General features: G+C 37.1%; 2 long non-coding RNA genes across 3 annotated transcripts; one reads left to right on the forward strand and one right to left on the reverse strand.

Annotated features, from left to right (window-relative positions):
- Positions 1 to 12,392: 12,392 nt before the first annotated feature.
- On the reverse strand, positions 12,393 to 30,628 carry LOC143665354 (uncharacterized). Of its 2 annotated transcripts, none has more exons than XR_013166901.1 (3): positions 30,331 to 30,628; positions 13,370 to 13,505; positions 12,393 to 12,490 (listed from the first exon to the last, which is right to left on the reverse strand). It is a non-coding gene; the product is annotated as an uncharacterized LOC143665354 (long non-coding RNA). The 2 variants fall into 2 exon arrangements; XR_013166902.1 differs by having other exon boundaries at positions 30,311 to 30,628.
- Positions 30,326 to 52,386, forward strand: LOC143665355 (uncharacterized). Its single transcript, XR_013166904.1, has 3 exons — positions 30,326 to 30,762; positions 50,722 to 50,824; positions 52,214 to 52,386. It is a non-coding gene; the product is annotated as an uncharacterized LOC143665355 (long non-coding RNA).
- Positions 52,387 to 72,089: the final 19,703 nt, after the last annotated feature.

Raw genomic sequence — 72,089 nt, forward strand, 5'->3', positions numbered from 1 at the left:
GCAAATTTCAAGGCACAGAACCACAATTAGTTGTAGAACATATTTCAGAGTTTGAAATGGGTCACAATTTCAATTTTAGATTTTCACTTTTAGCTGCTCTAAAATACTGGAGACTAAAAGAGATATCAATTTAATGATTCAGCATTCATATTCATTTGTTAAATCCTATCTTCTCTGTATAACCCCACCAAGATGGTGCTTTTTTTTAATGCCCAAATTATTATAGTTTGAGTCTCTACCAGTCTAATTACTGAAAATTTATTCTTTTTTTAACCTTTGAGTGAACCACTTGAGTGGTTTAACCGCCCGGAACCACTTCGTGCTCGGGAGCAGGTGGCCTCCTCACTGCACTGCTGCCCTGCCCTGGGCCCCTCTCCTGAGACCACTGAATACATCTACACAGCTCTCCTCTCCTCCAAGAATGGCTACCGCTGCCAGTGCCTGTCTGATGTTAAGCAAATGCGACACTTGCCCTTCTTCACCTGAAAAACGAAAGAGACCCCTTGGGAATTCCCCATGGCACAACTGAGACCAGGCTACAAACGGGAACTCGGGAACTCGACTTTACTAAAGGTTCAGCAAGTACAACTAAGGGAGCAATTTGCATTCGTTACAGCAATGGCTACTTTTAAAGTCCACAGGACATGGGGTCTCTGACACTTCCTCCCCAGGAATGCCACAGCCTTGACTCAGAGCCCTAGACCCAAGGTGAAGATTCGTTTCACACCCACCTAAGCCCTGAGCCCCCATTTCCTGCCTCATAGTGGAGCTTATCCAAGACTATGGACAATGAGAACGTACTCTCTTCAGAAAAAAGTGTGAAGTGAAGACAGGATAGAACCTGTAAGATCTTCTTATCACCCTCTTTATCCATGCTTTACATCTCAAGTACTCGTAGAACAAGACAGACAACTCTGCAAATACGTAGTAATTGATACTCACTCTGTCAGTCAAATCCAGTTTGAAGAAAGAAATATTCTTTTAAAAACATAGGCATCTCTCTTTTTTTTTATTATGATGATATATAGCAAATATAGAAAAAAGCAATAAATTTCAAAGTACATTTTAACAAGTAGTCATAGAACAAATTTTAAAGTTTGGTATGGGTTATGGTCCCACAATTTCAGGTTTTTCCTTCTAGCTATTCCAAGACACTGGAGACTAAAAAGAAATATCAATATAATGATTCAGCAATCATACTCATTTGTTAAATCCTATCTTTTCTGTTAGAACTCCTCCTTCTCCTTTGCTCTTTCTCTCAATCTTTACGGGTATTTGGGCTATGCCCTTTCTAACTTTTTCATGTTGGAAAGGGCTATTGATAATATGGGATAGGGATGGAACTGGTTGATGTTCTTGGAGAGGCTGGCACTGCTGGGTTGCAGGACTTATCTGGCCTAGGAACCATTCGAAGGTTTTAGGTTTCAGGTTTCTGAAAAGTAAACTTACTGCATACAACTTTTGCAGGATCTCAGAAGGAGCCCTGGGTGTTCTTTAGGGTTAACAGGAATGATGTTGGTTGGGATTTGGTAAACTGTGGCAATCAGCAATATCTAGCTGAAGCTTGCATAAGAGTAGCCTCCAGAACAGCCTGATGACTCTATTTTAACTCTCAGTCACTGGTTCCTTATTTTGATATATTTATTTTCCCCCTGGAAGTACTGCAATTTTAAAAATATTCCCAATTTACATTATTAAACCTTAAATTTCCAACCTAAAATGGAAATTGGGTATTATGTCATCAAATTCAGGTTTTTCATCCAAACAATGGGTTGTACTATTTTAAAGTTTTCTCAGAACAAAGTAACAAGCTTTCTCAAAGACTCCACTCAAGAAGGTAGAACCTAGTCATAACTTTTAAATTAGCACTTGAGGGGTCCTGTGGGGATTGGCAGTGGCAGAGACAGCTGTGGAGAAGAGGAGGACACTAACTTCAAGAAAACTCAAATTTTGGGACCCAGGTTACCCTATAATTAATTACTCTAAGATTTGATGGATGCCATATAACAATTTTTATTCTCACTAGTCTTAGCTGGGTGATGCTGGACTCTAGAATCTGGGTTCTGGGATTAGACTGCATGTTAGGCTCACGCCTGCTGCATGTATCTCATTCTGGGATTGAGAGTAGGGACTTCTTAGGTGTGTTCTCATGACAGATCAGCAGAACTCAAAGGGTACCCAAGCTATGCAAGCACATTTCACGCTGCTGCTTGAGTCAGTCCCCTGACATCCCATTGGTCAAATGAAAACACGTGGCTGAGCCCAAAGTCACCGAGTAGGAAAGTTCACTTAGCCCTTCACCCCACAGGACTGTGATAAGGGTGTGGATGCAAGAGGAACACATAATTGTGTCCAATAATTCATTCTTCTGGTGACTTTGCCCAATTCTCTATCAGTCCCTTCTTGTGTCTAGCCTTACTCTGTATCCATATCACTTATGACTGATATTACTGGTCCCCTACTTAAATCATTGCTTCTAATACAGGAAAATTTTTTAGTAAGACCAATGAGCTCATCCTGGCGAGTTTCATAACATTATTTACTCCCATCATTTGCTTGCACTCTCTTTGTACACTCACCCTGTAATGCTATGCTTTCATCTACGTTTTATTTTTCTGAACATCTAAATTGTTTTTAAGGCTCATGGCTTTACACATTATTTCTTCCTATAGAATTTTATTTTATTTGTCCAAAAAAAAATGTGTTAACTGACTACAATGTGCCAGCTCTCAGCAAGATTAGAGCTACAATGGAGAATATGGTAGAATTTGTTCCTGTCCTCAGAGTATTCAGCTGAGTGGGGCATTGAACTTTCTTAGCTTTCTTTACCCAGTGAACGTGTAGCCATCTTTTTAGGCTCAAGTTAGATCACCTCTGCCTTTTCTGTTTTTTCTCCCCAGAGAATATTATTATTACTATTGTTTTACTTTTTAATGTCCTCATACCATTTTGCATCAGTGTGGCTACGTAAGATTTTGAGATAGTGATTAATATACATATTTTTTCTGTATTTCCCCCTTTTTCGTCCTCTCTATTGTTCTCAGGGCAGTTTTTAGAAATGAAGTTTCCTCCATAAAAACACACAGTTACTGGGGACATTATGGTAGGTTCCCCTACCAAGATCCAGTGGTGTGTAACTGGAGGTGGAGCATGCAGGAGAAAGCAGTGGGATGCACAGGACTTCCCTCCCCGATTAGAAAGATTTCTGTGTGCCAGGAAAGGAGGAGGAGAAAGAGATCTGTAGGTCCCAAGAGCAGAGAGGACCTAGTACTCTTCCTGGCAGTGTCCCGAGCATGATGGTGCTGACAATAACAACAACAACAGAACCAAAGCAACGGTGACAGTAGTGGCTAACTCTTACTGAATCCTATGTGCCAGTTATTGTCCCGTGCCCTTTGTGTTAAATTATCTCATTGCGTTCTCATAATAATTTTATAGGGGTAAGTATTGTACAAGTGTTCACTTTGCAGAGAAAAATCTGAAGCTTGGGAAAGCAGTTGCCTATGGTCACACAGGTAGGGTGTCCAGGACGTGGATCTAAGTGACACCAGAGTCAGCCCTCTTAAACTCTTCAAGAGCCGCCTCTGTACAGCCAGCCCGCAAAGAAGCTTGACCGCCCCGGGCTTTGTCAGAGAAAACCACTAGCAGCCTCATAAAAGCTTCCTGTTTCCATTGCCGGCCACGTTGGTGGTAGAAGCCCCTGAATTAGAGGGGCCCTGCAGACGTCCAGAGACAGATAAAACCAGAGAGAACCCCCCCACCCATATACATTTTCTTCCTCACTCCAGCAACCCAGGTGAAAGGATGATGGAGAAAGCTTTAAGAATTACCAAGATTAAATTTTCTACTGGCCTGAAAGGCAGGGGCAAGGAGTTTAAAAAAAAAAAAGAAGCAATCCATAATTACAGAAAATAAAATAAATTTTTATGCATGTGATTTGTGAGTGAGAGTCATACCCACTCCATAGATTATCTCTGTTCTGTCCCTTATCCTGTGCGCTGTGGAGTGGGGATTTTGAGCAACTAGAAATTAGCAGAGTACTAGGCATCTGCTGGTTGAATGAATTATTGAAATACTGTTAATAATATTTTTCTATTGCTGTATTCCCCCCCCAGTAAATTCTGTTAATTTGAAATATTGAAGCCTTGATTGTGAATATAAAGTCAATAAACAAATAAATGCTACTTCAAATGCCCTTGCTTTTAGAAGTATATTCCTTTTCATGTCATTCTTTAAGGTAATTTCTTGAGAATAAATCAGAGAACGTAATACAAAAACATTCTAGACAAAATGTTCATTAACCACCAAATGTAGTATCCAAGGGCAAAGGGTACTTGCACAATGTAATGACAATAGCTGCAGAATTTATCAAGAAAACAATGTTGATGAATAGGAAGAGGAAATACATTCTCAGTGGAGGAATGATGCCAGAGAGAACTGTAACAAATGACTCAGCAGGAGAACCTCTTCCCACTGTCAAGAGCCAGAGAGCCAAGCACTGTCACCTAAGAGGAAAATCAGCTCAGGAATCAAGACTTCTCCTTATGTAGATGCAACTTAATGCAAATCACAGTTATCATTGGCTTTTCTGTATGTGTGTGTGTGTGTGTGTGTGTGTGTGTGTGTGTGATGATGACAAGTTGGTTTGTGTGCTGCCTTTCTCAGTCACTTCCTTCCCACTCCTTCACCTCTCTTTTTTATGGTTCCTGAGTTTCTGGCCCGTGAGTTCACCCCATCTCCCATAGACCCTTTAACCCAAGTAGACTTTTTTTCTCCATTGGATAAAGAGCAATGGTTTTAGCTTTATTTGAATTCATGGAGAACAATTATGTGAACACCAAGGTACAAGGAGAAACTCACAAGTCTGACGGATCGCTAAGACTGTAAGACACTTCAGAAAAACAGGTTCTTGTGCTCCTTTCTTTCTTCGCTCACTGCCCTTTCTCCCTGGTGGGAGGTGCTGGTCCTCACAGAGTTATTGGAGAGACGGACAGGATGTGTTAGGTAACAGCAGCTTGACGCAAGTACCATGAGGGCAGGCAAGGGGGAAGGCAATAAATAGGAGGGCGGAGAGAAAACTTTTGAACTGAAGAAGAGGAGTTGCCGGGTGGAAAAGAGCAAAGAGAGGAAAAGACACCTAAGAAGGAAGAGTAGCAATTGCAAAACCCAGAACAGTGAAAGAAGGTGTATATTTAGGGATTGGAAAATAATTCCATGTGGGTAGAGTGTGAGAGGAAGAGTGGGAAATAGGGGAAAAAAGCAAGGCTGTTAGTGATTTTGTACTTCCTGCTCACCAAATGAGAGATGGATACAGATTTTACTGATAGGGTTCACTTTTGGTGGCAACGAATTATTCTATAGTCTGGTTGGGGACTGATGTGTATATGCTATTTCTCTCCACTGATGGCGAAATTATGCAAGTGCAAGGGTGGCAGTGGCTAATCCCAGCAGGGACCAAACCAAATGGGGGCAGAGCTGCCCATCGTTTCTACTACATAGATTGGCACATGATGGGAGTTTGGAGAGTGTGTGTGTACATGCATGTGATGCTATAATTGGTACAAAGAAGGGTGGGATGGGGAGAGAGTATAAATCTTGGAACTCAGATATCAGACATTCTTAATTATGCCTCTACTCACTAGTACATTGCCAGAGTTGCCCTCAGGTTTCCCAGAGATGTGACTAATAGCTTTAATATGTGAACGTTTCTTTGACCCATCCCTCCCTTAGTAAGTGAAAAAGGGAAGCATAAAGGAACTGATCTGATAGATAAAATCCTTGAGAAAAAGTTTTTGCTACTTTTTCTTGAAGGTTTAATCTTTTTCTCAAAATTAGTTAGCATGGCAGAGTGGTTAAGAGCAAGCTTTCTACTTAGACCATTCAGGCTTCTCTTCTGACTCTGTCATTCAAGAACTATGGGACTGGGCGGGCCATGGTGGCTCAGCAGGCAAGAATGCTCACCTGCTCCGCCAGAGGACCTGGGTTTGATTCCCGGTGCTGCCCATGTAAAAACAAAAACAAAAACTAAAACAAAAACAAACCCCCAAAATTGTGGGACCTGTGACACGTCGGGCAACCTCTCTTAACTTGACTTTTCATCTGTAAACTGGGCATACAAGTTGCATACGAGTTGTAAGAATTAGATGAGATAATGGATGGAAAGTACTTAGCACAATGCCTGTCATATAGTAATCATAAACTAAATTCATTTTTGTCAGAGATTTTCTATTCTCTTTGGAAGTGGACGCATTGTTGACAGCCTTTTCTTTGTTAAAACTTTTCATACCTTTTCTCTTTTTGCACACATCACCCAATACCTCTGACTTTTGTTCCCCAGAAATTCTATTTCCTTATTCTATAAGGAAACATCTGGCCCTATTTCTTTTTTTGTTGTAGACAGCTTTATGACTGTCTGTAGACAGCTTTGGTTCTTCAATAATCATATCTAAGCGGTATATTTGACCTGTGAAATAGCACATTAGCAATTAATATGACTGCATTTTTTGTTTGAGAACTTGCTCAGGAGCTAAGAAAACCTGAGATCTTCTCTCATTCTTTTTGAGGTTGACTCCTTAACCATGAAATAAAAAAAGTCACTAAATACAAAAGAGCAATCTGATTTAAATGGGCAATCTTGACACAGCCAAATATTAATTCTTATACTAGAAAACGTGACATTGGAAATCTTTGATTTGTTTTATCTCAACAAAAGATTATTGTGATAAATTACCTTTAGTTCTTTAGGCTCTTCTAAAGTCACCAACTGCCAGGGATAAATTTTGCATGAAAAGCTAAGCATACAGAGGATGGTATTTTGCATTAGTAACTCTAGCTTAAAGAAACATGTATGCTCTGGCAAAATTTTTCATTATCTATTAACTTACTGCCTCTCGATTTCTCTGCTTACAAAACAGAATCAACCAATCCTTACCTTTTTTTTTTTTTTATAACTAGAGAAGTAGTATGACTAAATCAACAGATATGTATGAAAACATTTTGTGCTCTTTGGAGGAAAGCTACTATTTAAATTCAAGCTATCATGATTGTATGTGATGAGCCTTCTGAAAAAGGAATACGCTGACTGCCTAGTTTTTATCCTGATCTTTTATGGGCTTTAGTAGGTGGTGTGGAGGATTTCAGTTCATTTCCTTGTCCCAGTCATGAAGCTGCCAGGAGGGCCCTTAGTGAGTTATATGGTGGAGGTGGAAAGGGTTAATTTGTTATTTGGAGCCAACATGGACAGTCTTCTGCCACACAGCAGGCTGCTCAGTCTCATTCGGATAAAGTTCTGAAAAAGTCAGCGTTATTCACGACAGGACTACCAAAGTGTAGAATCTGCGCTTATGTTCTACTTTGTTTGAAAATTGAAAGTTTAGTGTCAGATGAGCGTGTGGGCGGAATGAATAGTAAGTCCTGGCAGAGCCTGGCCCTCCCTTCCTTCCTTTGTAATCTGATCTATAGTATCTGTTCTATTGTTTTCTGGGGCTAATCTAAATTCTAGGTATCTTATCGTGTCTTAATATTCTGGGGGTTAGCTGCCTTTTCAGGGAGTCATTTAAGTTTTGATTTTCTCCTAACTCAGTTCAGTAAATACCCTAAATGGTGTGCATAGCCTTAGCTTTGTGTTGAAATCTTTGTTTTGTTCTGCAGGGCTGGTATTATCTTGTGGCAGGTGCAGACTGTGTGCTTTCTGAGTTCTCAACTAACATAAATCCCCAGAGGAGATATTTTTCATTCCCTGAATGCCATTGTCCTGATAATGATGCTTATAAAACATATTCTAGATTCCACTGCTAAGTATATATTTCAAAAAAGCTTAGTGTTCATCAGGAAATGTTGAAGTGTCTAAAGGTTTTTGCAGCTATGTATGTTTGTCTTTGAGTAAATTTGCTAAGGATTAAAGCAGCTTTATTTATTGCAACCCTCTGGCGTTAGCACAGTTCATAGAAAGTATGTCACACAGTGAAATTGTTGCATGCCTCTTTCGGGACTTCTGGAGTCATTTAGTTGTTATAACATAATTTAAAATTATAATTGCTGGAAATGGGTATGAACAGGGAAGTGTACCAGGGCAGTGTTGCAAATAAATACAGAACATTGATATGCACATTTTAAAAAACCTGTTTCCCAGATACCATTTAAGATATTGTATCCCTGGGGTGGGGGTGGGGGGGGGAGAATGGAACCAGTATTTTCTACCGTTCACCTAGATTAGCATTATAATTTTTCAGAAGCAAGCAACTGTTTGCAAATAACAATACGGTGCCCTGATGTCTTTTCTTTCTCTTTTTCTCTTTTTTCCTCTCCCTGTTGTTGCTGGACATTCTTGCCTGGGGGTGGAATCTCTGAGGTCAACAAATGCTTTGTAAGTTTACCTTGAGTACCTTTTGCAAATTGCTAGACACAGTGACAGATCCAGCCTTTACAATTCTGTCCTGAGGTTTAGAAAGTTGCATATCCACCCTAAAGTCAGCGTAAGCATGGTAAGCTCCTAGTAAGCATGTTAAGCTCCTACCGACTAAATTACTAGTGAGAAGCATGTTGTTAACGTCAGACTCAAAGTTGACCTCTTAAGGAGTAGGTAGATACTTCTGATCTCTGTCTCCATTCTAATCTCACTCTCTTGCTGGCCTCTCCCATTTCCAACTGCCTGTTAGACACTTCCTTGTGGATGCCCCTTTGCCCCCTAAAACTTTGCATGGCTAAAGCTAAACCCCAAAACTTGGCTCCCTTCCATATGACAATTCTCTTCATGTGTTTATTCTTTGCTTCCTTCACTCAGTCAGTTGCCAAAATCAGTGTTTTTTATTCTTCCTTCCTTCTTCCTTCCTTCCCTCCTTCCCTTTCTATGATCCATTTTTGCATTTATTCAACCACTACATCTTAAGTGCGTCCTCTATACTGAACTGTGGATATACAGACCTCAATAAGACCTCTGCATGGTGATCTGGTTGTAGGATTAAGAGTCTCCTCTCTGTATCTTTATTTTCAGTCCCCCTTATCTGTTTCCCTTCCTCTCCCTACCAACCTCCCATCATTCTACACGTTGTTACCAAATTAGTTGCTTGAAAAACTTTCCTTGGAATAAGTTACTCTTCAGTTTTTCAAAGTCTTCATTGGTTTTTATTTTTTCCCCCCAGGGAAATGGAGGTTGTGTGGGTGGGGAGAAGGACTCCTTTATCCGCGCCTTCAAGGCGCTCCTCAAGCCCAGCCCAGCCTGTCTTTTCAGGACTAAACTCTCCTAACCTCCTCATCCTCGTTAACTCCCTGGGGGAGTCTGTGTTGGCCCAAAGCTATGTTTGCTCATTCCTCCCCTTTCCCTTTCCCTCACCTTTCCACTTTCACCATTCTACCAGAACCATTTCTGACTATCCTTTACTCAGATCCAAATCCATGGAAGCAGGGTTTGCATCTCATATTTCTTCCAATTTTCAGGACCACTTGCCACAGTATCTCTTGTATAATCTGTGCTCGAGGCAAATATGATGATATGAGTGATGCCAGCAAGCTCTGCTACGAATCTTTCTACCTTTATGTTTAGATGAGAAAAGAAAATAAGAAATAACGGTTGCTATAGATAATTCACCATGGAATTATTGTTGCTTCCGTATGCCCATGTGTGAATTTAAATTACAGCTTATTATTTTACATTAGAAGAATAGAGTATGACATATCCTTAATTTTTTTTTATAACCAGTACAGCATAAAAACAGAAATAATTTCTTTCTGGGAAAATGAAATAAATCAGGAAAACAGGATGGAAAAATCAAAGTAGGGGAAATGGGTGTTTCTAAAGTGTGTCACCAAAACCAGGACAGTGGAGATGTCCTCCTTCTAAGACCCCACAGGCTTCCTAGAAATAACCTTACTGCACCCTCCTGTGGGTACCACAGCCACTGGTCTGTGATCCGACTGGGCTCACTGGGCAGTAACAGAGCTGAGATCCTGCATACGTCATGTCACGGCCTTCACAAAGAGTTTGCCTTTTATATTTAAATAAGTTGAATAAAAAGTTATACATTTGATTAACTAAAAAAGTAGGTATTTCCAGTTATGAAAACATGCCTTAAAGGAAGAAGACACAGGCTTTCCCCCACCTGTTTTTAAACCCCTTCACCCCTACCCAAAATAGTGTGGCAGCTACTCCTCCAAGTAGCTGAGAGGATAGGATGAGCTCTGCAGTGCTTTGGTTTTTATGTTTTTCACTAGTTTGTCAGGCCAGCTGGCTAAGCAGGGACTATTTCTAGCCTAAAGGAAGCTCTAAGGAAGACCTTGTGATTTAGTTGCTAAGTAAGTATTTCTGCAGATGCTGTTATCTTTAGGTAATGATGGCCTACTTTACAGATGAAACTATGCATTTATTTTGGAGTAATAGTTGGATTTCTGAAATGTCGGGCTTTCTAAACTGGGACTCTGCTATTAACTACTTGTATGTCTCAAGACACTGAATGTTGTCTGCAAAGTGAAGGGTTGGCCTGCATGGTTTACAGATGTCTCTCTTCCACTTGTATCCGAGTGCCCGCTAGGACCAGAAACTATCCTGGTTTCCCAGCCAGGAGAACTGATTTTCTGGCCTAGCATTTATGGGTAGAACTTCCAACACTCACGAGGGGCAGGTGCAGGATCCTGTTGGTACGTGTTATGGGTTGACTTGTATCCCCCCCAAAAGATATGCTGAAGTCCCAATCCCTACTACTTCAGATTGTGACCTTATTTGGGCTATAGGGTCACTGGAAATATAATTAGTGACATGAGTTCATCGGTTGGTGTCCTCGTAGGAAGGGGAGAAAAGACACAGACACACTGGAGAAGATCATGTGAAGACAGAAAAGATAGATACTGGAGTGACGCGTGTACAAGCTGGAGACCACTGAGGATTGATGCAAACACCAGAAGCCAGCGGAGGTAAGGAAGGATTTGCTCCTGCGAGCTTCAGAGGGAGCCGCCCCGGCATCGCCTTGATTTCAGACTTCTAGCCCCAGAACTGTGAGTCAATGTGTTTCTGCTATTTTAAGCCATCTAGTTTCCGGTAGTTTGCCATGGCAGCCCTAGCAAACTAAGAGGTGGTAGAAAGCTGCACATTCTCATATGAAGTCGTAGTTCCCTTTGCACACGTACATCCTGCTTCTAAGAAGCCCTTGCTTAGGAAAGGATATAATTACACACTCTCTGGTTTGTCACCAGTGGTTATAATACTTTAAATATCTCAGATTACTTTGGGTTAAGCAGGATTGGAAAATTATTTTTCTTGCCTATAGGAACACATCATAAGAGATTATTTTTTATTTCTTCACTTGCCCTCCTTGTCGAAACTCGGTTTCATGTCCTTGTTCATCTCTTTCCTCTTCTCATTTGAAATCCTGTTTTACAATTTATATTAAAGTTAAGTGGTTGGTAGATTGAGTTGTTTCATCCTAATGAATATCACTTCGTTGGCTCTCTTGATGGTGCTGACCTCATTTATAGGGAGCTGACCTCCCAGGCTCAGGAGGTGCCCATGGGGACATGATGTGGATTTGGGAGTTAGACTTGCTTTAAAATCTCACCTCTGTTGTTGGCTGGCTCTTATAAATGGGGAAAATCATTTAACCTCTAGGATCCTTAGCTTCCTCATCTGTTTTAAGAGCAAGTTAAATAGAGCATAGAAATAATCTCACACACTATTTGGTTTTGAGGAAGAATGCAATAACTACTACTTTCTGTCCCCACTTCCTCACCTAAGTCTTTTTCTTGTCACTGTTCTTTTAGCCTGGCAATGGGGTAACTGCTGATTTTCATGAATAAAATGATATTTTAGAGCAGGCCATGCTTCCAAGACTCTCAGACCTCTGAATGGATGCTACATTAATTCTGCTTTATACACACACATGCACACACACATCCAAATGTGAAACAGATAGCTATTCTTTTGCAATTTTCTTACAGAGGGAGAGTTAGAACTAGAAAGCAGTTGAATGTGATAGGGCAGAGAGGAAATGAAGGAAGTGGGAGTACTATCTGAAGTTCTTGCTTTCCATAGTGTTATGATAAGCATTATTAGATCATGTTCCCTGCCACAAATGTCTTATCATTTATTTCGTAATATTTCTTTTATTGAAAGCATCCAGAAAGATAGAGCTTCGTTAAGGAAAAATATGTCACAGAAAATTGTAGGCTGTTACAACTTTGTGCGTGTGTGCAGTGTGTGGTGTGCCAACGTAGAAACTAAAAGAGAAAAACAGTTAAACAGCCCCCAAATCTATTAAAACATTAAATCTGGCACTAGCTTTCCTCAATCTGAAATTCTAAAGAGAAATTTCATTTAATGTCAGTGAGTATCAGTTGCTTTTGCACAATACAAAACACATTCTCTTCCTGAGGATCAGTCTTTACAAAGCTTGATTTGACAGGACTTTCTCCAAAGTTCTAGAAGAAAACGTCTCCAAAGTTTTCATGTGATTGTCTAAACAACAACAAAACTTTCCCCTTTGGTTTCCCTTGCTGCATTTCTCTGAAAGGTAAATGTAAAGTATACAATGAACCAGTGTTTTGATAAAAGTTGCTGAAATATTTTCACAATTTCTTCCCTTTCAATTAATACAAAAGATTTCTTATAAATAAATAGGTTATTTTAGTCAGTGCTGATAAGAAAGCCTCTCAATCATTAATTGGAAATGATAAATTATACTTAGATGCTCTAATTTTAGCAAGTTGTTTTGCTAAACTTTTTTTTTAGCTTATTTACTACTCTTCATATGACCTTCATTCTTATTTTTTACTGTACTGTTATTGAAATGGAAATATCTTTTGACACCATTGGCCCAGTCCGTATCTTACATTTGGTAATGTTGTCTTGCAGAAAGATTTCCCACATGCAGCTTTCTTTCTCACAACTATCCCTTTAATTTTTTTAAATACTGCTAAGGTGTGACTGAAAAATTTTCCTGCATATATTATTAAAATTGCTTTTGATGACAAACATACTATACTTCAAACTTCAGACAAATTAAATCCATTTTTTCTCACAATTGTAAAGAACTTATGAAATTTTATGAAAATGACTGAGATAATTCTTACAAAATTGGTTCTAGGACAATGCCCTCCATATTCAATTGATTCCTAAGCCTTACTGCTTTCTCATAAAATCAGGTGTTTTGCTATTTTATTTTCCCTTCCAGCTTTTACTATCATCAAGCAGACACTACTTTTTCTTGTCCCCTCTAGACTCTCTCTACTCCCCAAACATCGATCCATAAATGCCAGAGATATAATCTGACATGAAAATATTATCATGGTAAAATTTCTTCAATACTTCCCCATTATCTACAGAATAAAAAATTGAACTCTTTTCACAATACAGTATTGGCTTTGTAACATGGCTCCTGTATACCTGTTCATGCTTGCCTGTTGAATGGACTCCACAAGTACTTACTAAGCGAATACAAGAATGAATGGGGTGGGCAATGGTGGCTCAGTGGCATAGATCTCACCTCCCATGCCAGAGACCTGGGCTCATTTCCCAGCACCTGCCCATGCAAAAAGAAAAAAAAAAATTACTAAGAATGAATGAAGTAGGGTTTGGCAAGATAAAATTACTCAAAAGTATACCAGAAGGCCTTACATTTTACCACAAAGTGCTTATAGAAATGACTATAGGGGAGGATCATGCCTATGGGGTCAGTGTCTCCCCAAGAATAATGTCATATTTGGGGGTTGCATTACAGAGAAGGACACAGTGCTAGATAAATCCTAGACCACATGAGAAAAGCAAAACTATGATAACTATAAACTGATATAATTAATAAATTACAACATTATGCTTTAAGTCAGTATACATGTTCTAGACATATTTTTCATTTGATGTACTAGAAAGCAAATAAAACTATGGAATAATAAATTTGACTGTAATGAATTTTACTGAACCTTCTAAAATGAATATAAGACTTTCTATAATAGAAAACACATAACAGCAGTATCATTAAAATTAAAATTCTGTAATTGTATATTTGAAGCGAACTTGAAAGCAAAATCAAGAATTAAAAAAAACATTCAACATTAAATATCGTTTTTGTTTTCCTACAATAATTTTGTTTGGAATCAGTGTGGAGTAAGACTAGACATCTTGAAAAGTGTCCAAATTTGCATATATACCTGTTGGGGGTGGATAATAGGAAACATATTTGAAAGCAATTTGGCAAAGTATTTTCAGATTTTCCAAATTGTTCATAGTGTTTGACCTTGTATTTATAATTCTGGGAACTGATCCTAAGAAAGAAATCAGGGATTTTTAAAAAAAACTTCATGAACATTCCTGTTTATCAAAGCATTCTTTAAAATTGGAAAATCAATAGAAGGTCAATCAAGAAAATAGGATACATATATTCAATGAAATATTTTACTGCCATTAAAAATAATATTCCTGAAGAATTTGCAAAAACATGGTAAAATATTAATGTTATAATAGTGAAAAAGATATCAAACTGTGCTTATAGTAAAATCTCACTCAAAATATTAAAATTTGCTGAACAAAACTGCAAGAAAATTCAAGATATTATTGATGACTTTCTGAATTGAAAACTTGCTTTACTCTTTTGCTTATTTTTCATTTTCAGTTTATATATACTATTTTTTATAACTGGAAGTTTGACTTTCAAAACTATGCCATTGGTTTTAGCATTTCTCAGAGCTCTAGAGGCATAACGATGGTTATTGTTGCTTATAGAAATGATTCTTCCACTGAAAATGATTTTTTTGAGGTAAGATCTTGCCATCTTCCCATTTCATTAGTATATTCCAAGATACAATAGCAATTGCTTGTATTGATAGCCCTGATTTTGTAGAGGGCACTTCACTTCATGAGAATAATACTGATCTTTAGCCTAAGTAACACTAAGCCATTAAGAACTTTTAAAATGAGACTATAAAACATCTTGGTGAATTGCTAAAATGGTACTTGAAGAAAGGAAAATTGGAGACTATCTATAGTGTTTATTTCCTACACTTATCTTTCTTCTGATTCTGATCTGATTCTGATAATAATGATTTAAAGGTCATGTTTATACCTGTACGGCAATAACACTGCCTTCTCTGAGTAGGTCAGTGACACAGTGTATGACAGCTGTCAGTTCTTTCCTGTTTTATTTATTGTACTCCTCAATCCTGATCACCCTTTGGATGGGCTTTATTTGTATGGCACAATCATGGGCTCTTATTCTAATTCCTTGCTTTCGTTTTCACACTTAGTTTCTAGTGGCATAGTCCTTATTTCATTTCAGAATATTTAACTCTATCCTCTGAGAATAAATTGATATTTGCTCTTCCAGCAGTCCCACTGAAGTGACTTGAGTAAATGACTTTGTAAAAAAGGCCCCATAATTTTCTGAATCATTTTGAGTTATTTATAAGTGGGGCATCTTCCTTTAATCTGGAAGCACTGAGTCACAGACAGATGTTAACCCTGTCCCCAGGGGTACCAGTCATTTTGAGTGCCCAGCCTAGGAAGCACATAATTCAAATTACTATTTGAGCCCCTTTTGATTTATAGAAAAGACAGAACAATGAAGAGAAATACTCAAATGCCAGTTCCTTCCATGCTCCTCCTTTGCTTTCACCCTATTTGCTTTTCCAAGCCTACTGCAATGTCTTCATGTTGGTGAAACAAAACACGCAAAACTCTACCGAACTACCAGCTTTGTTACTAGTAATTTGAATTAGGATGTTTTAAAATCATTTTGGCATGATGTCTAGCACTTATAGAGATAAGATTTGGAACTGAAACAAGATGTCAATTAACGCTTCTTGGAATGTGCTGGATATCTCCTATGTGATGTGCTCAGCACATTCCCGTTTTATCTTTCTCTTCTCTGATACCACTGACCTGTCATTGGTTAACACCCAAACAAGAAGAAAGGTTAAAATGTGCAATGTTTTGGGATTCTCTGAAGATAAGCAATCTACAAAAGTACTACCTGAAGTAGTACTTTTTCTGAAAAACAAGACAAAACATTTTCTCAGGTACTAATATGAGGCTTGAACTGACTTACGGAGGGGTAAGCCTTGCAAGGATGCCAAGAATGCAAAAATTTTAAGGGGAATTTTAGTGGAGGAAAGAAATGATAACTGCCAGATGAGCTCTTGGAAAATCAGGGATAGAGTAGTTTGTTTAGAGAAAAGTTTTATTTGCTAGAAACAATTCTTAAATTTCAAAACAAACTTTTCCAATGAGCCTGACTCATGATGAATATAGCTCATCAGTAATGACATGATTTTTACTATTAAAAACCAGTAAATTATAATCCAATGTAAGCATAAAATTTTTGAAGCCGTATGAGAGTTATTTGTATATTGACCATTTTGCAGTCTCATAAATGTAAAAGAAAAGCATAAGAAAAATGCATTTAAGTTCTTTTTGTGCAGTCATGGAGTGTGTACTACAGAATATGTGGAGATATCATAGCATTAAGGCAGAAAACCATAGCTTTCTAAGCTATGAAATGGCGATAATAGTCCTTATCTCAGAACTGTTAATGAATTAAGTGTAATCTTATGTTTTTAAGTAGTATGTCACGGCAATGAGATGTCGGGATTGGAATGAGACATTTAAAGATGGCTGCCTATTGGGTAGTTGCTTTTCACTCCATTGGGGGAAGCATGCACATGAATGACAATCAAGGATCTGGAAAATGATCATAAGGATCAAGTCATACTGGCTATTGTGACATGATATGCCATGAAGAATACTAAGAAAAATATTGCAAAGGTAGGAGAGAAAGTTGATGAGTTGAAGGGTTTATGGTGCTGAGAGAGCTGAGAGGACCAAGTGTGATCTAATAAAAGAGACAAATTGCCTACAATACCAGATAGACATTAGTATTTCGATCTTGACTTTAAAAAGGCATGAGCGATAATGAGCAGAGCTAATTATATAAGTTGATGGAGGATGTGGCCTCTTCTATGATGTGAGTTTGGGGAATACAAAACACAGCTCCTTGCTTCAAATTTTTCATGTACTTGCCCTCAGGAGTCATAATTCAATCTGTCGCAAAGAAGTGTGATGGGCTTTCAAATTTCACGTTCACATTTCTTTGCTCCTAGAATATACTAAACAAATATCCTAGAGTGAAGAATGAATAAGCGTTTTAAGTTGGGTCCTCCCAGAAGCAGGCTCTGAAGCAAGGTTCCAAATGCAAGAAGTTTATTTGGAAGGTGATTTCAGGAAGTCTGAATAGAAGAGTGGGGAAGTGAGAACAGAAAAGGGGAAGGAATCCAAAAAAGTATGCCACTGGGCCTCAATTCCATCGGGAATCTCTGAAAGATGATGCAGAGCTCCCATTTTTTATTGGGTGAGGGCTAACCTAATAAGGATCTTAACTCCTTATCACCTCACTCCTGAACGTGCTCCCATGGAGGAGAAAGGCCTCAGGCAGTGAAGCAGAGGTATTTTTCATAAGAAATTGTAATCTTTACAAGAATGGTCAACACCGAGGGGCCATGAATACGGCACTGACAGAATCTGTGACACCAAGTGAGTGAGTGTGTGTGTGTGTGTGTGTGTGTGTGTGTGTGTGTGTGAATGAATTACAGCTATCTTCCTTTGGATCTGTAGGTCATTTGGTCTTCAGATGTCTAATGGTGAAATATCAATGCCTAAGTAACCATCAAGCCATATCAATGAACATTATATTTATCATCTTATTTGACTTCTGGTAGAAAAGATTTTTACAGGCAAAAAAATATTGGTAAGGGAAAATATTTCACTGATGAAGTATGTATAAAAAGAGTGATAGAGAGTTCTTAAGATAAATTTGTGACTTAGCAGTATCCCTAGGGCAGGCCCTTTCTAATAAAAATTCTGATAGTAAGTTATCTTACGTGGTAGTATATGTATAATTGAATCCTGGAGAAACTGTGAAACATGAAACCCTTCTGTATTAGCTAGGGTTCTCCAGAGAAATAGAATCAGCAGAAGATATACGTAAATATAAAATTTATAAAATTGTCTCATGTAATCATGGGAATATAGAGTCCAAGGTCTGGGGCAGGTCACAAGCTGGCAACTTCGATGAAGGGTCTGGGCAAAACTCCACAGGACAGGCTTGCTGGCTAAAGCAGGAAGAGTGACTGTCTCTTCTGAATCCTTAAAAGCCTTCTGGTGATTAGATTAAGCATCACTCATTGCAGAAGACACTCCCCTTAGCTGATTACAAATGCAATCAGCTGTGGATGCAACCAACGTGATCATGATTTAAGTCCATGAAATGTCCTCACAGCAACAGATAGGCCTGTGCTTGCCTGACCAGATAAGTGGGCACTACCACCTGGCCAAATTGACTGCATGGACCTGACCATGACACCGTTCCTTCCTTTTTCCCTTCCCTTTTCCCTTCCCTCTCTCACTTCCTCCCTTCCTTTTTTCCTTCAATAGATATAGAGTACAAAATAGTCCCTGCCATCTTCCTGCAGGATTTGATCTAATAATTCAAGTGACAGTGACACAAAATAGACATTTCCAAGTTAGGGAATTTTTGTTTGCTGTTTCTCTAATTTCTGTACTCTGAAAAGTCTATAGGATTTTGAACACTCAACCGAATTCTATACTTGTTTGACCTTACTAGGTCAGAGTTGGGCCCAGTATACTCACCCAAAGGGATTAGCTGCTAAGTATATTTCATTTACTTGACTGTGAATTTTAGTGTCCACACTAATATTTTCCTCCAAAATTTAATAATAGTTATTTTTAATCAGGACTGCATCCTTACAAGGATTACATCCTTAATTCCCAGTTCAAACTCCAAGGAATTATCAGATTGGACTAAGCATTTTACTGTCACCTGCTTATTCACTGTTTCTGTTTGTTAATGCAAAATACAGAACATATCCTGCTCTCAAGCTTGGACACTTTAAATTTTATCAACTGGCTATTGAGAAAAAAAAAACTGAGATTTAAAAAATTCCTGAATCACTTAAATAATGTTTAAACATATTCTAATTATGAACAGTCTCAGGAAAAGTTATTCTAGATATTCTTCTATATTATTCTGGGAGTCAGTTCTATAGGTTAGGTCAAATGTTAGTTACATTTTTCACTTGAGCTTTTCTTTTCTTTTGGTGCTTGCAAATAAAGACAGTATTTACTAATTGCCCAAATAACATTAAAATAGAATTTTCTCAAGGATTTAAAACTTTTTCCTTTTAACCACTTCATTCACTGAGATCTGAATCTAATGTATAATCACTACCTTTTTTTACTTTAGATATTTTTCATTTAAATGGAAATTTATATTTTCCTTTGTTTTTTGTTAAAACAAATGGTCATAATTTCACAATTTGAATTCTACATTGGAGAAAAATTATTTTCTCAATCTTTTAATAGGTGTATTAAAATGACAATTTCTTATTAGACATAAACCTTTGTTGTATCAACTAATAGATAAAATTTATGGATTATCTTTATGCAGAGCTTCTAAAAATAAGCAGCTTGTAGCAGTTTTCTTAAAGAACTCTGCTATAACAACATAAAGAAATATTATTTCAATGTATAATTAGGACAAATTACTAAAACTTCAGATCTTCATACTTTCCTTAACATATAACTATTTAATCCATAAAAATAATATCTGAGTATTTGAAAATAATTGTTACTTACAAAATAACTGACAAACATGATATAAAACTGTAGAAAAATGTTATTCAAAAAAGACATTTTGGAATTAGAGTCATTAATTAGATGAGAAAAAATTTAATTAACATTTAAAAATTTTCCATTCTTTATATTTTAAAAGTTTTTTGAGAAACAAACACATACACCTGATTCAAAATTTAAACTGTTCAGAAAAGGCACACAATGAAAAAATCTATTTCTCCCATACCTGATACTTTGTTCCAAAGCTTACTACCTAAAAGCAACGAATGAGATTAATTTTGCATGCATCTTCTAGAATATCTCTATGCCTTTACAATAATATAAGCATATTTCATGTTTTATGTATAAATGACCATTTGTCTTTATATATCCTTGCATTAGCATATTATTCACAATTCTGTGACTTTAATTCACTAACATTTTTAGAGAGTATTTCACAGCAATATCATAATTGTAAATCACTTTTAGAAATAATGATACAGTATTAAGTGTATATAATATATTTAATCTATCCATAGCCAATTGTCAGGCATTAAGCTATTTTCAGGCTTTTGTAGCAATGGCCATTTGTAGCAATGGACATTTTTTTTTTCCGAAACAAATGTCTTCATAGCCAGTAGGATACCTACAGGATACGCTGTGGGATATCCCATAGGTTATATTACTAAATATAAAGTTACTGTTTTTGATTTTTTAAAAATATTGATTAATTTTAACAGTTATTGACTAATTGCCCTTCATATTATTTTCTTAATATTTTAAGTTGGAAAGCAATTTAAATTTTATTATGTTGGCTTTCTCAGAGACTTAGCATCTCTACCACTCACTTGTCACTTAGCATGGGTGACTTTGAATTTATCTATTTTGTTTTTTTAAAATAGATTTAAAAATCTTTGAAGACATTTAGAATATATTCTACTTTTTGGTATTCCTAACAGTAAGTAGTGAGACATGTCTTGGGACAATTCCCGTTTAAAAACTTTCTAACTGGTAACTTAAAATGTTTTATATTTCTGCTTAATCATCAAAAGTAAATGGGGCGGTGCGACAGTGGCTCAGTGGCAGAATTTTCGCCTGCCATGCCAGAGACCCGGGTTCCATTCCCGGTACCTGCCCATGCCAAAGGGAAAAAAAAAAAAGTAAATGGATAATATCTCAATTTTGTTTTAATGTCTATTTAATCCTCTTATTAGGAAGCTATTACAAAACCTTGCATTTGAACAAAAAAGGAAAAATGCATAATAGCACAAAGAATAACATGTGTTTTATATATCATGTATATATATATACACATGTACTTTTATATTATTATTTATTAACTGTATTTTTGAAGACTTTTTAAATAGCAGTGATTTAAAAATTTTTTATTTATCTTTTTTTTTTGAAATCTATGTCTGCTCCCCCCACCCCAATGCCCATGCCCCAGGTACTTTGTATTGTATCATCATGTTTTATTTTCTCCAAAGAACTTAACATTATGTGAAATTACATTATATGGTTACCTGATAAATGTGTCCCACAACCAAGATATAATTTTGGTAAGAGCAGGGATCTTATTTGCTTTTGTCTTCATCAGACCCCTGGGAAGTCAATAAATACTTATTGAATGAATATTAGTTTAAACAGTGTTTCTTCCCTAGATTTATCTACTTGCCTCTTTAGATTGTGTTATCCTTCCCTCCAATATAAACATTTTTTAGAAAATCCATCCTGTTGGAATTATGTTGTACTTTGATTACAAATAGATGAACTGGTGGGTAAATAATGGGTACTATAAAATGAACCCAAAAGGGTAAATGCAGTTTCGTTTGTATTAACAAATAGCTCTTTTATGCAACTGATTTACCTAAGACGGCTAGGTTACTGCAATAAGCTAAAATATTTTAAATCATTTTCAAGAAAATCAAGTCTCTCCATGTGTAGGTTCAGGCTGTACCCTTTTGTTCTTAGACTCTGAAGATTGGGCTAAGGGGTTCATATTATTTAGGAACGACATTTTGTGTCACCCCAAGCCATGTGGCCTCAGGGTGTCGTGCGATCATGCGGGCTCAGTAAAGTGAAATCATTCTAAATAACACCTTTGAACTGCTCTGGAAAGTTAGCTTTTCACAAGAACTTAGCTACTGAAGAAGCAGTTGGCTCAGTAACAACAGATCTATCAGCCATTGCACAGATTAAGTTCCTTTAAAAATTTTTTGCTGGTTTTAAAAACTCCCGTTTTACATTTTAAAAAAATTATTAACATAGGTAAAAACAGGAGTGAGAGTAGACAAGCTGTGGGAACAATATGGTTAGAAGAATCATTTAGTTATAATGGGGGCCATGCCGGATGTGGGTAATATGTAGAAAAGAATCATGAATGCAATACACAGAATTGAGGAAATTACTTTTTGATAGAGATGTGTCAGAATTGGCTCTGTGATACACTGGCAGTTTAAAAGTGTTTCCTGAAGAGAAGACCGTCAGATTCTGCCCAAAAGTCAGTATCTTTATAATGACCTAGACTCAATGCTAGTTTCTATTCTGCCCACAGAGACCCTATAAAATATGAATGAATTAACACTCAACAAAAGCACCAAAAGCAATTACAAATACTGCTCAGAGACTTTCCGAAAGCATTCACTCATTCATTCAGCAAGTATTTATTGACTTCCAGGGGGTCTGATGAAGACAAAGGCAAATAAGATCCCTACTCTTATCAAAATTATATCTCGGTTGGGACATATTAATGGACATATTAATCAGGTAACCATATATAACCATAATGTAATTTCACATAATGTTAAGTTCTTTGGAGAAAATAAAACATGATGATACAATATAAAGTTCCTGGGGTGTGGGCATTGGGGTGGGGGGAGCAGGTGGGGTGCCCAACATTAGTCAGGGAAGATAGCCAACATGAGGCATTTGTACTAACACCTGAGTGGTGAGAGGAGTCAACCACGTGAAGTTTGGAAGAAAGGTATATTCCATACAGAGAAACCACTCGTACAAAGTCCTTGAGATGGGAAAGAGTATGACACACTTAATGAGAATAAAGCAAGCCATGCAGTGAGGACAGGAGGGGAGGGCAGTGTGGTGGAAGATGAGGTTGGAAGTACGGGGAACTTGGCCTACCTATGGCCTTATAAGTCACAGCAGAGATTGGCATTTGTTCTAAGTACAACAGGAAACCATTGGAGGGATATAAGCAGAAGGGTGATCACTTTTTTCGACTGAATAAAGATTAAATTGCATGTGGGCGGGCATGGAAGTAGGGAGACCAATTAGAGTTCAATGTTGTAATCTAGGTGTTTGACAGTGGTGGCAGTATTAGGGTGCTAATAGAGGAGACACTGCAAAGTCACTCGATCTTAATACATTTTGAGATCAGGGGCTCCTTGCTGAGAATATAGATAGTGTGAATGGGAATCAAGGATCACTCCTAGGAGTTTGCCTTGAGCAGCTGGCGAGATAGCACATTTGCTGAGTGGAAAAGATTGGGAAGTTCAATTTATAGGGGAAGAAATCAAAGATTCTATTTTGAATGTAAGTTTAATGTGTATAATAGGTGTCCAAGTGGACCTTGACTACAAATCTCTAATCTCAGCAAACTCAAACGCTCTTACTGCTGTCATGCATAATTCTGGATAGAGGAGAAAAACAGAAATAATATATACTCTTTCATTTATTCAACGAATCTTAGACATCTTTGCCATGAATATTTATGCAAGGCACTGATCTAGGCAATGTGGACAAGGCAACAAATATGATAGAGTTCTAGTTTATATGAAATCTTTTCCCTTAACGGGCCTAGTTTCAAGAGAGTGGGTGAAGAATGGATGACTCATTTCCGCTCTTTACCAGCTAGTACAAGGCTGGCAGTCAGTTTGGTCTTTGTTGCATCACAGTTTTCTGGTATTCAGCAGAAACATTCAGAAGTAGTCTCAGTAGCCTGAATACACACCATCACCTGCCAAAGTCCATTGGCAATGAATATAAAATGAGTAGTATTTAATATATATTTCCTCTCATTTATTTGTCTCATTCTTTCATTTCTTCTACTTTTTATTACTTTGTAAGGTAACAAAATGAAATGAATGTCTTCAAGTTTGTGATGATTAATAGAAATGGTTAGATACTGATAATTCAGTTTAAGTCTGCCAAAGAATCACCAAAATATCTCTGAGTAATTGGTTATTGCAGCTTTCTTGGAATGTCATTAGCAGTAAATCTAGGTTTCTGAATTTAAGAAATTACTCATGCTTTTCAATACTGATATGAAAGATTTTGATACAAGTTTATTAATGAAAGAATGTTTCTTGGTTCTTCTTTATAAAACTCCAAGCCAAAGAGAGAAGTAGAGATGAAAATAACTACTTCTCATTTATACTTGAATAATTCTGATCCTGATTAAACTTTAGGCAACTTTTGGACTGCAAAATACAGAGTTTGTTTCCCAGTGCCTGCCCACGGAAAAAAAAAGAAAACAGTCAGGCTGATCGCTCAGCTTCCCTTAATATTCTGCACCCCCACCCCCCCCACACTTCCTTAAAACTGGTTCTTCCAGTTTCCAGTTGAATAATGAATTCATCAGGGTGAGTTGTGCCAAGCAGAGATTATTGTATGATCTAGTCATTGTCTAGTTTCCTGTCTGGTGATGCCATGTATCATGGTGGTTAATAGCACTGAGTTTAGTCATTTAGATTAGGATTTTAATTCTGGCATTGCCATTTATTGGCTGGATAACCTAAGGCAAGACACTTATACTCTCTGAGCCTTAATTTCCTCATCTGTGTTTATGTGTGAAATGTAAATGAGCCAATACAGGTAAAGCACCTGGCACACCTGTCACAGAGCAAGCATTTTTTCCATACCCCCAACAAATATTTGAGTACCTGGCAGGCCTTCCCAGGCACTGTTCTAGGCTCTGGGTTAAAATAGGAACAATGGGACAAAGTTCTTGCCTTTATGGACAAGGCAAGACATTATTCAGGCACTCCAAACCCTCCATTTCTTATCCTTTCCTTTCCTATATAGCAGTCCAGGGAACATTATATTGCAAAATAGTTATGTAGGCAAAAAATGGTTTTTATGCCCTCCCTTTGTGTATGTTGCAGCCAGAATCTGCATTACCCATGCCAAGCTCCATGCATTCACCACCAAGGCTGTCTTCCCAGGCAGGAACCCCTTCTGGGTGTTTCCCTGCACTGCTCCCACCTTACCCAGCCATACACATGAGCTTACCCTTCCCTCTTATTCCTTCCTTTCTCAGGCACAAAAGGAAAATGATAAAGAGTTTCTAATAACTGGTACAGATCAAATACATTGACCCCATCAAGGTTTTTTTTTTTTTTATCTTAGTTTTCCAAAAACAAATTTCTAGAAGTAGAATGTTCAATTTGTAGAATATAAGTGAGACAAATTAAAAAAGAAAAGATTAAACAAAACCTGAAGAATATAAGTGAGAGAATAGAGGGCTATGGAGAAGCTACTATGTCTATGTTTACCAAGTACCATATGTATATTTTGTTTATTGAATATAGGTTATAAAATGACTTTCATCCTATCTTCCCCTAGTGTCCCCCTTCTTTTCCATTTTCCTACCTTTCTCCCATGTTCATGTCATTCACCTTACACGCAAAAAAAAATCCTAATGCCAACTTAAGCACCATGTCCTCCAGTCTTCCCAGCATTGTCCTTCAATTATGTGCATCCATCAACTTCATTAGGACATATGGAAATGTGCAGGGGATGAAATCCATGGGGGCCGATGAGACATAAAGCTACTTTAGAGTCTTTCAGAGGCCAAGCAAAGCCTAAGTTGTCTCCTTTTTTTTTCTTTTGTAGGCTTAAAAAATATTGTAAAAATGCCCAAACAAGCTTTTTTAGTATCACTTAATAAAAGAATAGTTTTAATCCATAAATTACAATGCAATATAGTGGTTCTGTTTATTAGGTTATTTGGAGTTTTATTAAAAACTGAATTTGTGATACATTATAGGTATCTACTAATGGGCTGTTCAAGTTTCATGGTGAACAAGAACTTAGCTGTGTACTAGAAACTGCATGTATAAAGTAGTTTGGAGAGATTATTAGACATTTAATTTCGAGGTGTTATTGAGGAAGGTCCAGGCTGAACGTTTCTTCTGGTCCCCAGAAATAAGTCTTGGATGTGGACAATGGTGTCAGGTGTAGAGAAAATCAGTAACCAAAATATCAGATGAAAAATGAGGAAGACTGTAGCAGGATGAGAAGGTACAAGTGTAGAATTCGAGAAAGGGCTGAGATAGTTTTGGGGAATGGTCTGGTACTAGTTTGGGACCTGGGTACAGAGGTGACTACTTTGGGGTTTCACAGATTTGGGGAGGCAGAGAACCAAGAGACCTAAAAGACGGTCTCCTGGCAGAAAGTTTTGATTTCCTAATGGTGGAGGAAAGATAGCAAGGGAGCATCCTGGTAAGGGAAGAGATTAATATCTTTGGTGGGCATACTTTGGAGCATCTCTGACCACTAGTAAATGCTCTCCCCAAGTAACTAGTGATCCCCTTTATAGAAAGCTAGTCTTTAAAGAGAAGGAAGAGAACAGAGAAGTTGTGCAGAAAGAAGCAGAAACTAGAATCCTGAGAGACGAAAGGAATTGTCTTAGCTCCAGTAAACTTCCCAGTTAGCAATATTCTGTGCATATTGCCTCACACTGATACTAAGAGAGAACAACATCCTGACTCCATGAAATTCATGGAATGATTCAAGGAAGCTTCATTTCTGCAACCCTCTCAGAGTCTGCGCTATGCATCTTTTCCTTCGCCTCATTTCAATTTATATCCTTTCCCTGTAAAAAACCACATTTTTTTAGTCAAATAGCTTTCGGTGAGTTCTGTGAGTCCTTCTAGTGAATTATTGAAACTGAAGCTGATTTTGGGACAACCCCCCCCCCCTCCTAAACTTGGTGTCATAAGTGATCTTGCAGAAGACTGTGTGTCCTGTAAAATGATAGTTGGTTCTAAACTTTGCAGTTTGGCTAATTCCAGGTTCTACCCAAAGATTTAAGGCCAAAACCTGAATTTGTTACATAGTTCTTACGTCATATCCCATTGGCCCAAACTTGGTTACTGGACCATAACTAGCTGTGAAGGAGGCTGGGTGATGTATTTTCTAGCTTTGTGGCTACATACCCAGCTAAATGACTCAGTTTCCTATTCTAAAATAAAGAAGGCAGGGAGGGGGCGGGGAGGCAATTACCTCATGGTTCCAGGGATCCATTAGGAGAATGTAAAGAGAGAGCAGAAGCCTAGCTAGAATACCTTCTAAAAAATTAATAAGATTTCTTCTTCCTCTTCTGGCAGTATTGTCTGTGTTTTGGGATTTATTAATTTACTTGCTTATAATTGTAATTCACCCATTTATTTTATTTGTTTTATGTGGTTGAATACTTTACATTTCCAATTCACTAAAAGGCAATCAAATATTCAAATTAAATATCATTTTCTTTTTCTATGACCATTAATAGTTTTATTGGGTATTGGAAGGATGTCAAAACTTTGTTTTAAAAATGGGCAGTTACTGCTGATCTATCCCTCTGGATGCACTTGCTAAGAAAGTATGTTTTACTCTGATAAGCCTCTGGGGATCAGAAATTGCTATTTTAAAGCAGAAAGAATGCCAGTTAGTGACTGCAGGTGGAAATAATGTGGACTGTGTGAAAACAAATTTTTTACAGTTTGATTCTTCAAATATGGTTGCGTGATAACTCTGTAGGGGGTCGTGGTAGGGCAGGGACCTATCAAGGACAACAAAAACAACCAGAAAAACCAAAGTGTAGGCAGGACACAGGAACCCAGAGGTGAGAAAACTGGAGATAGTCATTCTTCTATAAATAGCATGTCAAATGATATCTTAATAGTACATAAAAAAAATAGCCTTATTCTCTAAATATGCAAAACCCTATATTTTGACACATTTATTTTTTACTAGATTGGGCTTAGTAATCAGGAGCAGAAGAATCAAAGTGCTCTGCTATGACCCCTGACTTCAGGAGATCACTGCCCCACCCCAGTGTGGCAGGTCATGGGATCCTCTGTACCCTGCAATCAGACATGACTTGTTTTCAGTATGACTCAGACAAGAAAGCTTACATATGAGGTCATATGGCCAAGCTTCCTGGAGGAGACAGGAATGAGTGGGAATGCTGGGGGAAAGGAGAGGGGAACCACGTTAGATACACTGGGTCATTTATTTCTCACAACAAACCTGAACATGACTTTTTTTTTTATCTATACACATACATGTATATATATGTATGTATTTCTTTACCATTTGAGAGTGAAGCTATCATGCCCCTTAGACCCTAAATATGTCAGCACAGACACAGCTCCTTTTATTACAGTTCATCTTATTGTGCTTTCTAGATATTTCAAATTTTACAAATTGAAGACTTGTGGCATGTCTGTGTCATGCAAGCCTATTGGCACCAGTTTTCCAGCAGCATGTGTTCACTTCATATTTCTGTGTCACATTTTGGTAATTCTTGTAATATTTCAAACTTTTTCATTGTTATTATATCTGTTATGGTGATGTATGATTTTTGATGCTACTGTTGTAATTGTTTTGGGGCACCGTAATTCATGCCCAAATAAGGCAACAAACTTAATGGATAAAATGTGTGGGTTCTGACTGCTTCACTGACCAGTCATTCCCGTGTCTCCCTCCCCCTCCTCGGGCCTCCTTGTTCCCCGAGACACAACAACATTGAAATTAGTCTAACTAATAACCCTACAATGACCTTTAAGTGTTCAAATGAAGGGAAGAATCACACGTCTCTCATTTTAAATCAAAAGCTAGAAATGATTAAGCTTAGTGAAGAAGGCATGGTGAAAGCTGTGAAAGGCCAAAAGTTAGGCCTCTTGCACCAAGCAGTTTGCCAAGTTGTAAATGCAAAGGAAAAGTTCTTGAAGAAATTAAAAGTGCTACCCCAATGAACACAAGAATGATAAGAAAGCAAGACAGACTTATTGTTGATATGGAGAAAGTTTTAGTGGTCTGGATAGAAGATCAAAGCAGCCACAACATTCCCATAAGCTAATCTATAACAAAATTCTAACACTTCTCAATTCTATGAAGGCTGAGCGAGATGAGGAAGCTGTAGAAGAAAAGCTGGAAGCTAGCAGAGGTTGGTTCATAATGTTTAAGTTTTGAAAGGAGCCATTTCCAGGACATAAAAGTACAAAGTGAAGCAGCAAGTGCTGATGTACAAACAGCAGCAAGTTATCCAGAAGATTTAGCTGAGATAATTGATGACTAAATAACCGATTTTCAATGTAGACAAAACAGCCTTCAATTGGAGGAAGATCCCATCATCTAGAGAGGAGAAACCAATGCTTGGCTGCAAAGCTTCAAACGACTGACCCTCTTGTCAGGGGCTAATGCAACTGGTGACTATAAGTTGAGGCCAGTGCTCATTTTCCATTCTGAAAATCCTATGGCCCTTAAGAATTATGCTACGTCTTATCTTCTGTGCTCTATAAATGGAACAGCAAAGCCTGGATGACAGCATATCTGTTTACAACATGGTTCACTGAATAATTTAAGCCCACTGTTGAGACCTGTTGCTTAGGAAAAAAGATTCCTTTCAAAATATTACTGCTCATTGACAATGTACCTGGTGACCCAGGAGCTCTGACAGAAATGTGTAAGATTAATGTTGTTTTCATGCCTGCAAACACTTACATCTATTCTGCAGTCCATAGATCAAAGAGTCATTCCAACTTTCAAGTCTTATTTAAGAAATACTTTTCATAAGGCTAAAGCTGCTATAGATGGTGATTCCTCTGATGGATCTTGGCAAAGTAAATTGAAAACTTTCTGGAAAAGATTCACCAGTCTAGAAAACATTAAGAACATTTGGAGCACGTGGGTGGTTTGGTGGTAGAATGCTTGCCTTCCATGCGGGAGACCCAGGTTCGATTCTCGGACCATGCACCCAGAAAAAAAAAAAGAGCATTTGAGATTCATGGGAGGAGGTCAAATATGAATGTGAACAGGAATTTGGGGGTAGTTGATTCCAAACCTCATGGATAACTTTTTGAGGACTTCAACATTTCAGAGGACAAGGTAACTGCAGATGTGGTAGAAATAGCATGAGAATTAGAAGTGGAGCTTGAAGATGTGATTGAATTGCTACAATCTCATGATAAAACCTGAACAGCTTCTTATGGATGACCAAAGAAATGGTTTCTTAAGATGGAATATACTTCTGGTAAAGATGCTGTGAACATTGTTGAAATGACAACAAAGGGTTTAAAATATTCCATAAACTTAGTTGATAAAGCAGCAGCAGGGTTGGAGAGGACTGACCCCTATTCTGAAAGAAATTCTACTGTGGGTAAAATGCCTTCAAATGGCATTGCATGCTATGGAGAAATTTTTCATGAAAGGAAGAGTCAATTGATGTAGCAAACTTAATTGTTGTCTTATTTTAAGAAATTGCTCCAGCCACCCTAACTTTCAGCAACCATCACCCTTACCAATCAGTAGCCATCAACATCAAGACCAGACCCTCCACTAGTAAAAAGATTACACTTGCTGAAGGCTCAGAAAATGATTGGCATTTTTTTAGCAATGGGGTAATTTTTAACTGGAATATGTGCTTTGCTTTTTTTTAGGCATAATGCTCTTGTATACTTAATAGACTACAGTATAGTACAAACATACCTTCTGTGACCTGTCCTCACCTCAATTCGTGGTGACATTTCACTTGGGTGTGGAACATTAGCTGCGGTTTAAGCTGGCCCATTCATATGTTTAACCTTTCATTTCTGTCTCAGCCTTGTCTCAGGTCTACCGAGCCTGGCTTTCATACTCTTTTCATAAATTGCTGTGCTCAAGTTTACCCAGCAATACTAAGAGTCATACACTGGTTTCAGGTTTAACACAACGTGAAAATGATGCACGGAGTCAGAAGAGAAAGAGCTTCGGGGACTTAAGGTGAGGAATCAGGGTGGACGTGAATTCTAGGCAAAGCCTCTGAGAATGAGGCGGGGCCAAAGCTGAGCACCACCTCTATGACGTCATGGAGTAGAAGCCTCTGAACATGTCTGGTGACCCACGGAAAGCAGGGCTGGGTGAGGAGGAAGTATTTGGCAAAATGTGTCCAACTGCCCTAGGTCTGAACCCTTGTTCTGGTGTCCGGATACCTGTGTGTATTTCCTGCTTCCAATTTTGGATAACTCCCAGGATGACAGTTTTTGAACTTCCTTGTCGACAGGCTTTCAGGGTCTCCTTGAGCATAATTACCTTTTTTTAAATAAACAACCTCAAGTCTGCTTTGTGAAGCAAAGCCTGTACCCATCTCTCGCTTATAAAGTATTTAGTGTTGATCCTGCATACCTTTGGGCTTCTTTTTTGTTCTATCCTAAGTAAGAGCCACATGGGTGAAAAGGATGGAGAAGAAGACTTTCTTTTGGGAGAAAAGTCAAAGATAATGTAATGCTAACCCTTTAAAGAGTTTGGAGTATTGTTGGATGAAGTAAGATCAACCCTGAGTAGATGGAAATACTAGTGGTCAATGAGAGGGATGGGTAAGGGATATGGTAGTATAAGTTCTTTTTACTTTTTATTTCTTTTTCTGTAGTGATGCAAATGTTCTAAAAATGATCATGGTGATGAATATACTACTATGTGATGATATTGTGAGACATTGATTGTACACCATATATGGAACGTTTGTATGTTAAGAATGCTGGTGTTTGTATGTTGTTTTGTCAGTAAAAATATTTTAAAAAATAAGGAAGAAAAATCTACAATTGTATAGGACACAAAAATACATGGTATGGAACATGAATTGCATCAGAGCAGTTAATATATTTTATTTACATTGTGATTTAATCATTAAATTCTGTCCTTTTTAAAGGTACTACACTGAATATTTTAGAGTACGATATTCTTCTTTAGTCACAGAAGAGCACTTATATGGCACTGTCTGGAAGAGGAATTTTTCCAAATATTCAACACATGGACCCAAAAAGCCACTTGCATATTTATTTTTCACATTGCATTTGCTGATGAAAGTTATATCTAGAGATAAAAAATATTTGGCAGATTCATAAGAATCCTTTTACACTAAAGATTAGATCATATCCTTTAAGCATAATGTCATGCTCACTATGTGTGGAGATGTGGGATCAGAAAATATCTTTCTTGGGAAAACAATGACACCTGGGAAGCTTCTGTCAACTTCCAATAAAAGCACTGCAAAAAAACTGCAGATCAGATGCTATGCAAATGTGTTTCTATTTAGCGTACACCATCAAGTTCTCTGTACCCTGTTATTTTGATACATATTGGAGAATTATTTTGTAATTCATCTTGGGATATTTTCTTTCTACTTGAATCCTTTTATAGAAAGTGAGTTATCTGAACACTTTTTGCAATTATGGGTTATTTAAATAACAGAAATTCAGCTCCTGCAATTCCCTGGTCATGTTGCTGACCTCCTCTCAATCCCTTGTGTACCTTATTTATACGTCACTGATTTTCAGCTATGTTGACCCTCTTGCTGCTTATTTATTTGACTGTGAACTCTTACAAGAACAGGTCTGTGCCCCTTCTACTCATTTCCTATCTAATGACTTGCCTGAAGTTGGTGCTCAAGGGATCAGATTGTGACCTTACTCTTCCTCATCTTTCATTGTCAGCAATTTGAGGTCAGAAGTCAGTATCTTATTCACAGCCCCCATACCTATTACAGTCCTTAGTCTTAGGGCTCAGTAAATGATCACTGCATAAATCAGTGGGAGTTGTATTCAAATTCTACATTTTATTCAATATACCTGATTTCTAAGAGAGGAGCTGTGTTCAGACAAAAGTCACAGGAATCACATGGAATAGTTCCATTGGTTTCCTAACTCCACCTGCGTTTGTTACATAATTCTGCTAACAAGTCATAAAACTCAAAAGAAAGATTTGGGATAGGTACAAAATCTATATGGAGGCACAGAGGCAGATTTTAAAGAGTAATTTATATTCTATACTGTTTTCACAATCATGTTTGTGAGACAAGTATGGCATAAACAAATTCTCTTATATTGTCAACTACAATCATCAGTTAATTTGAAGTCTTGTTACTCTTGGTATTCTAGCCTGATGGAAGTTATTTAAAGGTAATCTTTTGGGGATGTTATAGGATCTATGTCAAGTGGATTGAAATTGCCAAGTGCTACACAGTTGAATTTACAGATGAATGTGAAAATTATGTCAATGGGCGATCACTGATGGCTTTTTAGAAATTATAGTTCAAATAATCACATATGGTAGGAAATGGTAGAAAAGGCTGCCAAAAAAAAGGGGCAAGAATAAAAATAAACAAAACTTTGATAATGTAGAAGAAGGTATTTGAAATAAATAAAGCAATGTAAATTAAGCTTTAGTTCCGTGAAGTAGCTCGAGTCAACCAAATCCCCTTCAAGTATCTTGTCAACTTATTACATACATCACATAAACCTGCCCTGATTTTTCGGCAATTGGTTTTTCAGTTCTGGGTAAGAGGTAGAATCAGTAGTCATTGATTCTACCTCTTACAGTCTAGTCATCTTTGTTGAAGTTAGGGGGCTAAAGCATCTGAGCCCCTTTTACATACTCCGGTGGTTATTTTTTCAAAAACCAAGAAAAGCTTCTAGAAAATGAGTAACACAAGCAAGGCTGGTATATAAAGCAACTAAGTTTGGTATAAAAGGAAAAGGAATTTTTGGAAACACAGATGCATAACAAGAAGACAGCATAACAAATCATCCTAAGGTTCCAAAGGGAAATTATTTTACTTAGTTGTTCCTAAATTAGCTAAAATTAGTTTCAGATTTTTTGGGAGAGTGGGTGTTTGAGTTTACTTTTAACTGCCATAGGTTCTTGTTTAAATCATTACCCCATGAAGAACTAGATTTTTAAAGTTTCATTTGAATTTCAGCAAAAGGGTATCTATATTCTTGAACATAGTTATAGTAACATTAAATGTAAAGAGGAGGTAAATAATATTCCAGAATAGGTGTGGTGTCATTCTAGTGGTGCGAATTGATGGCATATTCATACCGTATCAGTGACTAGCTCACCTGACAGCTTCGTCTAGAGAACTGCAGTGGAGTAAAAGAGTGGGGAAAATTTTGGTTCTTTCCCATGTCAGTGTTGGCATTTCACAATACTTAAATTTTAACCTGTAATCATTTTGTGAAATGTTGCTTTTATCTTACGCTTATGTTTTTCCAGTTAAAAAAAAAGTGTTATTTTGTGTATCTCTGCTGCCTCATAACGATGAATTAATTCTGTACCTTATGCAAACTCTCTACTTACCCAGAAGACCAGGCAGCATTGAGGCTTGGAGTCTATCTTGAGAGACTCTGATTCAGTCAGGTAGGGGCAGGACTAAGAAAACCATTTCTTTACAAGCTTCTCAGGTGGTTCTCATATCCAGTTCAGGTTGCAAATCCGCAAGCGCGTTCTTCTCTTCCAACATCTCTGTTACTTCTTCTGTGTGTCTCCTGCAGGAGGCATAATCATCTTTTCTTTAACATTGAGTAACCTCAACAATGACTCAATGTATGTCCTCTTCACTATACACGTATATTTTAAGCTAGACATCAACGTGTTAAAATAGAGCATCAGTTCTCTTTAGAGATCGTACTAACCCCAGAATTAAAATTCCAAGTGGGGTAGTTGACTCAGCCCCAAAGGTCAGTCCACTCCCCAGGTCCAGTATGGAGAACAGTGGTGAGTCAGCTCCGATCACAGCCATGTCCTTCCGGAAGCCACAGTTGATGGATACTTGCAGTATCCCATGATGACAGAAACTGTCCAGGCTAGAGCTCCACACTTAGGCTTTCTAGTTATTCATTCCTCTGTTTCGCAATCAAATGTTTAAGGCTGAAACATTACTGGTCCTGAAGGCTTCTAGGCTGGTCAGTATTTGTGCCAGAAATAGTCTTCTCTCGAGAACCTACAGGCCTTGGTGATAAACCCATCACTTCAGCTAAACGACCTCTTTCCTCACGGTGCGTCCATGCCCTTTCTATCTAGCACAGTAGTTCTCAAACTTGAGATAGAAAAATCACCTGGAGGACTTTGTAAAATACAAGCTGTTGAGCCCCCCCGCCCCCCGCCAGTTTCTTACTCAATAGTTTTGGGTGGGACTCAAGTATTTGCCTCTCCAACATGTTCTCGGGTGATACTTATTCAGCTGGTGTGAGGACCACACTTTGTGAAACATCAGGCTAGTAAAGCTTTGCCAGGTCTACTTGGTTTCACCTGAAAACCTTAAGGATCAGGGATTGGGATCTTGATTACTTCTAGGAATCCTTATGCAACATCACTCCAAGTCAAAACAGGTTGTTGGGGCCATGTCCGCAACAGTGGGGCCTACCCACCTTTCACTTGAAAACTAAAAAGCACCCGAGAATAATTGCTTCACGAATAAATAAAGTCTGACTTTCTCTTTCCATATGCACAAAGAAGTTATGGAAGTAGATTTTCCTGTTTGGTTTTGTTTCTTTTTTCTCCTTCTTTTAAAGTTATATTTTACCAGCAGCCACTTAATACTAAAATGCTGGATGACAGAATACAGATGCAAAAAAAGAAAAAGTAAATCTTGATAATCTGACAGTCAGTACAATTCTGTGTAATTCGACAAATTGAACTGAGTTGCTAGTAGACAATAAGTTACTTAATATTACCTCTTCTGCTTTGCGTTTGCATTTTATGCTACATTTCAATATGTTGAAATACAGCATTGGTTCTCAACTTCACCATTCATATGGATCACAGTGATGTCTTTGTTAAAAATAGTGTCCTGAGCTTCACTCCTAAGGGTTTTGATTCAGCAGACAGGGTAACCTGAGGAGTCTTCATGTTCAATAAGAACATTTGGTGATTCCACTGCTGCTGATATGACGACTACCATATGAGAAACTCTGAACTAACGGAATGAGTAATATGAGAATGCCTGGGCAAGTGGGTAGAGATTGGAGAAGTAGGATGTGGGTGATTGCTGATTTTGGCTGGTCTATAATAAACTAATATAAACATGACCCATTCTGAGTCAATTGAGCGAATTAAGCTACTTCAAATGGTCTCCCTGCTCCCCTCTACTTCTGAGGTACTTCTTTTCTCTTCAAAATCCCAATTCTTAATTGATAATAAAAGCAAAACATATTATTTAAAAGAAAATGCCAAAGAAAACCGAGAGTACATGACTGGTTTAGAGTGCTGTGAGGAGCGGTAGGAAGAATGTAAAATTGAGCATCTGGAGACCTGAGTGAAAACTTAAGTTGTGTTTTCATCCTGCTGCTGGTTATCTATGGTACTGCAGTAAATTCAAGAACTAAGTTTCCCATTTTGTATAAAGAAGGCATTCAATTGAATGATCTTTAATGTTCCATCCCGTTCCAATATTTTATGATTGAGCCAATAGATGTTATTGAAAACCCAAGGAGTGGTAATAGATAGGTCCTAATATTTTTAATCCTTTCCCACATCAGCGAAAGACCAATGATGATTAGTACGAACAGTAAATATTGGGATCTCCTAAGGGGCACCTCCTATAAACAGCACTCCTCTTCCCCACAGGATTCTAAACCTGTTGAGAAATAAGATAAATGATAGAAACAGGAGGGTAAATACCACCTTGATGATGGATCGAGGGCAGGTTGGAGACACCCACCAATGATGACGACGCTGAACAGAAAAGGGTTCCTTACCGGGAGGGCCTGCCCAGGTAAGATTTAGGGCAGCGAAGAGCACCATGTCTTTCCTCTCTGAGCCTGCTGTGGTCACACTTGCTCCTTGGGGCTGAGTGAGAACAGTTATTCTTTCCAAATTTACTAGTTAGAGCAGTTTTTCCCTAGCAGCAGTCAGTAGAACATGGAAAGAGGCTAGTAAGACCTGTAGACTAGAAAGAGCCCTCGGTGGTGGGGAGATGTGTGGTGTCTCCTACTTCCCTCACCAGCCCGTGAATTCAAGGAGATTTGCAAAGGTGACCCACCTTCCTGGGTCACACAGCTGGGGAGGGCAGAGCGGGAACTAGCTCCCAGTTCTGAGTGACTCCAGAATCAGCCCTCCTAATCCCTCTGCCAAAGCCTAACTGTAGAGATAGAACCTTGTGATGAGTGTGTGTGAATCCTCATACTGATGCAGAGGGAAGCTAAGACCAGGTTAAAAGCCTGAACTTCACAGCTGTGATAATCATCATCACAGCAGCCATTTCCTTTGGCCACATATGCATTTAATTTTAAGGAAAGAAATATATCCCCTGCTTTTCTGATTCCTGACCCCATTCCATCCTGCTGGACCTGCAAATGCTTCCGATTTACTTGGTGTTTTCCTGCCCTCAAAGAGCTGTAGTGGTCTTTCTTTTTTTCACAAATACAAGACTGTTATAATATTTTATTAAAATTCAGAGTTACTGCTGAGCAACACAAAAACATTGTTTTTCAGCATCCAAACTTAGTCTTCTTCTAGTTAAAATATAGTCTATATTCTTTAGAGTTTTGGGAGAACTACTTCCCTTTAAATCTCTCCAGAAATTTTGAATTTGGAAATTATATGGAAAAGTAGCTTATGAAAGTAAAATTCATATTCACAACTAAAAAAATAAAAATGCTAGTAACAGATGCCTCTGCTTGCAGTAACAGATTTATCCTAATTCTGGATACAATGAACTTCTTTTGTTTTCTTAGATAAATTTATTTTTGGCCAGATTTGGTGGAATATTTCTTTCCTATGAGTTAACAAAATAACTTCAGCTTTTATTTTAATTATGTGAAATGATGGAAATGGAATTCTTCATCACTTTTTCTTTATGTGTTATTTCTATATAATATTTTCCAGTGTCTGGCATAAGGTTGGCATACTGACCCAATCATTTGGTTATTCTTTTACTAATCCTTGCTTGGTTCTTTGAAAAATACAATGTTTTTATATTTATATCACCAAACACTTTAAGAGTTTCACGTTTTAGGATATTCAGAGATTATTATGGTAAGCATTACTGTTAGATTAATTAACCTACTAATCATACATGGATAATAGGAGATGCTAAACAATTTTTGCATGTGTGATAAGCTGTTAAGAATGAGATAAATGAGGAAAAGGTGTAAATATATAGAAAACACTGGCTCTTTGATATATTCACACATCTTGCATGTTCTCATTAAAGTGAGCTTTGGTGTAAGTTTCCAGAGAAATCTTAGAAATAGCTGACATTTTCTTTCCTATTGTATGTGCTGTGCAAATTTGTTTCCACATTAAATTAGACAGTTTAAAAGGGCAATATTTTATGTTTGGGCCTTAGCAAGTACTGGATTATCATGTGTACCATTTTCCCCCTGTTACTTCTAATCACTTCCTTTTGTTGATTAGTCAGTTTAAACTTTAAAAAAAAAAATTATTCCAGAATTTTACCCAAAGGTTTATTTTTCAAATATTTCTATATCTTTTTTCTCAGTTATGTACCATTTTCCCAGATGCCATTTCAGCTCTAAATTTTAATAATGAGAAGTTACTGAATAAAGTCAGTTCATTGTTTAAACCTGCTCACTTAGTATTCTAAAATATATTTTTCTGGTTGTTGGCAGCTGTTAAAGAAATGGATTCATTTTGACGACTTTAAGTACATGAATTGAATTCACTTGTTCATCCACTTGACTAGTATTATTTAGCACCTATTTTGTGCAAGACATAGTTGCAGCTGTCATTGGCGCCACAATGATGTGGTAATTAACCACTAACGTCTATGAAATCCGGGACCATGTCTGCAACCAGGCCGTAGTTGGCATCTCAATACTTGCCATGAAGTGTGGCATATAATGGGTACTTATCAACTGCTTCCTGAACAAATGAATATCTGATATACCTTATATTTTATTTATCATTTAGTGTTCTCTAAATTTAAAAATAATTTCCCCCTTTGTTATTTGCCATTTGTTTTGTGTTCCCCACACATTTTTAAAGAGAAAATTTTATCCATAATTATTAATTGATTTAACTAAATGTTGGTTCATAAGTAAAAGTGAATGAAAAATTGAGTTAATAGTGAATAAAATATATACCTCCTAGACTCATTAACAAACTAATGGCAACATTATCTGTTTCAATAGACCAATTGGAAACAACTCAATTTTCTCATTAATAGCTTACTTTTCTTTTAATCACACCATTTTTATATAAAGAACAATGAAGTATTGGGACCATGGCACAGAGATTATCTGTGGTGCTCAGAGTTGGGAGAAAATGAAGCTTGGCTCAGCAGCCAAATTGGCAACTTGGAGGTGGGTGGAAATTTTTCCACATTTATATGGAAGCAGAGATGTGGTAGTGGAGCAGGAGTTACGTTTGTTTGGGTATGTGTTTACAAGCTCTTTTCTGAGTTATTTTGGATGTATGTGCATTAGTGAAGTTGGGGTGGGACACAGCAAAGGATATACCTGGAGAACTTTACTCCTGCTTTACATTACTGTTTTTAAAGGATCAGGGTTGAACCATTTCCCCTAAGACTGGCAAGCAAGTTTTAAGCAGCATTATGCTCAATTTCCACAGAGCCCCTTGCAAATAGAGATGAGGCAAAATTTCCTCATTTAATCCAATAAAAAATCTAAACTCCTTCCCGTGATCCACAGGAGTCTCCAAGATCTGCTCCTGACCAGCTACCTAACCATATCTTATTACTCTTCATTTTGATCTTCACACCATCAGACTTGCCAGTCCTTTCTGTCCTCAGGGACTCCATACTTGCTCTTTCTCTTCCTGGGAAACTGTCCTGTGGTCTTCCTTTGGTTCCCTCCTCATCTTTAGATCTCTGCCCAAGCGTCACTTCCTAGTGTGACCATCCTTACTATTTAAAATAGCCCCTCCGCTCGCTAGTCACTGTATCCCTGGGAAGCCTCGTCTCATTTGACCTTGGAGCTGATCCTTGCTCATCTCCCACTGGTCTGTGCGGCAGTGGGGCTGACTCTTGCAGGCTGCATCTCCCAGGCTCTCATGTCAGCAGGCTTTCTGCTGCCTGTGCCCAACTGATGGCACTGATGGAAAGATCAAAGGGAATTTCTTTCCCTCCCTCTCTGTCTGGAGTGATTTTTTTCCCCCTGTGGCTCCAACTCCCTCCTGTCTGGCCCACTGTGGTTTCAGTTTCCTCTGGATGACTTCACTCCTCAGGATCTAGTAACATGAACTCCTTCCTTTGTCCCTCTAATCTAGAGGTGGTAATGGCATTCTGCCCTTGAAAATCTCTGGGGGGGCCTCACCATCCTATTTGACTCTTCAACTCTCCCACCAATTAATTACCTCGGTTTTAAATTCTTAGCAGATTTCCCTGGTTGTACTCTGTACTTATTATCCTGTTTTATTTTCTCTAGAATCCTTATCACTAACTACAATTACAATGATTTGTTTTTCTGTCTCCCTTAGTAGAATGTAAGATCCAGAAGGACAAGGAGTTTGTCTTGTTCATCACTGTATCCTCCACATTTAGCACAATTCCTGGCACAAAGTAGCTGCTCAATAAACATTTGCAAGTAAATAAAGAACTGAATGAATTTCCATAGACTTCAAATACAATATGAGTAGTGCCACATATTGTGTCCTCCTACCACTTAGTTCTTTAAACCCTAAACCTAAGGCAAAGACCATTATTTTGTTTTTACTGATCCAAATGAAAGCACAAAGTATTTCAATTTGCCTCAAAATGTGAGAAAAAGATCTAAATTGAATACTGTGAGATTCAGATTTCTAATCTGGATCAAGACTTTTACAAATCCAAATGGATCATTCCTTTAAGGCTGTGATGTCCTCATTCTTAGTAAAACAGTTTTTTACATAGGGTGTTTATGCTTTTGGATCATAATCCTACTAAAGCACTGTTGTTTGATTTGCTAATGGTATGATTTTCTTCAGTTTGGCTGGCATCAGCAAAAGCACAGAGAACTTCTTATGCTGCAGACAAAATTGATACAACTTTTTGTCCTAAAAGATGTACCTTATGAATATCAGATAAATTTTATTTTGTTGCTGGCATAATTTTTAAGGATTTTAATATGGAAGTGTTTAACTTATTAAATGTAATGCTGCTTTTAGACATTGTTTAGGCTTTTGTGAAATAAGTAGGACCCAAATATATTCAAATTAAATATAGTAAGTAGCTGTAGAAAAGCAAGCCCTAGCACAGTATATTGTTTATTTAGGAACATATCTCTCCACTTAATCATCTATGTATGCATTCACTGGTAAACATTTCTGTCCCATTTTCCAACTCAAAAATGATAATTTTAGAAACTTATCAGCACATATACCATATATGGAAGAAAAAGAATTAATAAATAGTTGTGACAATTAGAACACAAGTAAATAGTGAATGGTCATTTAAGTTGGATATAAAGTTAAAAAACATGCCATAAAACTCTTCACAGTTGCTGGAGGTGGGCCAATAGTTGGTTTTGAGATTTTTAGCAACCAAAGCAAAGAAAAACCCTTACGATTTACAAGTTCACAGTGTCTGCAGAGCAAAAACATTAGAAATAGCTCAGAAGACGCTAAGGCTTTTCAGGTACTGAGATGTGAAAGGATCTCTCAGTGAGTTCTCATAAATGCACGCTGTGTATCTCTATAAGGAAGAGTGACACACATTGCCTGATCAAGGAAGCACAAGGGAAATATGCGATATGAATCCAAATATGGTGGGATATAAGAAGTGGGCCATCAAGCAGATAGAACCTGTCCTTATGCCAGCACAGATGGGCTGAGGACAATGTCTCAGAAAGAAAGTCTCTTAGGACTTGAAAGATTCTCTAGTGGAGTGTATCCTTTAGTTTGATAGGTGAGTCGTCTGGGTTCAGGAGGGATATATGTGTTCCCAAAGGCTTGCAGTGTATGTAAAATGCCAGCATTTGGACACTAGTCAATGTCTCTGACTGCACACCAATTCTTTTCCAACAATGAGGTGAAACATGCAACTTGATTTTAGTCCCCCTGTTCCAAGTGTCAGTAATAATTGGGGAAAGGCAGGTTAGTGATGTGCCTCAGGTTGTGGGTTCTTACTTGATAAGAAATGAAGTCCAAATGCACATGAGTAAAAAGCAGGGGTCTGAGTGTTAGTGTGATAGCATAGGTAAGAAAAGGGATGTTGAATCAAAAAGACCTGGTGTAAATTCTATCTCTGCAATTTGCCAGATGTGTGATCTGGACACTTTATTAATCATTTTGGAGATTTCGTTTCTTTATCTGTAACGCAGGCATAATGATATTCAAATCGTAGGAATATTTCAGGAATGCAATAACGTGTGGATAGCGTTTGGCAGATAGCGGGTGCTCAGTAATGTTAGCCTTTATTGTTAATTATGAATATTATCAGATAAGAAAAATAATTAGGAAAGCAAGCAGTTAAGTGCATATATAGAGTTTGAAGGTCAGTCCAAACAAGAAGTAAAACACCAGACAGGGAACAAAAAAAGTCACAAATGATAAAGGGCAATTCCTGGATTTAATATTGGGAACCAATGGACACAGAGCACGGCAGCGTAAAGTGGTCAGAGTAGCACATTCTTATCACCAGGAATGGGAAAGGCTTTCTTCTGATGCACCACTATGTCGAAGCTAGAAAGTTTTCATTTGCCTCACTCCTTTGAATGAGGCTGTTCAAAGTAATACTGAGAGCAGATCTTACTCCTGTGGAACAAATAATGGCACTGTGAATCTCACTGAAGGAAACAAGCACTTCCCAAATGCTGATCTGAGTATACACAACATTGGAACTCAATCATGGAAAGTGGTGGCAGAACTATACAATCTATGGTATACTGTATGCAACAATTAAAGTCAAACAGTTCATAAAATATCTAAAGAAGACAACAGATCAAGCACTGCCTTCTATCTTTCATCATTTTAAATTTAAATATTCGATTGATTTTGGAGTAATCAATATGAATAACATCCAGAATTTTAATTGCATCTTAAAGCAGAAAATATCTCATATATATTATTCCCAAAGTCAAATGATTAAAACTTGTTTTTAAAAATTACTATTTTTATTTTTGAGATGAGGAAACAGAGCTTCATAGAAGATGAAAACACTTTATGACTAAGCAATATGAAATCAAGTTCCAAAATTCTTAGGATGACAAGAACCTCTATAATTAGTCTCTCACCTCCCTGCAGACGTATTTTTTACTTCCTTCCCCATAAACTGAATTCTAATCTAACATTCTATTCCTGAAATATGCCCTGCTCTTTCCTCTTCTGTCTTTGCTCATGGTTTCCCCTTAGCCAAGAGATACATTATTTTCCCCTTGTTTCAAATATTGAAATACTAGTTATCTAAATTTTTGAAATCTTCCCAGATCAATTAATTGTACTTCATTTATACTTCACTTTTGGTAATAGAATCAGATTTTGCATTCACTTTTTTTTTTCTTACGTGATGCTGAACATTGTGCTAAGTTCTGAGTAATAGCGGGAAAAAAGGGAACGAAAACATTCCTGCCCTCATGGAACTTACTATTTAGTGGTGGAGATAAATATTAAGTTAGTATAAAGTAAATATAGAATTGCACATGGTGGCAAGTGAAACAGAAGTATGCTAGGAAAAAAGGCTAACAGAGGAAACCTATTTGGATTTAGGGGGGAGGGGAATGGGAGAGCTTTTCTGAAGAAGTCACTTCTAAACTGAGAGTGAAAGGTTGAGTAAATTTTATTTCAGTAATTTGCATACCTGGGTATTTCCCCGGTAGACCTAGGTTCCTACGGGCAGATTCGTTTTTATCTCATCTACAGAATCTGATACAAGGTCTTGCCCGTGGGGCCAGGTCAAACCTGCAAATGGAGTTGCTCACTTAGCAAAAACCTAACTTTGTAAATTAATTTTATTTCTGAATAAATGTTCTGTGTTCCCTTTTCTTTTGAGCTAGACACTTAGGGATCAGCTGGTCAGGAGGCACTGGGATGGGCTGGAGGAGAGAGCCGATGTTTGTTTCAGGCTGGGTATTTGCCCGGGGGTAGCTCAGGTGATCTGAAGCCCAGTTATGCTCATGAGAGTTTTCAGTCGCGTAGGGGAGCTTCGGGAGGACAGTCTATGGGTCATCTTTGTCTATATGAAGGACCAGGGGATGTATACTATTCTTATATTGAATTAGGGAAGGTCAATTAACATGTACAACAAACAAACAAATATGGAGAATAATGCCTTTTGTTTTTGTTAAATGAGAATGCTTTTCTTTCAATTCATTTGTGTCGATTTTTGGTTTTATTGACACTGTGATAAATATGCAAACCATGTGCTATTTAGCAATCCACACAAGACTGGCTTTCCATTTAGATGCCTCTCTAGATATGTAGCGTTCTTTGGCCTCAGAAAAAGGCTGTTTTCAAATTAGACTTGGGAAGTCCTAAAGCACGTTTGGAGATGACTGAACAAGCATATGAGGAGTTATTGGGCTGGGTTAGACTGGACTGGGTTGGCGAGCAGGGATTCCTACCCAAATCAAATGTCATTGCTTCAACTTAAATCTCACTTTCAGGCTAGAACACCAGTTGCTCCTCCTCTGAGACTGATTAAAAAACCCAAACAGGTAATCTGGGGAAAGAATCTGCATCTAGACCTTTGCTGCAGGAAGCTGTCAGCCATGAAGGATGTGCAGGTTGGTGAAAACAACCACAGGGAAACCCAGCCCACTCCTGCCTGGAGGAAATAAAACCTCATTCTCATGCCAAGCAGTCGAGGCCTCAAGGCATATCTCTAAGTAATTCAGTATAAGACTATAATAGTGTTTTAGGACTAAAGCAAGAGAACTTTATAAAAGAAGAATCTCACTAAAATGGAGAAAGTTTCAGAGTGGCAGCATTTCTGTCATAGCTCGATGAGGGAAAATGGTGCCAGGGCATTAAAAAATACATAATGGTTTGTTTGAATGAATTGGAAATTAACATCATTTTCTTTTATTACTCTTGTCCAAAAAACATAACTGCATGCTCTGTTGTTGCAACACATTCTAGTCTCTTTAAAGACATCTCCCAATTAATGGTATTGCTTCCTCAGGTGTGAGCTCTGCAATTTAAACAGCAGTCTATGTTCAAAGATGTATTTTATATCATGTCACTTTATCAGAAGAGCAATCTGCCAATTTTTTGACAGCCAGTGACTTGTGGCTGAATCAATGATACCTTTAAAAAGAACTCATTATCAGTCTAGTGGACAAAATGTGCATTATAAAATAGTTCAGGATTATAATTTCCAGTGTCAGTGAGCTTGTCTCGATGAGTGTGGTGGATTTGGGATCAGCAGAAGCAGTTTAAAATATTTGATATTTCAGGGGCTTGACAAATTTAGACAATCAAGAATTCCCTCCATTCTTCTTAGTATGGGCCAGATATTCTTTTCTTAGGTGTGATGCTATTCTGAGTAAATATATATATTTTTAAATTAAGCTGTGTTTCTGTGATTAAGAAGTCATCTTTTGAAGAACATGGGCTCATTTATAAACATCATCCATAGACTTCATTTGAGAATTAGGAATAAATGAAATATTGACTGTGCTATATAGTCGTGATTAGCTCTGAAATGTTCTATGTAGGTTTCATGGTGCTGTGACACAACAGTCAAAGTCACATCCTGTGAGAGGTCAGCAAATGGCAAAAAAAAAAATAATAATAAAAAATAAATTTAAAAAAACAGAGAGGGAAGAGGTTAGAAGTACAGCATCCTGCTAGCTGACCTAAGGACATTTTTAGACAAACAATCCTAATCACTGACTGCCTGTGGCAGATTATTTACACATCTCTAAGTGTTAGTTATCATGTGGATGCCTGAAATTATTTCAACCATGGAAAGGAGAAACTGTGATAGTGTCAGGTTGAAACCTCATTTGAGAGAATCCCACATTCCACAGTGACTAATGACTAGAAATTCAGACTTGATGAGGAGACAGGGAGAAGTGAGGACACAATGAAATAGCATTGGTACCAGAACATTTTTCCTTTTTCAGAAGAGTCTTTGAAACTGATCACTTGTGATTAACCTCACAGAGGCATATCTCAGTCTGGGTTATGGGATTTCAGGTCCTGATCTGACCACATACTATTTATAGACCTCCACTATCTCCAACAGAAAGTGTTTTTGCTCATAGAAAATTGAAAAGATTCTGGAAATACAGTGCATCATTTTTAAGTTAAGCTTCTTTCTTCTTGTCTTCTTATAGAATAAGCAAAATGAAAAAAAAAAAAGAATCTATTCACATTACCAGTTCCCCCTAAAGTCCTTTTCCCTAGTTTTGGTACATGACAATGTCAAGTGCTCAATTTTTCCACTGGCTTGATGTCTATTAACAGTTTAATATGGATAATTATAAATATTATTGCTCAAGCGAGAAACTTAGGCATCATTCTCAACCCCTCTATTTACACACTTCTCAAATCCAATTAATTACTAATCCCTGTCCATCTGGTCTCATATTTTCCAATAATTGCCTCCTCCCCAACCATACTGTCTTGGCATTCTGCCACTGCCATAGCCCGTATCACTTTGTATTTGGATTTCTGTGATAGCTTCTTTGGACTCCTTGTCTCCTGCTCTATTCCCCGATAGTTCTTTCTGTACCTTACTGAAGTAGCTAACATTTCAAAACTGCAAACCTAATCATGTCACCTTTTATTTAAAATCTCAGTGGCTTTCTTTAATGTTTAGTGTTAAGTTCAAAGTCATAAAATTGCATATAAGACTCCTCCCTTTCTCTCCCACTACTCCCTTCCAAGGTTCCTTATGGGTCAGTCAGTTGGATATATTTGTTATTTTCCAAATTTACAGTGCTTAGAATATCCTCCCCCACTAACCCTTTCCCTTATTCTTCCTTGGTTCCACTTCCATCACCCACACGTCTAGCAGTCTAACTCTTAGTGGTTCCGTGTGATTCCAGAAGGAAGTGACATTTCATTTTTACTTTTAAAGGAAGAGAAAGAGTTGGAGGAGCATGGCAGGAATTCCTAGCAGATTAAATAGCAGATATTCAAATAAAAGGAGGTGTGAACTTATGGAATATCCATAGGTGCTCAAGGACAGGAAACCCTGGGTATAGTATCAAAGATGACATTTGTGCCCCTTATGAATTTCCAAATTCTGAAATATTATACTGGCAACATAATCTCCTTTTCAAAACTATTAACCCTTGGAGCAGAGAACCACCAAGCCACACTGAGACCTGGATGCGGGGTGATCACCTCGGCTAACTCATAAACTGAGGGGCTGCTATTTGAATACCATAAAGTCACATTCAGGAGTGTGGTAAGTTTAGATATATATATATGCTTGAGACATATGTAGAGAATAGGCAGTTTTATAAATTGTCTTGGAGCTTAAAAATATGGTCTGGAATAAGAATATAGATATAAAATTTCTTCTGTCATGCAACCAATATTTATTGATCACAAAATACATGCTAGATGCTGGAAGTACAATGATAAATAAGAAAAAAATCCATGCCCTCACATGTTTGAACTCTAATAATGGAGACAGAGAAGTAAAGAGGACTTAAAGTGTCTTTCGTTGAGTTTTAAAAATGGGAGGTTAAATGAGAGCTGCAGGGCACATATGTAAAGTGAGAAAAGATGATTCACAATGAAATCCTGAAGCATACTAACTTTAAAGGAGAGTGGCTGTAGATAAAAGAGGGACTCACGACAGAAATTGAAAAGAAGCATCTGTGGAGGTAGAAAGAATCAGGAAAGAGTGATATCAGAAGTCAAGAAGGGTGAGAGTTTGATGAAGGAAGTAAGAGAGTACTTGAAGGCTGTGGTAAGATTCAGGAAGCTCAATACTGAAAGACATCCAGTGGATTCAGTAATTAGTTGGTAATCAATGATCTGAACAGGAGCAGAGACAGTGAATTGAAGAGATGCAGAAACAGGTTTCAGTTTGAGAAGAAAACGGGAGGTGGAGAAGAGATAATAAATGTATGTAACCTGCTCCTTTCGTGAGGGTTGGCTATGGTCAGAAGAAGAGAAATAGAAAAGTCCTTTAAATAAACATTGGATTAGAAAAAAGCCAATGGAGAGGAAGTATTTACGTATAGGAAAGGAAGTGGCAAATTTATGGGACACTGTTCTCAAGGAAGTTAGAGAAAGTGGAATCTAGAGAGAGGGTGGGAAGAATTAGTTTGCATTGGAGTATCTCTTCCATCGAAACTGAGAGAAGATGGAGCTCGTGAATTTGAGTACAAAAAGCATGTCTGGAGGAGAGAATACCTACTTTTGAGAATACCTACTTGATGGTCCCTATTTCTCTGTGAAGGGCCTTGAGAGCCTTTGAGGGCATTAGGAAGGAGATCTAGAAGAGAATGGTGAAGAAAGTTGGAAGGGGGTTGCTTAGGAACCCACCAAAGGATTGCCAGATGGTCTTGAGATCCTAGCTGAAGTTAGAGACCATTGTTTTGCTGGCATCAGTCTTGTTACTGTGCAATATTCTCCAGAATACTGAAGAATTAGGTTCAGGAGCTGAAAAATCCATAGCTGAAAACATTGATCTAGAGATGATGGCAGGTTGGTTAGGAGAATAAGGAGGTATGTGAATTGAGGGTAATAGCAAAAGGCATAGTCTCCCAAATTTTTCTCCCTCAAAAAGTTTACAATGTCTTTGTCTTTGCTACAACACTTTAACACACTCATGTGCTCAGATAGAGCTCCTTTTAGCTCTCTAGGGGCAAAACATGGCCAGAGTAGCCAGAGATCCCAGGCTGGTTGCTTCTCGTGGTATAAGCCACCTACTACTTTAAAAAATATTAAAGTGAAATGATAAATTCAATAACAATATTTAAACTAAAATACTATCTTTTTCTATGTGTGTTATATGAAAGGTTGGACAACACTGGTTCAAGTGATTTATCAGATCTCTGCAGATAAAGGATGGGAGTGCTGTCTCAAGGAAGCTTACACTTAGAGGAAAGAGTTTTTTTCCATAAAGTTGGAACAGTAGAGAAAGATAAATGAGAGAGCAGACAGGAAATGGTGCTGCGGTTAGAGAGGAGGATATTAGAAATAAAGATTTCTGTGATTTTGCCATTCCAAAGATAACAAAAACCTGGGTGTGATCTTTGGTGCAATTAGCTGAAGTGGAGTGGAGAAGAGGAAAGAAGGGGTGATGAATTAAGAGTGAGGTTTCGGTTGCAAGGTCCACATAGACATTTGAGGTCACCTGGGATAAGAACAGTGAAAATTGCTAGCGTCTCTCTTTGTTTTTCCCCTCAGTCCCTCCCTTCTTTCCAACTTCTGGTGGGGATTTAAGTAGGGAATTTACTTTATAGATAGTCATGTACTGAAACTGGAAGATTATCAGATATTTAGGGATCAGAGATTATTATTTTATCACGTGAACAGTTCCAAGGCTAAAAAGAAGTGTGAAGGTGGTGTAATAAGAGTAATGGCTGGACAAAATACACTCAGGGAATGCTCCATAAATTCTGGTTCTTCCAGTTCAGCTTCTATCTGAAGCTGTTATAAAAAAATGAATTCAAATCCTTTTTTTCCCACCTCACACATTTCAAGAGCATGTATCTTAGTTTAAAATCTGACTTTCCAAAGCATCTTTGTTGTGGATGATACTGATGAATTCTAATGTCTTCAGCTTTTCTACATAGTTTTCCTATGCAAAATAACTTACATAGCTAATTGGAATTTGTTCACTATAAACTATCCTGAAATGATAACTCCATTCATAGGTATGTCTCAAGATGATTCTAAGTCTATAGTGTGCTCATAAAATGCTTTCCGTAAAGGCCATGCAGTCTGTGACTCTGTGATTGGTCACACTTATGATTTCTAATCATGTGGCTTCTAGTTCTCACTTTGTGGACATCAAGAGAAGGGATGTTTGTATATCAAGGGTTTCTGCTTCTCTGTTTTATGTTAACTTCCAGGGAAGCCTCAGTTGGAAATTCAGAACCATTCTTTCCACCATTAATCCTGGAGAGAATTCTTTGTCATTCTCTTTTTCTTTCCTTCTTTTTTTCCCTTTCCTCTCTTTACCATAACTTTAACTAATTTCATTAAAACCACTTTAGGAGACATTATGGTCTTTTCTTGCACAGCAGAGTGTTAGGTGCTAGAGTCTGGCTAGTGTTATACAAAATTTTAAAATTATTATCCAAAAACATTATTACAGAAAGGTTCAGCATTTTTATAAAGGCTACATTTTATAGTTCCAGCAGGAACAATGTGATATAATGTGCTACTAAATTGCTAGTAAAATAGAAATTTCAGGTTATATAATTTTCAGTATATATGCAAATATGTACAGTCTACTGCTTGCTGTGCCAACAAATTGCAGTCGTTCAAAATGAAATGTAATCTGCTTCTTTAAAGGATTTGTGGGCATAATTTTCAAATCTGTATTTGTGAGGGATGAACGGTTCAAATATAATGGAAAAGATAACTTGAAAATCTGTTTATAGACATTTGGACAAAACATCCACAGTAGGGGACATGTAAAATTAACTTATTCAGAGTGTGTTCATGTTTAAGATAAGGGGGAAAAGTGGTTTCTGCTATTAGATCTCTTGTTAAGGTGCAACCACAAAAAGAGAAATAGTTTCAGAAGTTTCATTTCGCTACCTGTGAAAGTAGCAAAAATGAAATGAAAATTTAAATATGTGATGAAAAGTGAACTATCTCTCCAGGGCAGAATTTTCAAAGGGACTTACTCTAAAATCTCTTTAGATGTTCAATCTGTAGTGTGAACATTTAATCTTTTTTGCTTAGCTTTGAAATCGTACCCATTTAATCTTCCTTGTGCCATTTTAGAAAGGTATATACTTTTGAGAAGATGTCTCAGTCCTCTCCCAAAGCAATGCCAAAGGGAGCAGATTAGGTCTTTGAATTTATCTTAACTGGAGAGAATCAGAAAGTTTGGCTGGTCTAATATTAGAGAGATAGGGAAATGCATAATTACCAACCAATTTCTGCCTCTTACTTATGGATTGCTTGAAAGAAATAACTTAGCTCATGCTATTGTTGTAGAGAACTTGAAATTACTGCTATGTATATGAGTATTTTTAAATGGCTTAATTCAGATTCTTATAAATTGAAACTATGGTTGATTCTCTCCCCTTCTTGTCTAGAAGTGTGAGCTTTCAGAACCTTCTTAATAATCTTGTGATATGCTTGGATTCTTCTGAAAACTTGGAAAAGAATGGAGCCAAGAATGTCCAAGGAGGAGAAAAGGTGAGAATTAAAGTATCACATTTCCTATCAAGTCAATTAAATGGATGTCTCTGTGGAAACTATCCCTTTATCATCTTTTTAAAATAGTGTAGAAAAGTCTTTGCTTTATAACTAGTACCTCTTGGTTCTATTTTGTCTTGGAAACTTTATTTTTAGTGTAGAAAATTAAATAGACATGATGCCTTTAAATTAGCATTGGGAGATATTGACAAATTATTGTTATTAATAGTGGACTTTTTCCCTTACTAAAAATTATAAAGTTCACAAGTCTATATCTTAGTAAGTTAGATGTTTGAGTGGTTCTTTTCTGAACTGATATCACCTAACTAAAGGATTGTTTGAGACTTATTTTTTACAAGCCACAGCTCACCCTCATTTTCACCTACATGTTACTTGCTATATCCAGGATCTCTCAATAGCTCTCTTGACTCTTGAAGTAAAGTCCTGTAAGTCATTAATTTAATTCATTTCATTTGGGTATTTGCTGATGGCTTACATATTCATGAAGTCATTCATGCATCTATTCATTAAAGTAAATCAAAAGAATATTGAACAACCTCATAAAGTATTGTGCAGTTCTGGGTGCTTGGAGGATTCATTAATAAATAACACATGCCCCTTTCCTTTAGCGGGCTTGCAGCCTACCAGAAGGTGTAATATGTGTTCACAAATAATTACAGCACTAGAGAGAAAATAGTGCTTTGGGAGAAGGGGGAAAGGAGTATTGTTTAAGGTAGTTCAAAAGCAGATGAAATTAAATACTGGGTTAGTATTTCATTTCATTAACTTCTCCATCTCGCAACCAGGAATCATTTCAAACAGAACATTTCAGGAGAAAAACACGCACAACTGGAACTTGTTTAAAACAGATTTTGTTTTTCAAGCATCAAGCATCTCCTGTCTCGACCCCAGACACCTTTGTCTGTTTTGGGGTATTGAAACCCAGATATCTTCCTGCCACCTTCTTTCAGAAGTCAGCTTCCTCTAATATGCACTGGGGGAGGGGTGGAGAAGAAAGTTCCCTCTGTAAGTCTTTCTTCCGGCCTCCTCAGGATTGCGTATAATTTTTCTCCTGTTTTCCCAAGGTTTGCACACCAGACTGGAAAAGTCCACAGAATTTGCCTTATTGTTCATTTAGAACTACTTGAAAAGGAACTATAAGATAGAAGAAATATTTTAACATGTGACTAATAGGACCTTTCCCAGAGTACCAGGGAGAAGGTACCTAAGTAATTTAGGCCCTTTACAAGGTGAACGAACACATGAGAACTTCCCAAGTTCTATTTGATTCTACTTCCTGAAGCTCTCATCCCTCTCTGTAGCATCTTCTTCTTTAGTTCTTGCCAAGATAATCTCCAACCACCTCTCTTATGTAAATCTCATTTACAGCGACGTACCTATTTTCCTTCGTTTGCTGAGTTTGGAGCATTCACCCGGAGAAGTGCTTTTAGGCACCTTAGGATGGTCAGAGATGCAGTTGAAGCCTAAGCCATATTGTTGCCCTCTGCTTTTCTAACTCAGTGGTCCAAGGTAAGCTGTATTTTTTCCATGCTGGAGTTTCTTTTGGACAGTTGAACCCATGTGAATCATGGATATATTTATTAAATTATAAATGGTAAGTGCAAACATAAACACCTTCTCCCAAGGACAAACAATAATTTTAAGGAAGAGCAAAGTCTGAAATGAATGAAATATTTCCTTAATAAACAAAGTTATGTTTCCATTTCCACTTAGTGAGTGTATCAGTAAGCTTTTGCTGCCTTACAAACCACACCAAAATCTAGTGGCTTAAACCAACAAGTGACTATTTAGCTTATGATTCTGTGAGTCGATGATTTGGGCTCTGCTTGTCTGGTTGTTTTTCTCCTGATATCAGCTGGTCTCACTCATGTGCTTGCAGCCAGCTGGCAGTTCAGCTGAGGCACGGATCAGGATGGCTTTATTTTCATGTTTGATGAAACCTCATTAGCTGAGTTGATACGATTGCCAGAGTTAGGCCTCTCGCATCATCCAGCAGACTTACTCAGCAGAGTTCATTCACATGGAAGCTGAAGAATTCCAAGCACAGCAAGAAGGCAGGTCCCAAAGTATTAAACACTTTCCACCTTCTGTTTGTGTCACATTTGCTAAACTACCATTGAGCAAAGTTGAGTCACATGGTCAACGAGGTTTAAGGGTAAACAAATAGGCTCCACCTATTGATGGGAAGACCTACAAAGTCATGTCACAAAGCTGTGGATGTAGGGAGGGGAAGATTTTGTAAAAATCAGTAAGAACTATTTTTATGCAGAGTAGTAATTGTTTTTTCCAGCTTAGAACCTATCAGATTGAGAAAGGAAGTACATTATACTTTTTTTTTTTACATTATACTTTAATGGCTGATCCCTTCCCTAGCTCAAAGAAGATTCCAAGTTGATAGTTCTTGACTTCCTCATATGCCTCTTTCCAAGGATCGGGAATGGGTAAGATTGGAGGATGTAAAGATGTTGGCTATTTTTTTCTATTGCTATTGAGGGATCCAACACCAGAGACAGTAGGAAAGGCTAAGACCAAATAAAGTGCTGTGATTTTGTCGTGCCTTAAATGGTGTTTGGGTATGGGAGAATTGAAGTTACTATCTCAGGAGTTGAAGTTACTGTCTCATTATGTAAAGCAATTAATTGATTGGGTATTTTTTTAACTTCCTAATATGATTTAAAAAATTAGATAAGCAATAGATTCATGTTGAGGGCCAGATAAATACATACGTCATATAGAAAACTGACACAATTTGAGACATCCCAAAACTTCTTGGATTAAGAAGCTAACTCCTAAAGTACCTATTAACAGATAAATGCATTTCTTGAGATTGGAGATTGGTGAAATTAAATACATAGATAAAAGTAGAGCTTAATACAATGGAATCCAGTATAGAAAACATTTTATGAAGGGGGTAGTCAGAAAATTTAAAATGATTTACATTGGATTATCCTAAAACATTAGGGACTAGCATGCAGGCGCTATCCATATTCATATTCAGGGATTCATATGGAGTTTTCAGAAAGAGGAAGATGCTGCAAATGCATATTATTTACTTCACAATTGTGCCCAGTACTTGTGTGCTCTCACATGGCCAAATCCTTCATGCACATTTTCTCCTCATTCGGCATTCAAATTTTCCAGAGGTTTTAACACCAAAAACATGTGTCCTTCACGAATAACTGATGACAATGACAGTGAAATAAAAAAATGTTGCCAAATTGCACCCAAACATCTAAACTTCACTAATGTAATGAGAAATTTTGACCATGATTTTTCTTTTATTTGACAAGCAAGAGGATTTACTGCATTTGTTTAAGGGGATTTACTGCATTTGTTTCTCACATATTCTAAATTAGATAATGGAAAAGTCCAAAGAAAGACTGATGGAGCATTAGCTCTTATTGACAGATAGTTCAATTAATCTTCCCAGTAACAGCCAGGGGAAGATGGCCAGAATGCACACTTGATATATTTGTCTTTCCCTCCACAGGACACCAGTGCTAGACACCGTAGATGCTGAACTAGTAGGACTTATGCCCTTTGTTATGTAGAACAGTTCTCTGTCTTCTCTGTGCTGCTGGTTACGTAACTGTACACACGATAAAAGGACATAGCTCTATACACACACATTTGTGATAAGAAATGCCAATTTCCTGTTTTTTATACTGTGTTATAATTACATAAGGTGCAACCTTTGGTGGGAATTAGGTGAAGGGTGCAAAGAACTTGTCTGTTCTACTTTTACAACTTTCTGTGAACTTTATAATTATTTCAAAATAAAAACTCAAAAATAAAGAAAAAGAGGTGGCAGGTTGATGGAAAAAATAAGAGGCTTTTGAGTCGGAAAGCACAAAATACTTGAGAAAGACTGGACCCTAAAATAAAAGGGGGCACATAGAGCCTGGAGATGTATAGAGCAATGTACTAACTTAAGCTATTGATCACCAAACCCTAGGAGCTTTGTTTCTACTAAGATATTCCACACAGCAGTAACCAGAAAAGAGATGGGGTAGCTATACCAATATCACACAAAATAGACTTTAAATACAAAATGTTGTAAGGGACAAAGAAGGATATTATATATTAATAAAAGGGACAATTCACCAAGAAGAAATAATAATCATAAATATCAATTTCCCTATCAAGATTCCCTAAAGTTCATGAGGTAAACACTAGTAAAACCAAAGGGAGTAAGTAATACTTCTCAAAACAAGTAGTTGGAGACTTGAATTCACCCCTCTCAACTAAAGACAGGACATCCAAACAGAGGATCAGTAGGGAAACAGGGGACCTGAATAATAAGACAAATGAATTAGACCCTAAACTAAACAGATACACATATAGAGAATGCATCCCAAAATGGCAGAATATACATCCTTAACAACTGTTCATGGATGATTGCCGAGGATAGACAACATGTTGGGTCAAAAAACAGGCCTCAATAATTTAAAAAAGACTGAAATTATGAAAAAAAAAAAAGGCATGCCCAATATTTTTGTAGATTGTAATCAATCAGATATCACACAGTATATTTCACAGAATTCAACCAAAAAAGATAACCAGCAGAATTGAGCAAGGGAAAAAATGAAGTTGCTATGTTAAAAATGGGTAATGAACCAAGGGCATTTTGTAGAGTTTTCAGTGAGAAAGTCACATCCTGTGGGCCTGTTAAGACCATCTGGGATGGGGTCAAATGCCTATCTTTCTGAAAGAGGGAAGAGTTTATGGAAGAGATGGTATTTCATGAGTTCCTTCTGTGAAAGAAGGGGGAGAGTTTGATCATCTGATAGATCACTGAAGGCTCTTTGCTTTTTGGCTATTGTTGGTAAGTATTTGAGAATAGCTTGTCATCTTTGTCTTTTTTTTCTTGCATATCATTATATTGGCATTAAGCTGAAAATGGGTATAATTACATAATTGTAAAAGGCATAAATACAATTGAAATATAATTGAAACTTATTTAGTATGCTTCTCTTCCTTCTACTTCAATATGAATATATACATGTCTCAGGGCTCTTGCTTTCCACTTGTGATATTTCCATAAAGAGAAGTCCCTCTTTACAGAAAAGTGCCCAGACCACCCTGCCACTGAGGGTTTTTTTATGTTCTAGGATCTAGTTTCCTCGTCCATCTGTAGGCAGCTCTTGCTTTTATCTTCTCAGCTAAATTAGTTCCTGCATGTTAAAATAGGGGAAGTGGTGAACCGTCCCCACAGAAGGCTTTATTTGGTTTTTAAAAGTGGGTTTGTTACAGTCCTGTTGTGGTTTTATGGGAGACAATTTTAGCACTTTGAGCTGTGTGTTTTCCAGAGGAAGTGTTTAAAGAAGAATTTTTCAAAATGTTGAAGGTTAACATTTCAGCCCTGTGAGTTGTTAAAGGTCATAGGTTTGAGAGAATTCTTAGGTAATATGAGTGATAGGAATTTATAAGGACATTTAACACACTTTCACATTCCTACAACTTACTGTTCAATACACCCTGAAAATTATTTGCATTTCATGTTTTCTTCAACTAGATCCTTTGCTGGAAATAGCTCCAAGGGCTTTCCCTTTTGTTGGTGGGTGGCAATTTTACATATAAACAATCACCGCAGTGTTACAATAATGAAAGGGGGCACTGATAAATATTCAGTCTTTCTTAAATTATGGATCTGTGTGGCTTATATTTCCATATGTGAACATTTTCTCAGCACATATAATATTAGTGCTTGTTTAGAACACATATGACTGGGATAATGTAGGTATTTATTGGTAAAAGGATTTTAGATTTTAAAAAATCTAAAAAGGTAAACTGGCTCTTTGACAAAGAGAGAGAAACTAAACTAATACAAAGTTAGTTTTATATTTTGTGGTTGCATTCCTAAAACCATTACTTTTAATTCTGAATTGACGTTTTCTTTCTTACTAAGGGATTAGTTGTTTTGATACCATGTAAAGAATGCATATTGTTTTAGTTTCCTAGGCCCTTAAAGCAGATATCATGAAATGGATTGGCTTAAACAATGGGAATTTATTAGCTCACAGTTTGAGGCTGAGAAAATGTCCAAATTAAGGCATCATCACGGTGATGCTTGCTTCCCGAAGTCTGGCTGCCGGGGATTCCCGGTTCCTCTGCCACATGGCAGGGCACATGGCGCATCTGCTGGTCTCTCCCTTCTCTTCTGGATTTCATTACTTTCAGCTACTTGTTCCACGGCTTTATGATCTCTTGTAAAGGACTCCATTAACAGGAATAAGATCCATCCTAATAAGGTAGGCCAAACCTTAACCGAAGTAACCTTACCAAAAGTTCTACTTACAATGAGTCCACACCCACAGGAATGGATTAGGTTGAGGAACATATTTTTCTGGGGTACATACAGCTTCAAACCACCATACATGTATGTGACATCCTATCACTGTTTCAGTTCCTAGAGCCTGGAAGTTGCTCAGTTAATGTGGAACATATTATAGCCAAACAACTCATAGTTCAAGGAAATATTAAATATCCATAAGGTCTAACAATGTCTTTCCAAGGGAATAGACAAGGAAATTGGAAAGAACCTGAAAATGTCAGTGACTGACAGTCTTTTCTCAAAGGTCATCCAAAGAGAACCAAAGGGCTCATTACCACACATATTAGCTACCTTTCAGAAACATTATTAATTCGGGAGAAGAAAATTCACCAGTAGAGCTTTTTTTCATGGACAGATGAATCTTTATTTTAAAAAGTAGCACTTCACATAAATTAAAAGGGACAATAATCAAGTGTTCAAATTGTGAAGAAATAGTTGAAAACCTACAGAGACTCCCAGCTGCAGTCTTCTAACCTTATACTTCATCCAATGGCAAAACCCCACACATCTCAGGTCTCACTTATTTTTCTTTCCTCCTGAGACAGCAGAAGCAATTGCAAACAGGAGACCAAACAGAGGAGAAAGATGCATCTGAGTGGAATGAGCATTGTCACGTAATTGTTAATATGGGTTTCACTTTATGACCAAATGAATTCTTTCAAAACTAAAAAAAGGGGGGAGGGAAGCTGCATGCTTTTAAAAATTAAAATTATTTAGGGATGAAACACTGACTCTGGTGCCATTAACAAGCAATAGGAACCTTTTTTCCTGTGAAGTTAAATACCATCCCCAGCTGAGCATTTGTGCTGCAAACTTTTCAGGAGATGTTACCTAAACTTTATTGAAAGAAGAGAAAAAAAATTAAATATAGACCCTGGATTAGCACATTGTGTATTTTCAAATTCACATTCTTCATCTAAAGCACTGTGTCAGTGAACTTCACCCCCACTCCCACCCTGAGGCTGTGTGTTTTCAAGTTTACAGTACATGGAACCACTTATTCTAATTTTTTCCTCACACAAAGCAGTAGTCCTCTTTTAAGAAGGTGGGAAGAAATTCTAATAGCAGTTATATTATACTTGATAAGCCCTTACTTGGGCTGAATACTATGTTAAGCAATTTACAAATAGTATCTTAATCAAACCTAATAACAATTCACTGAGGTAGATACTGAGATCATCCCTACTTTGCATATGAGCCATTGGAAAATAAGGAAATTCAACAGCCTTCCTGTCATTCTTGAAGCAATAAATGGAAAAGTCAGGTTTTGAACCCAGGCGTTTCCTAAGCTAAACTTTGTGATCTGCACTATAATATGTTCAAAAGTTGATTTGCATATTTTGGTAGAGAGCACACCATTAGCAACTATCATCAGGTTTGCTAAAATACTAGAATTGAAATACCATACTCTGCAGAACTCATCATTTTCATTGATTATGCATATGTGCATTCCCTTTACTTTCTCTCAGAATTCCATTTCCCTGCTGGCTTGTACAATAGCTTAATTAAAAAAATACTTTGTTCCTCCTACCATCTCTTGAAGAATTGTGTAGAGTATAAAGTAGAATTTGACCTGCATACAATTCATTTAAGTAGTTTAAAACATTCTATAGCAATTCAAGCAAGTGGCGTGATTTGAGGAGAAGAGGCTATTACAATTAGTTTTGTTTTCTAGAAGCAAAGTGCTGACAAGGTCTCCAGCTCTATAGAGAGTAGGATTAGAACAAGCTCATTACAATACAGGATAATGTTGTGGTTAGAAGACAGAATAGTTTACCCATGAGAATTACAGTAAGGTCACCTACATTTTACTTACTTAGTAGTAATTCTAGGCTTTTGTGGCGAGGGAGGGGGCAGGCTTTTTTCACCTGCTTGATTTTTTACTTCGTGTTACTTTTACTTCTGTAGCTTCTCCAGCCACCCGGTCTCATTCCGATAGCTCAGCAGATTGCTGCCAGGGCGCCTCCTCAGTTCCTCTTTCTCTTATCTCTAGTCTCTCAAAGCAGAACTCAAGACTCAGTATCTGCTTTTCATTTGTGGCATTTTAGTCCACTCTCCCACCTCCTGTGCTATTCCTTTATTTTCAATTCTATCAGCGATAGAATTGAAATATCGCTTAATAGATTAATCGTTTAATAGATTAACATTTTCATGTTTAATTTTATTTGTATTTCTTTCATGCACAGTCTGCATTTCATTTTTGTCCCACTGCATTAAAAACTCCTCATAACTAGAATCAAGTTTCTACCTTTGATCCAGCTAAGGAGAGTGTTGTGTGCCAGGAATCATCGTTTGAATTATACTACATTTCAGAAATCAGTCAGACTGCTGCCACCCCTACCCAAGCCCCATTTCTCAGCCTCTCCATTTCTCTGAGTAGTTTTCTATTGTGTTCTATCACTCTCCAAAGTTATAAAGAATTGTTGGATTTCTATTTGACATGGTTGTCTCCTTTCTTATGTCCAGTCTGTCAGTAGGAATGGAATTTCTTCTTCCTTTTCAGTGTTTCTCAAATTCATCCTTTGTCTCCCTTTTCCAGTGTCCCACTTTTGGTCAGATCCTTATGTCAACAGGCCTGATTTGGCCTCATGGTGACATGCCTAAATTAAGTTACCTCTCTCAAAATGCAGCCTGCGTGGTATCCCAAAACACACCTTCCATTGTGTCACACCGCATTAGAAAACCTATAATGCCCTCGGCCCATCTCAGCCTCAAGTTCTTCCATCACGACTGGGTTTACCTAATACAGACAGATGGATATTTTATTGCTTCCTAAATATGTAGTTTACTTTGCCCTGACTGATCTCAACATTGTCTCTCCACATATACTACATTCATTTCTGTCTCTTTGATTAAGTTGTTTGCTGGGGATTGAATGTCTGGGCTAATATCCTTTGCTTACACTCCAATTAGACCGTCCTGAATCCTTCATGAAGCATTGTTTAGATAGACTCAATCCCATACAGAAAATTTGCTTTCCCAAATGCCCATGGCAAAAATATTTATTCAAAAAATTAATTTATAACTGTTAATAAATTATTACATTTCTTTGCTTTACTGAATATTTAGATGGCAATGTCCTCATAGTTTACATATTATTAGATGTTACAGAAATATTCTGGTTCAGAATTCCATCATATTCCTCATCATCCATAGGCTTTTGTCTCTGTACTTTGAGAACAGGAAAAAGTGGTCAATCTCCAAAGGCTTGAATTTGTCCCATGTGCTAAGGGATTCTGGGCAGAATGGTAGCTCTGAGCTGTCTTTCATTTTTTCAGATTCTAAAATAAATAGCACTGTTAACAGTGACCCATAGATTACTCTGTATCAGAAAATATTTAGTAAGTCAGATTTGAGTTATTTTTTTTAAAGCTTCAGCAAGTCATATGCTATGTTCACTACAATCTCCAAAGTAAGACGCTCTTCACTTATTTTCTCAAAGAACAGCTTTCGGTAATTAGAATACATCAAAGTGGGTTAAAAAAAAAAAAAACAGAACCTAACTTTTGTTCCCTCCAGATCACCTGTGGTATATGTTCCCACTGCTGGAGGCTATTAGTCTTGTGGCTTTATTTCCTGTGCACTAGACAGCCTGGATGATGGGCTGAGGGTGTGACGCTGCTTATTTCCCTTTTGTCACCTCACAGAGCCCTGGTTTGTTTCCTTTATCTAAGACCTTTGTGCTACCTAGCTAAGCCTGGCTTCCTGTCTAATGGCTTTCCGTGTGTCTCCATGGTCCCAGCTCAATTGTGAAAAAAGTCAGCTGAGGCCCTGGAATTCTACTAAGTCTTTAATGATTTCCCCAAACTTCTAACTTACTCTTCAGTGCTGGCAACAGCCAGGTCATGGGAGACATTAGTAGGGCTGACTCAGATATTTAGCATTTAGCACACTCAAAATACCCAGCTTTCTGCTGGCGGAAACTTCATGGGGGTTGGGTGAATAGAAATTCTGGAGCTAAGCATGAGTTTTGGAAGCCAGCAGTCAAGCCACTTGCCACAATCTTCTATTCCGTGTGTGTGTTTGGGTTTCTCAATGCTCCCTAGTACTCATGCTAGTGAGAAAAATGAAGAGTTTGACTTCCCTTTGTGGTGATTCTTTGTGGGAATCACTGTGGCTTATTCTCAGGAGGATTGGGAAGACTTTGGACCAGCGGTGAGCCAGAAGTCCAAATTGGGGCAAGATGGTGCTGAGCCCATAATCAATATCCGATGGTGCTCTGATAATATAAAAGGAGTAACCTTCCTAGAGGAAATATGGAGGACCTACTTCCTGCTGGATATAAACTGGATATAAACATTCCAGTACCAACCAAACCTGGCCTCTGCAAGAGAAATTTCTTTAGTTGGACCTGATGTTGAAAGAGGGAGGGGCATTCTGTCAGAAGGAGTTCTTCAGTTTCCTTCTTATCTGAACATCTAAGCCAGCGCACATCTCTGAATGGTGTGGCTACACGTTCAAGAGACTCAGGTGAAACCTGTCGATGTGATGTGATGGGTTTGTACAACTGGGGGTGAACTGTGGACCTTCTGAGAATAGAGCACACTACCCGAGGACAAACGACAAGCCACTTAGGAGTGAATGCTCTGATGTCTACCACAGACTTTGGAATGGAGGCTGAAGTGCGTCTGGGTGCCTTGACTGGGGTCACTATAAATAACTTTTATTTTTGTTTTATCACCACATGGTTTGCACATGTGAAGAGCAGTGTTATCCAGTAGGATTCTTCTCAGGTTTTCTCATGAAGGCTTGAGTTGAAGAAATTTTGATGCTGTTCCCAGAGTTAACCTGTTTTATATATATATATATGTATATATACATACATACATATACATATATATGATTTTTGCGTGTGTGTATGTGGGCAAGCACTGGGAATCGAACCCAGGTCTCCAGTATGGCAGTAACCTGTTATATTTTAACTATCATTTTTAATGCATTGTATTTGTATTTTTATCAATTTTTATATTTACACTAGTGTAAAATAAGCAATTGCAGTCACTTAGATTCATCCTAGAGTTGCAAAGGATTTAGAGACTGTTGTGACAAGAACGGTCATTGGCAGGTCATTCATTTTCTTATACCATACAAATGCTGCCTTCCTTCTATTAGAAATTAATAATTGCACATAAAGTGTGCAGCACATAGCTAAGGCTCAAAAATTGTTCACTGGCACTCTCACTGCTGCTGCAGCTGCTGGTGTTACCTTCTAGAATAAGGAAAGTTAAGTGTAAAGTTAGGTTTATTGTTTGGGGAGGGTACTGCTTTTATGTCACTACTCAACTGCATACAAATAGACACAAATAACTTACTAACTGTAAGAAATAGAGCTCTAACTAGTATAATCTGAGGAAAACAGCAACGCTATTTATTCATGAACCCCACATAAATGTGCTTGAACAATCATAATTACTATCATTCTGAGTCATTGTCAGTACACACTAAAAATTATACTCAGTGATTTTGGTCCCCAATTAAATATGTCTCTACTAAGGTAATATCTCATTAATTATTTGTGTTTTACTGTATTATCAAAACTTCACAATAAACACTTTTGACAGAATGATACCGTATATGTTCTCAATTTGGGAATGAGAGGAAAAGGTCCAGAAATAAAAATCCCACAAGAAGGATGGAGATACTGACAGTATAATCTTAGAATTTTGATGACAGACATGGCCATTTTGGGTGTTAAGTTCGATGCATATTTTCAGATGACTTGACATTATACTTGCCCTGAAGGATATCCTGGGAATTCTCTTTCTTAAAGTAGCCACAAAACTTCCCAGGAATACTGAAATAAGCTGAAAGTCCTTCAACACATTCCGAGGTGCTAGTAGGTACATAAAATAAATTTCTATACTTCTCCCACACAAAATAAGCCATCTCTAACCCCTTTGTTTTTCATATTTAAATTAACTCATAGTTATAAGCCCTGTCATGAATATAGAATCAGATAGTAAAAGTATGAACTTTTAAAGTTTCAAGCGTGATACAAGTTGAGTTACTAAGTTTAGGAAAAGATGTTTACAAAGTATGAATTTAATCTTCTAATAAAACTTAGAAGTCAGTATTTACTCTGGCTTCTAGTTTCAGTTCAATATTTTTCAATGAAAAAGTTCATAAAAAGCAAAATGGGAAGTGGTAGCTTGAACATGAAAAAAAAATTTTTTTCACAGTGATGTTTTTACCTTCAGAAAATATTTGCTAAGTAATAAGATTAATTTTCCCCAAATACTCCTCTTCCCAGTTGAACCCTTAGAAATACTGGTGGCTCATGATAGTAACCAGATTTTTTAAAAACGGATTTTGAAAAATGTTTACATAGAAATATATCCGTAGTTATAATGCCAGGAAGTATTCATTCAGTTTGACAATCATTTACATATTATAACCAGCTCTTTTAAGGGGAACATTGCTTATAGGAATGCCTCAGGATTTAAAGGGTGTGAACTCGGCAGCACGTTTCCTTGGTTCATGTCCTAGCACTGCCATTTCCCAGCTGTGTTGTATCAGGCATGTTAAGATCTGTCTGTGCCTCAGTTTACTCATCTTAAAAATGGTAATAAAATGGGACTTAGCTCAAAGGGCCGTTAGGAGGAAGAAATTAGGTTATATCTGTAAAGTGCTTAGAACACTCCTGTCACATACTGAGCACTGTGAAGAGTTAGATATCATTCTTATCAAAGTACACAGGTTGAAAACTAGTTTTCTGGAGGCTGTTTGCAACTTTTTTCAACATTTAAATATCAAAAGACTATATGGATATATAGGTAGTACAACTTTTCAGTTTCCCTTGACATAAAAAATACATATATATATTTGGTGGAATGATAGTTGGCCATAAACCCTCTGGTTCCCAGGCGTGCTTCCCTCCTTTGTTCCCAGTCATCTGTCCTTGCAACCTTGGAGGAGCCTAGCAGTTTTCAAGGCCAAGGGCAGGACCTGTGCTGAGGGAGGTTCAGGGGCTGGACGTTTCTTCTCTTCCCTCACCCATTAAAATTAAGGACTTAAAAAAATGTGTAAAAATGCCAAAGTTTAAAGAAAAGTCAAATGAAGACGAAATCAAATTGTTTCCACGAGATCTGTAGTGAAATATCTTGAGAATGTCCTTTATTCTAAGCCTTTGCAGCTGAGTTGCAGCATCCTCGCCTTTGGCGCCACCCTGTGGTGGCTCATTCTCCTGCACTTTCTCTCCTCTACTGAGAACAATTAAGATTTTACCCTCAACGTTGCAAATGCATTAACTAACACAAGGTGGTTCTGAGTGACATCTGTCGCCACTCAAATCATTTTTAAGGCTCCCTTTGTTTCTTTACCACGGCTGTACTTAATTAAAGTGACACTTATTTTTCAGGTTTTTTTCTGTAGATAAGACCTGTAAGCCAGCTAGTCTGACTGAGAAAGAATAACTGTGAAAATAAATCCTTTCGGGGAAAACATCAATGTTGAAATGTTTCATTTTTGCACGATGACAGATATTGTTTTGGCCTATGATACTCTGAACATCTAGATTCTATAATGAGAAGTACCTCACTCATAGATTTGACATTACTTAATTTACCTAAACAAATAAGGTGGTTTTCAGGCATCTTTCTTGCCATCTGATATAATGAAAGAAATATTTCAAATATTGGTTACATATGCATTAACAACCTGATGTTAAGGTGGTAACAAAATTCTCAAATCTGTCTAAACTTACATGCGTTTTTCTTTATTATATACATTACAAGATCTTAAGGAGACAACATTTCCTCTAAATCAGTGACAAAATGTCACTCAGCCTTATAAAGCTGACTCATTTTACAGCTTGCTTTGAAAATGTGTTACAGTGTGTGCATTAAATTACAGATTTAGAAGATACTCCTTATGGCTTTTCTGAATGTCAGGAAATAGATATGATAATAAAATGTTATGCATTTCAGCATATTTTAAGTTGTCAGTTGATCATTTAATGGCAAACTTTTTTTTCTTTATATGTGATCTTCAAATTAAGTTTGAAGTGATCATTTTTATACTGCATGGAATATTTTCACTCCTTCAGCTTACCGTAAATTGTATCATTCCTTCATTGTCTCCTTTAGGAAAAACATTTTTGAATTTATATTTTTCATTCCGAAGTATCTCAGGAAACTTGTTTTGGCACATAAAAATGGAAACATATTAGAGTCTCATTCCCCCCACCCCCCACATCTCCAGCTCAGTGATGGATATCACCTTTTTATTATTTGTTTATTTTTAAAGCTAAATTAATTTTATCAATTTAAATTTCTTAAAAAGTTGATTTTTTAATTTAAGTGTAATTCTGCATAGTCTGCTAAGCCTCTTTCTTCTGCTCCCTACCCTGATTGGCCCATGGGTGACCACTGTAATTACTTTCTTCAGGCAAATACAAGTAAATTGAAAATTATCCTCAGTTTGTCATTTGCCTTTTACTTTGTTTATAAGATGCTTTGCCCACAGAAGTTTTTTAAAAATATATATGTAATTAAAATTTATCAAGCTTTTCTTTTATGGTTTAGGGTTTTTTCAGTCATTTACAGAAAAGCTTTCCCCACTCCAAAGTTATAAAGGAATTTGTCTATATATTTTTTCCCAGCACTTTTGTGATTTCACCATTTAAGAAAATCAAATATTCTTTTCTTCCTCCTACCCCTTCCTCACACCGTCTCCCTCCCCCTCCCTTCTCTCCTTCTCTCTTTCTTTTCTGTCCTTCAGCCACTTCCTCTTTCTTCTTTCCCTTCCCCACCCCTTCTCATTCTCTTCCTTCTTTTCCTTCTCTTTCAGAAGAAATTATAGGAAAATATCCTTCTGCTCTTGGGGTCAGAAAGCCTTCCTCAGCAAGGCACGTAAAACAAAATCTACCCGTGAAAAGAATGACAATTTGATTTCATCAAAATTGAAGATAAGTACACATCAGAAGATACTGTATATAAAAGGAAAAGATAAGCAGTGACACCAGAGAAAATAACAGCCTCACATAAAGCAAACAATAGGGTGATTTCTAAAAAGTAAAATGAACTCCTAAAGAAATTAGTATGAAAAAACCTAACCATATAGAAGAAAATGGGCAAAGGTTTTAAACAGTGAACTTCACAGAAAAGGAAATCCAAAATGGTCAATTAATACACGAGAATATGTTTAAACCCCAAATAATCAGAGAAATGCAAACTAAATAGCAAGATGTCATGTTTTCTAGGTATTTGATTTGCAAAAGTTAAAAGTCTGAAAACATAAAATCCTGGGGAATCAGATAACCACAGAGATACTGATAAATGGAGTATAAATATTAAAATTTCTTTAGTGACACTTGATAACATCTAAACCTTTACTGTATGTGGAATTTGCCTTGATATATGGCATGGAGTATGGCTTTAATGTAATTTTTTTTTTCAGAAGTTTACCAAGCTGTTCTAACACCATTTATTAAATAGTTCCTCTTTTTCCTACTCACTTTGACATGCCATAAACTAAATTCACATATATATTTGCGTCAATTTCTGAGTTTATTGATATGTTCATTGATCTATTTGTGTGTCACTACCACAATGATTTATTTATTAAAGCTTCATATGATATGATATAATATCTTGTAGAGATTACTCTTTTCTTTTTTTCATGATTTTTATTCTTCTAGGTTGTATTTTTTTGGTGAATGATTTTTAAAATTTTTTTCTTATACTGCCTTTGTGTTGATTTTGTACTTATCTCTCTTCTGTCAATTTAGTTACTATTAAATGAGTTGGGTTTTCCTGCATCAGCTCTTTTCTAGAGTTGCCAGTTGAGGAGCTGAGGGAGTAGTCCACACTCAGAATATTTTCCTTGTCCACTGTCACAAGCAGACTGCTACCTGCGAAATGCCTCATCACTATGATTCGTCTCAGAGCCCTGAATCTTCTGCAACTTTTAACTATTTATTTTAAAACAATTTCAAATTGGAAAATACATGCATGAAAGAAGCAATACTTTTTAAAGTACATTTTAACAAGTGGTTACAGAACAGATTTCAAAGTTTGGTATGGGTTACCTTTCCATATTTTCGGGTTTTTCCTTCTAGCTGCTCTAAAATACTAGAAGCTAAAAGAGATATCATTTTAGTGACTCAGCAGTCTTACTTCCTTGTTAAATCCTGTCTTCTCTGTTATAATTTCTTCTTCTCCTTTGATACTACTTCCAATCTAGAGGGGTCTTTGGTCTATGCCCATTCTAACTTTTTCATGTTGAAAAGGGGTGTCAACAATGTAGAGTAGGGGGATGGAATCAGTTGATATTCTTGTGGAAGCTGGATTTCAGGACTTATCTGGCCTAGGAACCTCTTTGCAATACCTCAACTAATGTCATTCTCGTTAATTCTAAAGAACACCTGGGACTCTGAGACTCTCCGAAGTTTCATGTCCTAAGTTTAATCAACTCTTAATCACACAAAGGATATTAAGCATCCTTTGCTTGACACAGTTTACACACCCTTTTTTTGCAAAAAAAGGATTATAGTTTTGGACTTCAGAATGGGTCCCTCATTTTTAGAAGATTCTATTTTTGCTGGCACTTTTTGGGATCCACTGGAATACTTTCTGAAATTCTACTCTGTTAAATTTTGCTCTATCTTAATTGTTGTTGTTTTTTTTGGCAATTCATATTTATATTCCTGGATGTCGAGACTGCATGTCTCCTGGATTCTTTGAACATGATTTTGTTTCATTTTGGTTTTTATTCTTGTTGGTTTTAAATAATTTCTGGTAAAACAGAGCAGGAGGATTCCTAAGCTTGGCAGCCACATTCTCACCAGAAGTACTGGTGCTCTTTCTCATATGCCCACTCACCTAATGTAGATGTGATTGCAGTTCTCATCATGAAATGCCACTGTGCATAACAAGCCTCTGTGGGCTTTACCCACGCCTGAAAAGTCTGTCAGGAAACCACACTGCTGACTTCCCTCTTTGCACTTAATTTAGACTTATCCTTAAGATCCATTTTAAGCATCATTGCTTTTTAGAAACTTCCCCTCACACCCTCAGTCCTTGCAAGCCTCCTCTGTACTTAGATCTTACACTGTGATCCTTAAACCACAATTATCTGTTTACTTGTCTCTAGAGCTTATTTCAGAAACTATTTTCACTAGATGCTTCTATGAGATGCATTGTGAAAACAGTGTGGTGTAATGAAATGCGTTTGGTAAATGGTGCATGTTATATTCTGAGTCTCAGAGAGTAACAATTTACGTTTATGTATTAAAGGTTTCAAGAAGTTCTAAGCAAAAGCACTTGCGAATATAGTGATAAAATCCAGAATGTCCCCAAAGTAGTTGTTTATGAAGCTTCCATTTGTGTCTGATGTATGTTAATGCGTTCTGGTGGGTTACACTAGAGGGTGTGTCTTCTATGACAGCATTTCCAATATTGGCATCCTGCCAGCACATGGGAGCTCTGTGCTTGTTAAATGACTTAATCTGTAATCTCTCTTCTTTACTTTCCAAGACCTTAGTTCTCTAGAGACAATATTTTGTAAGGTGTCTTTATATAAAAGGATCATAATTGCATAAACTCTGGAAATTTCTGCAGGTCAGCCTCAAATAAATAGAGCTGATTCCAATGACCGATGCTATTTTTGAGGTATGGGGACATTTGCCAAGCAAAATGCATGAGAGGAGGTGACCAGGCTGTTTAAGGGACTTAGAAAACTTTTATATATGAAGTGGTGGGAAGTACTGTATATGTTTAGTTTGGAGAAGAGAATGCTAAGAGGAAAATTCTGTCCTCAAATATTTGAACGATAACTAAGCTATCCTTTCTCCAGCCAAAACTTCCATACTGCAGTGAAGAAAACACATAATTATTACAGCATAATGACATAGAATCTAGTTAGTGTCCTCTGGGTTAGAGAAAAGGGCGTGACTTAACTGGACTGAGAGGGATGGCTGATGGGGCAGTCAGAGAGACCCCTAAGGACCCAACATTTGTGATTCTTTCAGAATAAACATGTGCTGAGTGCTTCATAACACGACACAATCTACTGTTGAAGAAAGATCTGGGTGAAAATTGAAAGTAATGCTCTTTAATGGCAAACTGTCATGTCTGGACAAGAGAGTCTTTTCCTTTCACTTGTTCTATATTGACCAATTTTGGTTGTGGCATAACATAGCCTGCGGTGGCTGAATTGCATGAAGTGATTCCCAAATTCCTGACTTAGAAGTGAGACACTGAAACAATTCTGCTGATTCTATTTATGGTTATCTATACTTGGTGATGGGTTTTTTTTTTAGCAGTGCAAAATTCTGTGGGCTTAAAAAAAGTGTTATTAGGTGGCTCAGCATATGACTGAAACACTTGTAGTTTACAGTGCAACATCTTGACTTTGTAAGTGGATTAGTCTGTGAAATAAATAAATTCAAAATTTCGCTCTACTCCTAGATTATTAGGGTTCTGTATCATCATAAAGGTTGAAATATATTTATAAAATAGTCAATTATTTGCCCAGTCATTGGGGACAGAGATTATTTCATTAATTAAAATTAAAATACAAGTGATTCTAATTAGATTTTTATTAGAAAAAGGAGTTAAATTTCATAATTCTAAAAATACTTTTGCCTATTGAACTCTTAATTTTTTAAGATTTTGTTTTTAAGATCCCAAAGAAATAGATTCATACTGAGCTGACAGATTTCACTTGTTTTGGCATTTTTATTGCTTAAAGTACATAGCTATTTATTTTTTTAAATCCAGAAAATAATTGTTGTTAAATACTTGAAAAAGTTGGTTGCCAAATGCGATTGTGGATTATGTGTCTCTGAAGATGTTTAAAAATACATTGTTATCTGTCTGGGCAAGTTGAGAGCTGGTCTGCTTGATGCTGGAGAGGAATTGGTTGACCATTCACTCATTCATTCATGAAATATTTTTTTGGATAACTACTAGTTACAAGACACTGGGCGTTCTCATCATTTTTAAGATTTTATATACATGTATACAAAAAAGGACAAATTCCTCAAGCTTTTGTTGCACAAGCTACTTTAGAAGGTAGCCCAATTTTAGAGAAAGAATATAATGGGTTTGGAGTCAGAAATATTTGGTTTTGAATCTCGGTTTGGTCTACTCTGTAATTTTTGGCAATTTATTCAATATTTCAGCTTTGAGTATTAAACAAGATAATCACAGAAAGAACTTAAAACAATGTCTGGAACACAAGGCATTCAACAAATAGCCACCACTAGAACCTTACAAATAGATATAACTAATATAAGTACTAGTTTTTGGCTCTTTCTTTGGTAATGGTCTCAGTTTCATCTGGCTAATTTCCAAGGCTATTTTGAAAGCATTAGGGAATGTTGACCAATAAATAATATGATATAAATACTATGTTTCATTATTATTTGTATTTAAATAGTTTAGAGTAGACATTCATAATTATTTTCATACCTAAAAGGGTAGTTCTTCTGAGTATAAGCAAAGATTGCTTTTTTGATATTAGTGAAGGAAGCTATTAATAGCATTAAATTCCATTTAAACTTATGTTTGTAAAGTTTTATGTAAATTCAAATGGTTCTAATAATTTTATTTTCTGCCTATTATGTGAGCAAAAAAAGAAATGTAAGTAAATGTAATACTGTTTTTACTTTCTCTAGGGTTTTCCATGACTTGCAAAACCTATCCAATTAATTTCCCAAAATGTAAGATTTACCTCCTCTTCATTAAACTTGAAGACAACTCTTTTTCATACGTATTAGGAGTTCCCATCTTCATACTTCTTACATGCTCAGTTTCTGACATTCTGTACATTATTTTTTTGTCTTTCACCTTTTACCTTGTGCCAGAAAAATTATCAATAAAGTATAAATGTACTTTAGTCACATATGTCCCTTTCCTTCCCATTGATACTAGAGATAAGATCAGGAAATTATTTCTAGACCTCCATTCTTTTGTCTGTTAAGAGTCTAGTGCTGAATCAGAACAGGGTTTGAAGTGGTCTGGAAAAACATCTTGGCTCATTTGAAGCCTCGTCTTTCCCAAACTATAGAGTCTTAATATAAATTGTAGAGATTCGATTATTGAAAATAAATCTGCGTCTACTCTACTATTGATCTAGATTTTTCCAGAATCCTAAAAACATCTTCAGAGAATCCAATCCATTAACTGAATATTCTTTGACCTAATACCATAGTCTTTGTACTGACAAATTATTTTCAATTGTTTACATCTCTAAAGACCTCTTTTGACCGAACAGAAGTGACCCAGAATGGTCATTGTGGTCCATTCTCTGTGATTTTGGTGGACTAGTGTGGAATGGTTTAGTTTTGCACTTTCTGTTGGTAATATCTGCTTTTCTTATATGCTTTAGTTATATAGAAAAGATCCTTAGAGGATGTTAAATGTCCTTATTCCTTTCCTGGATATTCTTTACAGTATATTTTCAAACTTCCTCACTAATTAAATTCTTCCTTTTCCTTTTCCTGTTTAAGAATTTCATTGTGCTATGCAAAACGAAGGCCCAGATTTCAGGGAAACGGGCCACATTTTCGTTTATTTCTTGAATTGTCAAAATAGGAAGTGAGCCCACCCAATAAGGAAAGAAACATACATGAAATCTGTGCTCCTTTTGAAAATGTTGGCAGCCAAATTTAGTACTAAGTAGATGTTGGAGGTGGTGGAGAGAAGGAAAAGAGAGCAGAACACACTAGACTATTATTTGTATGATGATGCTTGAACTTTGCAAAATTTTGATCCATGTTTTCTAAGTGAAGATAACAGCCTAGACATTTTATCAGTTTCATGGCCCATTCGATTAATTCGCAACTGAAATGTATTGAAAACATAACAGTTGGGTCTGATCACTTTTACACCCCATGATTACAGCCTAGTGTGCTCCCCGCTGTACTGAATGGATTTACATAACCGAGTAACTTTGGATGATTCCAAA

The sequence above is a fragment of the Tamandua tetradactyla genome, chromosome 21, assembly GCF_023851605.1.
Source record: "Tamandua tetradactyla isolate mTamTet1 chromosome 21, mTamTet1.pri, whole genome shotgun sequence".
Lineage (NCBI taxonomy): Eukaryota > Metazoa > Chordata > Mammalia > Pilosa > Myrmecophagidae > Tamandua > Tamandua tetradactyla.